Source organism: Coffea arabica, chromosome 6c, assembly GCF_036785885.1.
Source record: "Coffea arabica cultivar ET-39 chromosome 6c, Coffea Arabica ET-39 HiFi, whole genome shotgun sequence".
Classification (NCBI taxonomy): domain Eukaryota; kingdom Viridiplantae; phylum Streptophyta; class Magnoliopsida; order Gentianales; family Rubiaceae; genus Coffea; species Coffea arabica.
In genome coordinates, this window is record NC_092320.1 from 26,242,859 (window position 1) to 26,314,947 (window position 72,089).

The following is a 72,089-nucleotide window of genomic DNA, read 5'->3' on the forward strand; positions in this document are numbered from 1 at the left end:
AGTGGATTCTTTTAATTCCCAGCACTCTTATTGCGCAGTTTGGATCACTAATCTTGTAAATTTTCAGGCAAGAGGTTGAAAAATCTCAATTTGGTCTTATTTCTTAAAATTCATCATGAAATCTCCAATGAACAGAAGAAAGAATGAAATTTACATGATTATATATAAAACAATAATTGTCTAAAACTTTATTGCTGAAAAAGTTTAAAACAAAATTTCCCGTTTAATCATAATACAAATGAGAAAACTTCTAAAGAGCTCCACATGTATACTTTTCATCTCCTTTTCTTTTCGAAAAAAATGTATTAACAAATCAAATAAACAGAATTTTCCTTTGAAAAACAATTATAAAGTCTCTCAGAGACTTTAGCCTAGAGCTTTCAGATGGATTTTTCATGTTTTCATTGTAAGGCCTACCCAAGAATCAAATATTACTTGTAATTTTGACACTTTATTAGATCAGAATTGTCATCAGATATAGGAAAATATTCTTTACCTTATTGAAGCATTTTTATGAATACATGGGAGGGGGAAAAAACAAAAGAAAAAATACCCCGAGTTAGTAGGCAAGACTACAAAATCGGTATGCATGTCCTATGGGGGAACTCTTTTAGTGCCAAGGATAGGCCTAGCATGAAAATGCAATCCTCTAGGATAGGCACTATACAATACCTGATGAATCTGATCGACTGATTGAGTGAAAAATGATTTGAAAAATTTGGCCAATTGGAGTGAGAGGAGACATTTATCCTAAAAAAAATGAGGACGAAGTTCGAATGGATTGCTTGCTTTGATCAACACATAAAATGATGTGTAAAAGAAATTGTAATGTCTCGATTAATTTATTCAGTAAACCTTAAACTTAAACCCTAAAGGGGAAAAAGCGGGTCAAATGGATTGGATAAAATTGATGATTTATTCAAAAATGACCGAATTGCCCTAAAAATAGGTAAGCTGGTCAAATGAATTGAATGGAATTTGATTTATCCAAAATTGATTAGATCACCCTAAAAGGGGTAAATTGATTAAATGAAATTGATGATTTATTCAAAAATTGATCAAATTGTCTACCCATTGGTAGTTTCAAGAAAATCATTGCGATGCATTAGTCTATGAGCCTCCTAAAATCAAAATTTGGCCTCAATACATTTATCGTCTTAACAATGATGAATTATTTGTGAATTTCTTTAGGTCAATGTCCTTTAAGCAAGGGATTTTTACCAACTATATTGAAAATGACCAAAAGATGATTGTTAGATGCTCGTATTCTAGTGTGCAAAAAATTATTTTGCCCTCTTCGAAAAGATTGGATCCTACCTTACCTCGTGCACTACCCCTTTGGATGGTACAGTAAATATAAACGTGCAAGTCTCATTGGATTATATATCCGAAACACAGGGTGGTTTATTCTTAGCACGGGATCCCTTAAATGACATTCCCTCTAAGGTGGATGCATGATGCCAGTTTATCAAAGCGACTAAATATGCAGCACACCAATGAAACGTGTCCTATGGGAACCCCTTTTTGTATGTCGAGGTGAGCCTAAAATGAAATAGATTCATGGTGCAACTGCGGAACATTGAATTTAAACGTGTTATATCAAATAGGGTAGGCTCCTAGAGAGTACCATGCCAGAACTCTTATTTCCTGGGGCTTATTAATGCAATGGAGACAAAACCCAAAACAAGTTAGTTCAATCAGATAAATACACATAACACATTTGTAGCAATTCAAAGAGATAAAGCAATAAAAGGAATAGAGGGGTTGGATCCCTCCCCTCGTGAATAGTGTCCCTAATAGGGTAAGGCAGACTCTACCCTAGGTAAACTACCATGGATGCATGAGGTAATGGCTCACTAATGCATCTAGACTCGATAGGTTTTAGGTCCCTGAGCCTTCAGACTTGGAAACCAAGGGTCATCAATCCCAAGGTTCTTTGTCGGTGGCTCGAGCGATTCCCCAAACATTGCTACGCACACGTCGTATCACGGCTACATGTCTGGGTGAATCTATCAAAAATCCTCAACCTTCGACTAAAAGCTAAAGGCTATTAACCCAAAGCTTAAAGCGGAAGATTGAGTTACCCCTCGGATCATGCTACGCACACGTCGTGTCGTGATCACACGTCCAAGTGGGTCTCCTAATCCTAATAGGGTGGAGTGGCGTGACAAGCCACTAAAAGAAAAATAAATGAGGGATAAAAAATAAAACGTATGCACATATGCTAGTGCTTTGTTTGGAGGGGAGGGATCGAGAACCAACGCGAGACTCTAGGGTAATATCCCCCCATCCCAAAAATGCAATCGCGAAACAAGTAACAGTAAACAAATAAAAGAACCATCCATTCATCACATACATAGTGTGTAAAAAGCGATTATGCGTGTAGTCGATGCAAAAAGCCCTAAAAGGAAAAAGGAAAAGAAAAATGCAACCTAATACTCCAAATGTGATATATAAGAAGGTTAAAAGAAGAAAAGGTCGACTAAATCGGATGCTCGGACCCTCTAAGTCTCCAGTGGAGTCGCCAACTGTCGCACCTCATTTTTTAAATAAAATAAATAAAAGACGAGTTTAGAAAAATGGCTTTTGATTCAATTTTTGATGGGAAAATGAATTTTTGATTTAAAAAGAAAATGAAAAATATGGGTCTAAATGGGACTTGAAAATGCAACGATTTGACCCAAAATATAGTTTAAAAAGAGTTTTTTAAATGAAAAATGGAGTCGCCACTTGGTATAGAGTTAAGGTGTACCAAGTCACCTAAAAATGAATTTTAAAAGAAAAAAAATTAGAAAACCCTTTTTAAACGACTCCAAATCTACGAAAATCAGAGAAAAAGATTTGGAAGTCACATTTGAAGAAAGGGAAGGCAAGGATAAGAATCCAAGGCACCCTTTCAACCTAGCCAAGGCTAGTTGCGCGATTTAGTCAAAGATTTTCTTATTTTAACCTAAAGATTTATCACATTTGGATATACTATATGAATGCAAATGTGAGGACTCGTAAAATTTACTTATTTAATCTCCTATTTCTAGCTTATTTAATTATTTATTTGGTCTTTTACTCCGAATATTATTTTCTAAGCTCTTGAGACCTAATTACATGGAAATATAGTTTCATTATATTTTTAAAATGACTTGTTTCAAAAATTAATTTCCGAAAGCCCGATAAGTGAAATAGTGCACGTGCATTTGGAACGATAGCCGATTTGAGGATACACTGAGCTCGAAGAATTGGAGATACATGCCTTAGTCTTAAAATAGGAATTTTAATGTTTAAATACTCAAGTGATAGTTATTAGTACTATCGTTATAAGAATTTCTCGGAAGTTTCGCGTTATTGCGCTTAAATTGGAGATACGCGTTTTCACACGCGCAATTTAAATTGAGGAACTTTAGACCCTTATTTTGGGACAATTAAGAGTGAATAATATTTATATGAATATAAATGCATTAGAAGTTTAGTACACTAGTGAAACAAACGCGAGAGGAATCGAGCACAAAACGCGTGCGTGCGCGCACTTTTTGCGGTTGACTTTTGTGCACCCAATCCTTAGTCATTAAGCTTCCTTTGGAAGCCTCATTTCAGACCACAATTTCTCTCTCTTGCTCCCTCATCTGGCCGAACAACAAAGGAGAAAAACAACTCAAATTCCATCCAAATTTCTTCACCAAATCTTCTCCATTTCACTTCAAATTTCAACCACTCTTAGCTAATTACTTGGAGATTACATCAAGCTAAGAAAGAGGGCTGCTATCCACGGTTTTCTTGAGCATCTAGGGGGCCGAAATTCTGTCCTAGTTCATCAAGAGAGGTAATGGACGATCAACTCCTTGAATCTTAGCTTACGGAAGCTCTATTACACGTATAAACTCTTGCATGCATGTGGGTGGTCTTGTTTATGGTGGATTTGTGTTGTGTGGGCTCTATGAACTCCCACTTTTGATGGAAGGACTGATTTGATGTTGGATGATGAAATTAATGGTGGTTTAGTGCTTATATTAGTAGATTAATGTTGTATTGTTGGTAGAAAATCAAAGGAGGTGCTTGGAGCAAAAGTGACCGTTTTACCCCTGCCTTGTCCGACCGTTTTCGTGCCAGATTTTGAGATTCTAATGAATTGATTATGTTGTTTATCTATTATTGTAAGTGTGTACAAAATTTCATTGAAAAATAACATGATTTGGTTGGTCAAATGAGTTGATTTCCAAAGTTAGCAAAACTGGAAAATGAATCCCGTATTGCCCAGGCAGTCATTTTGTAGCGGCCATAACTCTTTGTTCCGATGTCGAAATCAAGTGCCGTTTGCGGCATTGGAAACTAGACATTCCTAGCTTTCCATCGGTACCAATTTCACATTCTGGTTCCACTTGAGTGAGCCACACCATTCGATTGAATATCACTGTCCTGTTTCGTTGCTCTCCAGGAGACAGGACAGAAATTGCTACTTGATGCTCAAAAACGAGCTATTTGTGAATGGAATTTGAAAATGGTTTCTTCTGAGAAAATTCAGCTTTAGAAGAGAGCTTTCCAACGCCATCAACCACGCCCAATTCCAAGTTGAATGGAGTGAGTTGTGGCCAAAGTTTGAAACTGCTACAGTGATAGAATTTTCCACTTGGACAGATTTGTAACTAACAATGATTTGGGACTTGTTGTTTTGGAAACTTTGATGTCCGACATCTACCAAACTTTAGATTAGATGTTCCTTGGACTTTGTTTCACAAATAAACCAGATTTGGGTTGGTTGCTTTGGACAAAATGTTTAAAAAGGAAAGAAGAGCTAGAAGACAGTTTTACCTTGGGAAATTTCCTGAACTTTGATGGTTTAGTTAACTACCTTCCCGTGTGAATTTTCAAATGAAATTTGATAGAAGAGTAATCCTCATATGGAGGTTTAATTGTACAAAATTTGGTAATATTCTAAGACCATTTTGATATGCAAATGATGTCACAAAATTCGCTCATCGAATCTGGAAAACTTTTCGTTTTCTCTTAGCCAAATGGTCAAATCTGATTTGGAGAGTTTTATTTCTAGAATTTGGATGTCAATGGTCTTTAAATTGATCAGTGGATGTTTATGAACTCTTGGTTTCAATAATGGAGAGATTTGGAACTGATTTCATGGTACAAAAAGTTTGTAAACGAAAGAAAAGTGAGAAGGTAGTTTAGCCTTGAAACTCTTCATAAACTTTGGTTGTTTTAATGACTACCTTACCGTGAGAGTTTTTGTACGAAACTTAGTAGAAATGTTGTTCACACATGGAAGATTTAGTGTACCAAGTTTGATGTATTTCTAATGCCAACTTGATGACCAAATGATATTTCGAATCTAGTTTTAAACCTGGAAAATAGCCCAACAGTCTTAACTTTTTCAGCAACTTGGAGGTACTATATCTTGGTGCTGGAAACTCCATTTCTCGTTCCGCTTGTTTTGTTATACTCTTGGATTGCAACACTAATTGATTTCCAAATTTCAAAGGTTAGTTCAAAACAAGTGAATTTTGCCGAATTTCTAAAGTTGGCCAAAAACCAACTTAAATCTGTCTTGGTAATTCAAGTTACCAACTTTGAGCCAAAATTTGAGTGCCTTTCACTTACATTCGTGGAAAAGTGTCTTCTAAGAACTTTTAGTACTTTGAAAGAGGATTCCAACAGTACCAAGTTTTCCAATTTTGGACTTGTGGAGAGTGAAATATGATTTTTCAAAAATTACTTGTTAAATCTGGAATTTTCTAACTTAAAGGAAACTAAGGGTTTCAAACCCTCCATTTTCCTTCAATATCATTTGATCATTTTATATTTGATTCCAGAGATAGAAATCATATTTGTCTTGTGTTTTAAAACCCACTTTTGAACCTCGAGTTACACGAACTGTTAGACTCGTCTCCGCGTTAATTTCTTAGATTGTACTAGTGTACAATTTTCCTCGATAATTAGAATGATTTTGAGTGGTAGTTGATTATTGTTTGCTCAGGCACTCAAGGGGACATTCAAGAGGATCTCGGAGCGGACACCTAAAACGCTTGTTTAAGAACTACTCGCTTGTTTTGACTAGGTGAGTGTTCCATATAGGAATACGTAATCGAATAAGTCTAGGACACGCTTATGTCATGATTATTAAGTGTTAAGTGCTATATGTTAAGTATTTGCCACACTCATGCATATTTGAATAATGTATACTTGAATTACTCGACATGAAACACCTGAAGTATGTATATTTGAACTATTCGATATGAAACACTTGAAGAGCATATTTACGTGACTACTTGAACTATTCGATATGAAATGCTTAAAGAGCATACTTATGTGATTACTTGAAATACTAGATATGAAATGTTTGGAGAGCATATTTACATGATGTGTTTAAATGATTAATTATGCTATGACAGCATAAGTCGGTTGGAGTGAATCTCCTCGACTCTTACGTGGTGAAAGTGAAAAACGGCCAATGGCGGCCTATTGAAATGACATATGTCTACCAATTAACCGTAATTACTACCGTTAACCGTTAACCGTTTACCGTTTACCGTTTACCGTTAACCGTGTTTACTTACCGTTTTCTAATCTATTTGGTTACTTGCTTACTTGGTTATCTGCTTACGTGATCACCAACTTACTTGGTTACTTGACCACCTGACTACTTGATTATCATGAATCACATGTTATATGAAGCTGTCCATCATTATTAGGCGAGTGTGTACTTTACCTCACTCGACCTACTCAAATGATGAATTTTACCTTTTGTCGAATTACTTGGTTACCTGTGCATGTTGTAAGCTCTAAGCTGAACTTGGGCCCTGCCCTTGGTTACTGACCTACTCGAGCTAGGACTGGGCTCGGTCGGGTAGGTTGGAACCCTGGGCCACCGTTTCGGTATACTCGAGTATTACCACTGGAGGGATAAGGCGATGGCCAGACCGTACCGTGGGGATCAGAAGTCATAAGGTGCAGATGACCGACAGAGTTCCACTGGAACACCGTATCCTACCGTATATGTTTACCTTGTATCATGATAATTGTTTCATGCTAAAATGTCAACATGAAATCCTGAACTATGCCTGTGATATGCTCCATACCTGTTACCTGACCAATGTACTTATATCATGATACCTGTCTCATGATAAATGTCTCATACCATGATAAATGTCTCAAATTACTCGTACAATGATTATCACCTCATGATAACACGCCATTGTGTAACATTGAACCATGCATATGATATGCCCAACTTACTTGATTTATTTGAACTGTTAGAGTGTATTGGAACCTCACTGGGCTGTGTAGCTCATCCCACGTTGTGGTTTTCTTTTACAGGGTTCGAGACCAAGGGTGCTCGTGAGTAGTACTAGATTGTTTTCTTTTGAAAACTTTAAGTTATATTATAACGGATGGCTATTGTACCCTTTTCCGTTGGGTTGTATTTAAGCTTGGAAGCTGCATAATTGTAAGTGTGAGATATTTGGAGTACTTTAAGTATGTATTGAGGTTACTTAAAGTATTTCAAACTTTTGAATGATGGATTGTAGTGAGTCCTGGCGAGAGCTGGGCAAGCGTCCCGCGGATACCCTTTGGTTCGCCTTAGGGAGAAGTGGGGGCGTTACAGCAAACCCTCGACCTAGGAGGGTGTCGGGGGGTCGAAATGTATCTTCAAAGCTTACTTGGTACCAATCACATTAATTGTGACGCCCAATAAAGACTCTTCGAAGAAGTCACGAATAATGCAAGTCATGAGACTCGAAAGAAAGAAAATAATAATAATATACAAATGTGTATGACCTAAAGGAATGCATCATGTCGGGTGCAGGGGACTTATACTCATGACTTTCAATGTTCCCTTTAATAGAGGGAATACGAGCGTGCTAAGGCTAGAAAAGCCAAAATGGTCCATATCCCATATCCAAGGGGTTTTTCCTAATCTAGTCAAGCAAATGTACTAATCCTAGGTCTGATACTTAGATAAAATGCAAGTCTAATGTCATGTTTCATATAGAGGGGTAAGGAATATACATATAAGGGAAAATATGGGGGAAGGGATATGCGTATAAGGAGGGATTGTCATGATAAAAGACCCTAAAAGGTGAAAAAATATGCATGAGAATGTAATGTAGTCATACAAACATGATCTAGCGTAAGAGGTCCCTAAGGGTCTAGCATTGGACTAACCCATGTCTATGAGTTCTCACTAGCGTTAGACTAGTAGAAAATCGGAATGAAGGGCCACAACTAGCGTTGGACTAGTGTGGATTCGGAAAAGGGGCCACAGCTAGCGTTGGACTAGTGTGGTGACGGCATGCATTTATTATAGTCTAATAAATCAGATAAAGCATAATAAAGCAAATAAACACATAAATCACATAAAGCACATAGCACATAAGCATGATATCTAGATGCAAGAACCTAAGAAAGCGATTAAACACATAGGCAGACAAACATGCAAGCAAACTAAAACAAACAAACAAATGAAGCCCTATCTATTACATTGGGAGGCCCTACTACAATCTAAAAGGGGAGATAGGGTAAATAATTAAAATAAATAAACCCCCTAACTATTACAACTCGGCAACTAAATGCCTTTCAAATGATTGGAATTGAACTAAAACAAATATTCAAAACTTAAATAAATAAAGCAAATAAATAAAAAAAATGAAAACATTCAAAGAGCATGCAATCGAACACGTAAAGTCACCTAGGGGCACGTAAAGTCACATAGTTGCACGTAAAATAAGAATAAAGGATAGAGTGTACCTCCCTTGAGTTGTGGCCCTAATGACACAAATTTAACTTATTTACCCTCCAAAACAAAAAAATGTCAAGGCATCATTTTAACTGAGAAAATTAAAGAAAATATGCAAACACAAACTCACTAGATCATAAAACCCTTAAAATGGTGAATTTAGTGTAAATTAAACGAAGCATGATGGTTAATTGAAGCAAGCAAGCAATGAAGTTGCAAAAATTAAAGCTGCCAAGAACCAAATTGATGAAATTATTCAATTGATTGGGTCCTAGTAGCATTAAGGAGGCTTGAGGGGTTAAAGTGCAATTCTTGAAAGCCATTTTGCATGCAAGTTCCATGCAAAAACCATGAAACAAGCTTCTACAAAAAAATCCTACGCTATGAAGCTTCAGCAACCGAGAATGAATCAGGTATCCTCAACCAAACATCAAAGCTTTTGATTAAGAAATAGCTACAACACTACCATAACCCAAACAAACAACAATCATAGAAGAAAACCATGCAAACTCTTAAAAACTTTATGCAGGCCTACGGATGAAACTGCTGCAACAAAACTTGCTGCATTTTCAGTCAGCCTAGACGTAATCATGCGAAGGAGAAGGGATAATGAAATTAGCAACTCAACTCAAAACTGGGAGGACTTGGGATAATGAGAAGGGAAAAACGCAGCTTCATGATCTAAGCAACGTGACACACAATTTCAACATCCCAACAAACCAAAACATAGAAGGAAAATCACACAAATGCTGGAGAAAATTCCAGCAAGCATTCGGCAACCGGATTTGTTCATTTTCCAGCAAGGTGTTTGATCATAGTTCAAGTATTGCAGACTCCAAACATACAAACTCATCACCAAAACCTTCCCTTTCTTTCCCTTCAAACCAGATTAAGCATGCAACTCAAGTGTAAAGGTTCAAAGAGCAGCCACGGAGAAGAAAACAACACACAAAAAAAATGCAGCAGCTTTTCCTTTGCTGTTAATTTCGCAACTTCAACTCGCGTACGTTAAAGGCTGAAAACATTGCATTAAACTCTCCATTTATCCACCAAACTCACACACATATTCACTCACCCATTAATCAATGTTCAAGCATGGTTATCTTCCCTTAACTATCCCAAACGAAAATGTTCCAGGTCCAAGAAAGCAAGAACAACAACCAAAATGCAGCAAAAAAACCTTATTACTTTGTTTGAAAACGTTAAGCTACAACATTCAAGAAAACAACCCAATCTTGAACCAAAACCTGAACTCATCATGAAGATATGGTATTAACACGCAAGGGACAGCTTGAAACAAACATGGCTCAAGTTATCACAAATAAACAGCAAATAACAACGAAGATATCAAACAGACTACCAACTTCAGTATTCAAAAAGAAAAGAAAAGCTGCTGCATCAAGTCGATTGTTTCAAGCTTATTGCAGCAACCTGTGGTTCCTCATACCAGTGACTAGAGAATGACTCAATGTATCTAAAAACGAGAATATGAAACAAGGGAAAGGGGAAACGTCCTATGAGCTTTTGGGGCACCTCAGTGTAAAAACGACCTGACCATTTGCCAAACTTCAACCCAAATTTCAGAAAAACAAAAATATGAATCAGAAAATGAGCATGAAAGGAAATCAATGACTTATGACCATGATTTCCATCAAGAAGGTTATAAACTCAGCTTTGGCAATGAAAATGCAAGTAAAAGGGCATCAAACGAACAATCAAAACTGGCCATAACTCCTCTCGCATACACAGGGCTTCACTAGACTTATTCCAAACAATTAAACTAAACTACAAGTCACCCAAACAACGATCATCGAGCATGCAAATCTGGAATGGAAAACTTTGACAGCCAAAAATATCTCAAGCAACCTACCCCATGTCGAAATGGACAAAATTGCAGCAAGCAAACGAAGACTTGACACTCATTGGACTCCACACAACCCTCATGAATCACTGCCCAAACACATGACCAAGAAAATCTAATGTAGAAAGGCAGCATCTTTGGGCAGTATATCATGAACCAACGCAAGAAACGACCCTTCAATTCTCGGCCATATTCACAAGCTCAAACCAATAGTAGCACATACTTATCAAATACCAAACAAACCCACAATTCTCACGGCATCATAATTTATCAAACAGAAATTATCTACAGGAAAAAGGCAAGAAGAAATCTTACCGTGAGCTTTCTGATTCCGTTGAGCAGTGGTTTCACTCGGAGAACAGCCACAGGTGATGGTGGTGGAGTCAGCTAGGTTTCTTGCTTGGTTTCTCCTTTCTCTTGCTCAGCTCCGGAACCTTTGCCTCTTGCTTTCTAGTTTTTCCAAAGCCCGTAACTTTCCTTAGTTCCTCTACCCGAAGTCTTTTATTTTCCTTCCTAACCTATCCAGTAGCTACTTTCTTCAGCCCTGAAACCCTCTCAAAGCTCCCTCTTTTTTTACTTTTCTTGTCTTAGTTTCCAGTAGCCTTTCTTGCTCATCTGTTTTCCCTGTCTGACACTCAGCCGTCACAAGGATCCCCTAGCTCTTTTCTTTTTCCTTTGCTTTTTCCTATTTCAGTCGTCAATAGGCTCTCTCTTAGCTGTCTACCGGATCCTTTTCTATGGCTATCATCCCTTCTGTTTTCTGATCAACTCTCCCTCTAATTTTCCTTCCTTTGCTGGTTTTTCTTTCTTCCGTCACACCCACACTCCCTCTTGCTTTAGCCGCCCACCTTTCTTTTATCAGCCGTCAAAAACTCTCCCCCTCTCTCTGCCGTAGCTCTCTCTCTTTATCCCCCAAACCCTGATCTTCACGGCCCTTGATAAATCTCATTTCCCCACTTTTCTATGACCATCCGATCACTCTTCATCCCAGATGAGAGCTAGGTAGGATGAAGTCAAGGTAATCCAGGGGTAAAGGAAAAACAATGGGAAAATGGCGGAAAATGAAATGGGCTAAGCTGCATTTTTACTTCTGTAATTTTTTCGTGCATTTTTTTGCTTAACTTATAACATGAAGAAAGGGCTAGGATCCTATGCTTGTCATGGTTCGTGAGCTTGTTCCTTTTTTTTTTTTTTAACACATATTGAAATAATTTTAACAAAATAAATAAAACGTTACAAAATTGAATTCAAAAGAAAATAAACATAATTTTGTGAACATTTCTTTTTTTTTCCTCTTTTTTTCCAATAAACCTTAATACTAGAAAGTCTTAAAAAATAAAAATTAAATGACTAAATGAGCAACAATAAATATAGAAAAATAAATAAAAACTAGAATAAAATAATAAATAATAATAATCTAAAATGCTATAAAAAATTCCTGAAACAAAAATCATGAGATTAGTAAATAAAAATAAATAATAATTATCACTAAAAATAAAAATAAGAATAAATTAAAAAAATTTGGTGTCTACAACGTCCAAGAAAATGATAGATGGTGGAGGCTCTCCATCGGCGCCTCCCTCTATCCAGCAACTAATCCCCGAGGCAATGGGGGATGATGAGCAAGTAGGGGCAATCTGCCTCTCAAATGCTTTTGCGGCATTTGCGGACCTAGAAGGGGAGCTGGACCAGACATCAAAGTTTCAGCTCGGTAGAAGTCAATCGGTGGGAAGGCTCTTCCCAGCGCAGCGCGAGAAGACTGGAGGCAGGAGGAAATCATTGGAGCACGGCGTTGGCCCGATGGAGTCAATTGGAAACCTACGAAGCTTTCATGGTGGGCTGAAAAACGAATCTGTCGTGCTGAGTTGCTGGAAATATTCTCCCACGGGGCGCGTTCATCGATGCCAAGGATGTTGAGCTTCTCAACAATCTGGGTAGGAAATCTTGGAAGCCCACAAACTACGCCAAGAAGCTGCAGTAGTTTCGTGCACAAATTCCTTTTTCTTCCACATCCAAATGATTAGGCCGATCAATATAATGGTATGGAACATACGGGGTATCTCCTGGGCTGCGTCTCAACGGTTCCTCCATAAATTATACTCTCAGCATTCTGTTCGCCTGTTGGTTTTGCTGAAGCCACTGACGGACGTTGGACAGCTCGACATTATCTCCCGACATCTGCATTTCTCCAGAGCCCAAGCTTTCTTGGAAGGCAAAATTTGAGTTCTTTGAAGCAAGACTTTAACACTCGAATTCGAGGAACGGGGGGACCAACTGGTCCATATGAAGGCGACATGGGTGGGGATCACTCTTAACTTCTCAGCAGTATATGCAAAGTGCACACGGGTGGGGAGGAGAGAACTGTGGAGGGCAATGGAGGAGATTGCCAGGGGGCTTGACGGGCCATGGATGGTCGCGGGGGATTTTAACGTCATTTCCAAGGCAGAGGAGAGGCTAGGGGGAGCCCCCCCAAACTTGCGTAACATGGAGGAGTTCAATGACATAGTGTTTAACTGTCGCCTATTGGAGGTCAGTTTTGATGGCTCGACCTTCACGTGGACAAACGGTTCTATGTGGCAGCGCTTGGATAGGGCCTTAGCGAATGAGGCCTCGGGGAAACTATTCCAGACCATTAAAGTCTCCCACTTAATGTGCGGACGGTCGGACCATGCCCCATTACTAATTAAGTGTGGGAGTTCAATGGGGCGTGGCTCGGCATTCAGATTCCTTAACATGTGGAGGAGGCACCCTAAGTTCTTAGAGGTGGTTAGGGAGGCTTGGAGGACCCCAGTGTCTGGAAGAGGAATGGTGGGCTTTTATGTCAAGTTGTCACAGGCCAAGGCGGCCCTTCGAAACTGGAATGCGCAAGTGTTTGGGAATCTATTTCAGAATGTGAGCGAGGCAGAAAAAGACTTACAGCAGAAGGAGCAGGAGTATGATTTGATGCGGGACCCAACTTCGAGAGCAACATTGGGAGAGGCTCGGGCCCGTCACGCCCGAGCTCTCACCTTAGAGAGGGAATATTGGAAGCAAAAATCAACGGTTAAATGGATTCAATTGGGTGATGCAAACACGAAAATTTTTCACTCAGTGGTTAAACAGCGAAGGTCCATGAATTTCATTGCTCGGGTGAAAGAGGAGAATGGGCAGTCGGTTGAGGACGAGGAGGGGATCAAGGCCTCCGCAGCCCAGTATTTTGCGCGGTTTTTTTCTATGGAACGAGAGGGTAGATCCCCACCAGTGATAGATGGTACACTACCGACGATGAGCCTGGAAGAGAATAAGCTATTTCTTAGGATGCCAACAGTGGAGAAGCTAAAGGAGATGGTGTTTGCACTGCCAGTGGACAGTGCCGCAGGCCCGGACGGGTTTGGAGCGGGGTTCTACCAGGGATGTTGGGATATCATTCATCCTGATTTACTGCTAGCCGTCCATGATTTCTTCAAGGGAGCTTAGCAGCCGCGGCCCCTCACGAGTGCCATGATAGTCCTGATCTTGAAGGTGGTGGGGGCGTCCCAATGGAAAGAATTCCGACCCATTAGCCTCTGTAATGTCAGCTCTAAGATTATCTCAAAAATCCTGGCCAACCGACTTAACCTACTGCTCCCCAAGCTAATATCACCTTGGCAGTCTGGGTTTGTTCCAGGTAGGGGAATCACTGATAACATCCTCCTAGCCCAGGAACTGGCACTGGATATAGATAGGAGAGTGAGGGCGCCAAATATCATGCTAAAGTTAGACATGGAGAAGGGATACGACAGGGTGGAGTAGGGTTTTCTCATCTTTATGATGCGGTAGTTCGGCTTCTCCGAATGGGCAATAGATTTGATTTTTCGGACTCTGTCCAATAACTGGTTCTCGATCCTTATCAATGGCTCGCCAGCAGGGTTCTTCAAATCCTCCATAGGGGTGCACCAAGGTGACCCGTTATCGCCGGTTCTATTCCTGTTAGTCGCAGAGTTCTTGGGGCATGCACTGCAGCGGTTGTTTGCCCAGGAGATGGATAGGTACTTTGTGTCGGCAGGATCCCGAGTTTCATACTTGGCCTTTGCAGATAACATCCTGATTTTTTCTAGATGTTCGCGCGAGAGTCTACAGGCCTTGGGGAATATCTTTTAGCGTTACCAATCGTACTTCGGTCAGAGGATTAATGCCGGGAAGAGTTCGTTCCTTATCTCAAAGTGGGCATCGGAGGAGCAATGTGCGCTTGTGGCCTCGACACTGGGTTTTCAGAGGCAGAGCTTCCCTCTCACCTATTTAGGGCCACCCGTGGCATGAGAACGGATATCTTGCGTACTGTTTGATTCGGTCATTGCAAAATTGAGAGACAGATTGCTCCACTGGAGCACACGACTTCTGTCAATAGGGGCTAAATTGGTACTGCTGCGGCATGTGCTTAGCTCGATTTTAATGTACGTACTACAAGTGTTGCAGCCGCCGAAGACGGTATTTGCTAAGTTGGGAAGGATCTGTAATACTTTCTTATGGGATAAATCGAGGGAGGCCTCGGGCATTTATTGGGTGGCATGGGAGAAACTTTGTTACTCGATGGAAGAGGGAGGAATAGGTTTGAGGTCTTTCGAGGATATGTACTCAACCTTTGCCTGTAAGCTTTGGTGGAGGCTGAGGCAGCGGGAGTCTGTCTGGGCACAATTCATGCATGCTAAGTACATACGGGGGCGGCATCCCATTAGAGTGCAGGTACCGAGGCCTCCTTGGTCCTGGAGACACTTGGAACAGGTGCGAGAGAGAGCGGAGCATCAGGTCCGATGGTGCATTGGGAGAGGGTTTATAGATTTCTGGCACGATCGGTGGCTCTTGGATTCCCCACTGGCAGATGTTGTTGCGATGGTCGACCCCCCCATATGTTGGTGGCAGAGTTCTTTGGCGGCGACGGATGGAAATTGGATAGATTGAAAGAGTGGGTCCCTAGTTGGGTAATCTCATTGATATGCGACATCCACATCTACCCGGAGCAAGAGGATCGTATGGTTTGGCTGGGGTCGACAACAGGCGAGTTTTCACTGAAAGGGGCCTGGACCTCGATATGCCGACGCCGGGAGCCGTCGGAAGTCTATTGCGTGGTGTGGAATGGTGTGGTGCCTCTGAAAATTTCATTCTTTGTTTGGCGGCTTGTTAGGGATATACTACCTCTGGAGATGACACTTAAGCGAGTTGGAATCCCGGTCGCCTCCCGTTGCCTCTGCTGTGGGCAGCAGGAAGAGTTGTGGAGGCACTTATTCATAACAGGCCCGGTTGCTGCCCAGGTATAAAGCTACTTTAGAAGGAGATTCGGTATTATTGACTCTACATTTTCATCTGTCTCATCTATACTACTGGCCTGGTCTTCCTCTAGCACGGGGGGGAAGATGAGTCACATTTGGACGGTGGTCCCGCTGAGTGTCCTATGGAGTCTGTGGAAAGCCAGAAATAGTGCTAGGTTTGAGGGCACGTGATTCGATGGACCCACGGTGATTACGATGGTGGACCAATTGATTGGGCAATTTGGTACAGCGGGGGTCCTCTCGGCCACGCATTTTCGGGGAGACACTGAGGACCCATGGGCGGAGCTAGTGCCTCGAACCATTCGCCGGCGGTGTGGTAGAGCGGTGTCTTGGAAGCGCCCTCTTCCTATGTTCTTCAAGTTGAACACGGATGCCAGTGTAACCCAAGGGAAGGCGACTGGGGGGGCATCCTCAGAGACTCCAGTGGGCGGGTTGTCTTCACATTTTATAAGGAGTTTGGGGACACGGAGGTCCTCACTACAGAGGGCTTGGCTTTATTAAAGGGGCTCTAGCTTTGCCAGGATCGGCAGGTCCAGGGGCTCCTGGCGGAAGTGGATTCTCAAGTTCAGGTCCAGTTGATTCAATCAGAGACGGTGTCGAAGTGGCCTTTATGCAACACATTGCTTCGGATACGCCATCTGTTGGCCTTGCTGGACTCTTCAGTGGCGTACATCTTTAGGAAAGCTAACTCCTCAGCCGACACGATGGCTAGTTTGCGCTGGGGGTCTGATTTCGTTTGCACATAGCATTAGCAACTGCCGAGTGTGGTCCGATCGTCTGTACTTCTTGATGCTAGGGAGGTCTTCTGTGTCCGCCATCTTTCAATAGTGCCTTAGGGATAGTTGTGAGGACTCGCAAATTCCTTACATATTTCTCAAAAATTCCCTTTTATTTGAAAATTATTTGAAAATTATTATTTCATGTTATCCATAGTTCAATCACCCTAGAAAAGTGCCAATGACCAGAGGAAATTAGGGTTTTCCTATTCGTTTTCAATTTAAGGTGAAATCGGATTTTTTTCGTGTAACCGCAGTATAATTATCCGGTACCGAGTAAGGATCAAATTTGGTGCTTAAGAGTGACTTTTAAGTGAGAAATAATATGTGATTAGAAGCAATGATACAAAATTAGTGAATTGGAAGAAAAAAAACCCTAGTACGTGCGATTTAAGAGAAAATGCGTCACACCGACGTGTACCGTGCACTACCGATTGAACCACCACTTGACCACCACTTTCTTGCCATACAAGTTTATTACTAATGGAGCAAAATATCTCCTCTCTCATGATGACATCTTGGCCGAAATTAAAGGGCTAAAATGCAAGAAAGGAAAGAGAAAATTTTGTGGTGGAAATCAAGCCAAGTGTTGGCTAAACTTGTGGACACAATTTGTTCTAATCTTCTTGTCTTCTTATAAGACCAATTAAGCATCATTCTTCCCCAATTTTCTGCTGCATAGCTGGGCTAGGAGAGAGAGGAAAGGGAGAGCAAGAGAAAACAAAATTTCTTCTTGATTTGCACCATCCAAGTGCAAGAAACAAATTCTAAACCGATTAAAGTGTGAATTGTGATCTTGGGAAGCTAGGGAAGCTAAAATTTTCAAGAGGAAATGAAGTGGTACTCTTGCAAGCTTTGTTTTGAGGTATGTGCTGTCTATACTTGCTATATGGATGATCTATGTTGTATCTAAGGTTAGATAAGTGGTTGTAGTGATGATGGGAGCAAGAAATCAAGAAAGGTTCCATTAACAATCAAAAATTCCAGATTTCTGGAAATTTCTTTCCCCTTTCTGTCCGGTTTTGTTTCTTCATGTTAGAGGCCGAATTGGCCTTAGATCAAAACATAAAAGTTGTAGAGAATAGTATTTTATAGTTTCCCACAAAATTTCAACTCAATCGGAGCAACGTAGCTTGTGAAAAGACGAAAATACCCTCACTGATCTAGGTTACTTTCCAGAATTCCGCGTGGACAGTTCAGTCTCTTTGGTTGTGTTTGATCACTATAATCCGTTCAGATTTAGCCAATTGTCAAAACATGAAAGTTTTAGTACCCTGTATTAGCTTTTCAACGCCACCAAGAACGTCTTAAACGGACCTCGGTAGACTGGGATATGGTCATTTGAATGCAGTGCGGTTAATTAACCGACTCATTGGATTTTGAATCTGTAAAGTGGGAATTTGACTAGATTGCATTGTAAATCTGACTGATTCATCTTCATGAGAATTGTATACATTTGTCATAGTTTTCATATGGCTTTGAAATTACTGGATTTGGAGTTATGTGTGCTGAGATCAGAGTGGATGAATCAAGACTACCACAGTAAACCTTGAACTAGAAAATCTGGGATCATTTTGATAAATTCGACCTAGATACAGGGTAAACTGGACTGAGTGGCCTTCTTCAACATTGTAGCCCTGTGTCTTAGCTTCGAAACGGCATAAGTTTCATCCCAATCCGATAAGTGTAACTCCGGTTGTGACCGTTATGCATGAACCCGTCAAAACTGTCTTTTGTCAAATTGCATTTCCGCACTTGTTATTACTTTAATTTTTGTTCTTATATTGTCTTGAGCCTATGAAATGGCTATTATGATGAGTTTGTGGTGCACATGACTTTGGGATTGGCTGAGAAAAATCATGAAGCCATAAATGGCTGAAAAATTAGGTAAACACAAAGGGCATGCTGCCAAAATTTTCGCCCGAAAGCTAAGTTCTATTTGAACTTGTATAATACTATGACCGTTTTTCCATCTTAAAAACATGATCCTTCTTCAATTGGAAACTCCAAATGTTTACTTACTCTTACCAAATAAAGAGGAGTGGTTTAGGATTTTCTTGAGTATTTTGTCCTCTCTTTTTCATGAATTTCATTAAGACAATTAGCCTATAATATCTACTTGAAAATGAGATAAGTTTCAACCATATAAACGATTCCGAAAACGGTATTTCTTAGTCTATCTAGTTGGATTTTGACTTGTCTTTAGTTCAAGTGTTTCCATTAGAAAATTTTATAACCCTTTTGAGTTTGGTTTTACGTATGGTCTAGGAAACCCTAGTTATTTTTGCCCACAGGTCCAAATGTCCTCGTTCCACTTTAAAGTCTTTTATACGTTCTACTCATCATTTGTCGAGCTTCTTTGATTGCACCTAATTGTTTGTGATAAATGAGTGGTAATATTCTTTTCATTTAATTTTAGGTTTTCTCAGTGACTAAAGATAATATCCGGAAGGATATTTTGCACGTTGTTGTGCGTAAATAGGTGAGTGTTCTATATACGTTTTGTTTCTATGACTATGTGGATTGTTGTGACTATGTGGTTATTTGTGAATATTTGATTAAATGTTAATTGTTTTCTATGATTTCTAAAATGAACTTTTGCTAGGCGAGTGTGTACTTTATCGCACTCGACCTAAATAAATATGAAATTTTCGGTGATTAAATGTTGAAATACTAGTTGCGCATGAATGTAAGCCTTTTTGGCTGAACGGGGCCCTTGCCCTTGTTACCGATCGACTCGAGCCAGAAGCGGACTCGGTCGGGCGATATGGTGACCTGGGTGAATTTGGTATACTCGAGTATTACCTTGTAGTCCGGCTAACGTCCGGATGGGTGGAGTCCGGCCAACGTTCGGATGGGTGGAGTCCGGCCAACGTCCGGAAAGGGATGAACGAACGAACGCAGGCACGAGGGTTTTACTTCTCAAAAAGGAAATTCTCAAATCATTGGAGGAATAAGGGGAAATGTCAAGGGAACGAACGAACGAACAAATAGCTCCTTGTGAGCCTGTATCCTATTAATGAATGTATTATCATTGCTTTATATTGGACATGTTTTCTGGATTAAATGTTATTACATGACTAATGTTCCTTGTTTAATTACTTGTTTATATATATAGAACCTCACTGGGTTTTTTAGCTCATACCACGTAAATTGTTTTCCTTAGCAGGGGAAGGCGAGCAAGGACGAGAGTTCTGTATAGTCTAGTTGATCTAGTTCTTTGTCCTTGCAATGGTTCTCGCCCTAGTGCTTGGCACGGGCTGGTTGTATGAGGAATGAGAACCCTCGTATATTCGATGTTTGTACTTGAATGGTAAACACTTTGAAGACTTCTAGTGTGTAGAAGTTTCTTATCTTTTACTTGAGCATCTATTGTCTATGGATGTATATACATGATACGAGTGAGTGAGTCCTGGCGAGAGCTGGGCAGGCGACCCGCCGAACTCTTTGGTACGCCCTAGGGTGAGGTGGGGCCGTCACAATAGTCCTCTGGATAGCTGTCCGCCTGCTGGCGCCCAATGTACACTCTATTGGTTTTCAATAAAAGAAGTAGTTGATTTTTAAAAAAAAATCATGTGGCCTTGCTTCTGTTTCATTTACATATCTTTGTCATTCACACTTTTTATTGCCATAATATTTTTATCTCTTTTCCCGTTGCATGAATTCTCTTTGTTAGAGTTGTTATCTGCTTTTTAATATGAAAATTTTGCTATCGCATCTATTATAAACTGTATGGCTTTTGCTATGAAGAGTCATCTTCTGATATGGGCCGAAAGCGCAAATATATTTCTAAAGATGAACGTCTTATACAAGCTAATCAGCACCGATGAAAAAGATATGCTAAGAACGTAGCAGAAAAACAGAAACTGTAGACACCAAATTTTTGGTGTAATTTCATTTACTGTTTATTTTTAATTTTTTATTTGTCGTGTTAGTTTTATTCGATTTTTAGTTTTTAGTTTATAGTTTTATTTTTATTTTTAAGTTTTTAGCATAGGATTTCTTGAAAAAAAAAGAAAAAGAAAAAAAGAAAAGAAAAAAAGGAAAATCATGAAAAAAAGGAAAAAGGAAAAGGAAAAAATAGCAATTTTGTTTTATTTGGTTTTATTTATCTATTTTAGTCATTTCTACTTAATTTATCTTTTATTTTTGTTTGGTTCATTTAGAAAAAAAGAAAAGAGCAAAAAACGATGAAAATGGGAAAAAAAAAAGAATTGGATTTTATACTTTGTTGTTTCTAGTTTATTTGTTTTATCCAAGGTTAATTAAATTATTTTGTTATTTATTTTTATTATTATCAATATTGTTTTAATTAATCTCAAAAAAAAAAAACGGAAATGCGGCATGCAAGCTGCGTATTGCCGCAGCTTGCAAACAGAGGACCAGGCAGCCCTTCAGCTGCAATTTGAGGAAAGATGTTTAGGGTTGTGGTGCCCATATAAATAGAAAAGGAAAGGCAGCCGGCAAAGGGGGGGAGAAAAAAATGGAAAAAAGGATAGCAGAAACAAAGAGAGGAGGCCGAGACAGGCTTCAGCAAAAAATAAAGCCGAGAAAAACAAAGAAGTTGGCGACGGACGGAGGGGCTGAAAAAACACGAACAAGCGGAAGCAACGGGCTTTAGAGCAGAGAAAAGAAAACAGGCAACGAGGAGAAGTTTTAGGGTGGTGAACGGAAAAGAAAAGAGAGGTCGGAGGAAGGTTGCAGGGGAGAGCTGGGAAAAAGCAAACATCAAAAAGGGAGTGCCGTGGAAGGAAGCTAGCGGTTACGGGCAGAAGGAAAAGAATGGGAAAAGGAAAAACTTCCGAAAGGGAAATTGGAAGCTTCAGGCCGAGGAAAATTGGAAGCTTCAGGCAGAGCAAAAAGGGAGCAACTGAGGAGGAATCTCGGGCAGAAAATGGGGCGGAGGAATTGCTGATTGCCGCTGCCAGGAAAGCGCCACTACCACACCGCCAATCCATCATTGCCGCCTTCGGAATTTCACCGAGAGAAAATATCGTAAGCTGTCCTCTGCCTTTCAATTTCTGTTTCTTTCCAAACACAAACGTTGGAAGCTCTCAAAAGCATGTCTTTTCTGAATTTGCTCATCGCAATGTTTGCCGGTTGTACATGATTGTGAAACATACATGCTATCTGTGATTGTTTGGACTGAATTTCCCTATGTTTTGAACAATTTTAGGGCCAATCATAACTTCAATTGAGCAAAAATCTGATGAAATTCTTGATGCCCCTAATCTGTTCGACGAAATGCCTGAGCTGAAAATTCTTATTGGAAGATGCCTTGTTTACATTTTCGTGTGGAGAAACTAGTTGAATTGGCCGGTTCTTTTCTTTACGATTAAGACATTTTGATGCATTGCTGTCTTCTACTTCTTTGCTTCCCATGTTTCCGGATTGAATGAACTCAATTTGAAATGGTAGGATAACAAGTTTGTGTGAGTTTCATTTTTTTTTGGGATTAGCCAGAGTTGAATTTTCTGGTGTTCATTTGCCCGCAAAGCAAAAATGAAAACAGCAGCGGATGGCTAATCTGTTTGGAGAAGATGACCATTTGATTAAATTCATGATTCCAGTCCCTCAATTTCCTTTTCCATTATGATTTAACCCCAGAATTTTAGAACTTCATAATTTGCCCCCTGAAACTGTTGTATTTCCTTCAATTAGATCCCTGTTTTGTTGCATATGAACCCCTCAAGTTCTCCCCTCATTCTGATATGACCCAAAAATTAGAAAAGTTGAACTTACTTCATCCTTTTGAATTTTAATCATCATCTCATTTTCTTAAGTAGCCTTTTGGGTTAGATTAATTCTTGTTTGTGGGTCATAATTGTGGCTTAATAATTTTGTTGATTTGTTTATCTTGTTGGGTTTAATGAAATAAATGTTTAGGGCAAGAGGATATTTTGTGTTTGGGTTTGAGAAAGTTGTTTTAGTTTATTTTGTTTGTTTTTTGGTTTGGGCTAGAGATTCATGACCCATCTGTTTGGTTGGCTAATTTTGGGTCAAAATAGTTAAGCTAGCCCATCTGTTTTTGCTTGGGTTTTCGGTTGGACTAGGAAAAGTTTGACCCAAACGAACAAATAAAATGACCCATTCCCTTTTTGTTCTGAATTTCCATTGGGCTGGGAAGCTTTGGCCCAAACAAATAATAAAATGGCCCCATGGCCTGGTCCATTAAGAAACCAGAGAACGCATTTGCAGATCAGTCCCTGTACTTTTCTTTAATTTCACTGTGGCCCTGGATATTTTCAACTACTTTCAATTCGGTCCTTACTTTAATTGCAAATAAGTCCTTGAACTTTATTTTTCTTTAATTTTGGCCCCAAAACTTTGCCAATCTTTGCAATCAAGTCCTTTCTTCTCTTGACTTCTTAAATGTGGGTTGTTGACATGATTTAATTGATTCAAATTCATGTTTATTTTTATCCTTTGTGATTATTTGTCAAATAAATTGGTGCCTTGACCCTTTTTATTGTTTTGAAGCTAATACCTCATTTACTCGATTTCCATTGCAAGGGAGGTAACTTCTATATTCTTGAGTTATTTTTCCTACGTGCTCCTACGTGTTATGTGAATATACATGTCTACTTTGCTTTCCTAGTCTTTCTTTAATTTCTTTTATTTATGTCATTTACTTCTGCTTTTTATTTAAGTTATTCTTTATGGGATATGTGTACACCTCTTGGCTTGTAATAGTTAGGGATCTAATTATTTTATTCCTTTTCCCCCTTTTAGATTGTAGTAGGGTCTCCCTAATGTAATAGATAGGGCTTGGAGGAGCATTCAATGAAGACCTATCGAAGTCATGTGCCTAGCTAGCAAATGTAATAGTTAGGGCTTTGATTGTCTTATGTGTCTTGCATGCTTAGTTACTACGTGTTAATTTGCTTTGTTAGGGCCTTGCATCTAGTCGAGCATGCTAAATGTTATGTGCTATGTGTTTATAAGTGTTTGGCATGTCTACTCGCTTTCCATAGCCTGAATGAATGTGATGGATGAATGTACGTTTCCACTAGTCCAACGTTAGTCGGAATTCATAGAATGGGCTAGTCCAACGCTAGACCCTTAGGGATTTCCCCTCGTTAGTACATGTTTGCATGTTCATTACATGTCATGCATTCTTTTTAGTTTTATCATTTTGCATGCCCCTCGAACCCCCTTTTCCCTCCATTTTAGGATTTTTGCATTTCATGCTAGTTATAGGGTTCATTTGCTTGAGAGTCCCCTTAAATATGGGATATAGACGAGTGTGGCTTTTTCTAAGCCTTAGCACGCTTGTATTCCCTCTATAAAAGGGCAAATTGAGTCACGATTTAGGTCTCCCCGTACCCAATATGCATGAATTCCCTAGGCTCATGCATTTTTAAATCCACTCTACCATTTTATACACTCATCACACTTTCATTTTTCATCCCATTTTGCACACGTGCACCTTTATGTTTCTTCACTTGCACACGAACACTTTTATCATCACTTGCACACATGCACTTCATATTATCATTTCACATACCGTACCTTACCCACTCATGTGCACATTTTCATTTACATATTTATTGTTTTTTATTACTTTTTCAAACTCATGTCCTCACATTGCATACATGCATTCCATTCATTTGCATCCCACTCGCATTATTCGTGACTTCTTCAAAGGATCGTTATTGGGTTTCACAATTAATGTGATTGGCATCACTCAACATTTGAAGAGAAATTTTCCCCAATACCCCTAGGTCTAGGGTTTGCATTCATGTAGTGCATCCAAATGTAATAAATTCTTTGGTTAAAACAAGAAAATCTTTGATTAAATCATGCAACTAGCCTTGGCTAGGTCAAAGGGGTGCCTTGGATTTTATCCTTGCCTTCCCCTTTGTCAAATATGACTCCCGAACCTTTTTCTTTGGTTTACGTAGACTAGGAGTCGTTTAAAAAGGGTTTTCCCACTACTTTTTCCTATTTTTCTTTAAAAATACATTTTTTTAGGTGACTTGGTACACCTTAACTCATTACCAAGTGGCGACTCCGTATTTTGTTTCAAAAAAACCCTTTTTAAACTATAATTTTGGGTCGAATCGTCGCATTCTCAAACCCCCATTTAGACCCATTTTTCTTTTAAATCACAATTCATTTTCCAATCACAAAAAATACATTTTTTAAACCATTTATTTATTTATCAAAAAAATGGGGCGCGACAGAAACAAATACAAGAGGCTACTAAATACACATGCTATGCCTATTTCTCCAGTAGATCATATGCTTGTTGATGTTCCTATTGATAATCATATATCACTTTTAGCTCTATTGAAAGCCAAGTGTATGTGCTTTCAAATGCCAGTTGTTGACCTTTGTGATCAATCAATCATGCATTCAAACTCGACAAATGATACTATTGATCAGAGTATTCTTCAGACTCCTGAACTCATTATTCTATATTGGCTATTAAATCCCTATGAAAACTCACAAATTACCAGTATTTCTTTTTGCTCTATCACAGTTCTTGCAGCAACTGACTGTGTGCTTTCTGATAATATCCTTCCTTCGACCACTTTTGAAACAAATATCCTACACCATTCTTCAGCGCTAGATTTAGGTAGGCTTACTAATTATTTTATCTGCTATACTGTTCTCTCTGATTAGTATATGCTAACAGCCATTAGTTTCATTCTCTTATGAATGCTTCCTTCTGTATTGTGGTCTCTTCTGTGATCTTGTTATCCTCTACTATCAACTCTTCTATCTCAAGGCTATCCATCAACCAGCAATCCGCAGCGTCCAATTGGTAGCTAGATATTTTAAATTTATGCATGCAAATGTGTGTATGTGCGCGTCTTGGATTCTTTACATTTTTTCTGTTCTTTCTATTAGTTAGAAGCACCTGTATTTCATATCATATAGGTCTGCATCACCCAAGAAGAAACATACCATTATTAGAACAGATACCACTTCAGCCAAGTGTTTTGCCAGAGGTTCCAGACTGTATGTTTTGTCGTGCTCAGCGATTTTATATGGAGCCACTAAGATTCTATTGTTCAGCGGGCAAAATTCACTTAGCAGAAACTCAAATGCCAGATAAATTAGTTCATGTTTATAAGGCAAATACTCCTGAAGCTAGAAAGTTTCGATTTTGCATCTGAAGTTACGACAATATGCTTGCCTTTACATCCTTGGGCGTTCATTATGACAAAGATTTAAGTAGAAAGAATAAAGGTATATACATATTCAGGGTACAAGGCTAGATTTATCACTTCATCAACCCATTAGTTCCTTCTAAAGATGAAAAAGCAGCGAACTTGCAATTATATTTTTATGATACATAGCATGAGATAGCAGATCGGATGGCAATTTCTAGCAAGTTCAGAGAATCCATTGTCTAGTAGCTTAAAGACATTCTTCATGATAATCCTTACTCCACTTTCATAAGAAGTTTGGTAGACCTTCATGATCTGGAAGATTATAAAATTTTCTTGAATTTAGATCCAGGTTTGGATAAAAGAGTTTACAACCTTCCTGCAGTGTCTCAAATAGCAGCAATACGGAATGAAAATGATCATAGCACTGGTGATGGCACTAGAAATATCTAGATCTTCATAAAGGTAGGAAGCAAGCGTATACTAAAACAGTGCTATGGATGTTATGATACGCTCCGGTATCCACTTATATTTACAAGAGGTGAAACTAGATGGCATAAAGGTATACTACAGATACCAAAATCGAATATTCTTAACCAATCATGTGCAACATGCTAGAAAGAAAACATTGTCTCAGTCCAGAATTGCTCACACATACATGAAGTTATATCTACAGAACAAAAAGGTATTAATAAAAATTGTAGAATTAATCATAGTACCAAAACACTCACTCACATTTATTTATATTTTGCTGCCTTCTACTCAATTCCAACTTGATATTTTTACTTCTTACAACTAATTACAATTCCAAAACATTGATGCACATTTACTTATATCTTACTTCTGTGCCTTTAGTTTCTAATTCATATTCTCACCCATTTTTGACAGTGACCAAAAAAAAAGAAGACCAAGAGACCAACAGTATCTTGCCGTAAATATTATACATACAAGTTTCAAATAAGAGATGGCGATGAGTCAAATCTATTACACATAGGATGACTGCTACAGCAGTACTCAGTAGAAACATATGTTAAGCTAGAGACATCATGCTTGGAATTTCACAGAAACAGGCAGCAACACTTGAGAACTGAAATTTATCAAGGATTGATGGATAGTATGACAAATAGTGAGACTTTGGGATCAAACATTGGAAAGCGAATTATTTTTCCCGTATATAAAAGGTCCCAGAGACTGTGTCGAAGATATATGGATGCCATGTCATTTGTTCAACGGTATGGAAAATCTGACATCTTTCTTATAATGACACGCAATCCGTCCTAGCCAGAGATAAAAAAATATTTAGCAGATGAAGATGAAATCCAAAATAGACCAGATTTAGTTTCTCGAGTATTTCGAGCAAAAATTGAATAATTAAAAGATGATTTATTCAAGAGAAATCTCTTTGGTGAAGTTGCAGCTTATACGTATGTGATCGAGTTTAAAAAATGAGGATTGCCACATGCTCATTTCCTAATTATCCTCAAACAAAGATCAAAGATGTTTTCATTTGAAACATATGATAGAATTGTCTGTGCAGAGCTACCAGATCCAAAAGAGTCATCCTATTTATATTCATTGCTAATAAAACATATGCTTGATAGACCATGCGATGCACTAAATCCAAATAGCCCGTATATGCGTCAGAATAGCAAGTGTAAAAATAACTATCCAAAAGATTTTTTTGCATACACTAAACATGTAAAAAACTCCTATCCTATTTACAGAAGGCACAATGATGGAAGAAATGTTGTTATCAGAAATCATGAACTTAATAATCTGTTGGTTATCCCATATAATGCATATCTGCTTGCAAACTTTGACTGCCGCATCAATGTCAAGATATGCTCTGCTATTGAAGTAATGAAATATATTTACAAGTACATCTACAAAGGGCACAACAAGATTATGTATCAGATCACTGCTTAACAAGCAGAAAATATCATTGATGAGATTCATAATTTTCAATTTGCTAGATGGATATGTGCTCTTGAAGCTATGTGGAGGATATTTGCATTTGATTTAACTAACATTCATCCATCAGTAATGACAATGCACTTACATTTGGAAAATTATCAGTCTATATCATTTACTGAAAATCAGGCATTACAGGATGTTCTTGCCAATGAGAGAAATTCAAGGACAATGTTAATAGAATTTTTCTCTATGAATCGAACAAATAAAAGAGCACAGGATCTCAATTGTCTGTACAAAGAATTTCCCTGATACTTTACTTGGGATGAAGGTGCCAGAATATGGATTGAAAGAAAACGTGGAGAGGTCATTAGCCATGTTAACACAGCACACCCCATTGAAGGAGAAAGATACTACCTAAGAATGTTACTTATGCATGTAAGAAAACCAACCTCTTTTGATGACTTAAAATCTGCTGATGCTCACCTAGAATCCTCATACAAAGAAGCAGCAAAACTTCGTGGATTACTCCAAGCAGACAATGGTTTTGATGAATGTTTATCTAATGTACTTGTGTACAACATGCCAATTTCCCTGAGACAACTTTTTGCTGTCTTACTGGTACACTATCCACCAACAAATCCAAGAACCATTTGGTTGAAATTTGAGAATTATCTATCAGAAGACATCAAAAAGAATTTGGCATTATCACAGCAACAAGTGCAAATTCAAGTTCTCAGACTCATTGACCAACATATCCAAATCATGGAAAAAGATATAAGTGACTACAAGCTCACAGACATTCCTTATCATCTGTTGTGCTCAGATAACTCTGCCAAAGAAATTGAAGCTGAGTACCAAATACCTATTTCTGACAAAGATTTGGTTTCGATTTCAATGTTGAATAGAGTACACAAATTTGCATTTGACAAAATAATGGAAAAGGTCAATGCAAATGTTCCTGTTGCCTTCTTCATTGATGGTCCTAGTGGAACTGGAAATCATTTTTTATAAAGCATTGCTTGCAATTGTCAGATCAAGAGATCATATTGTACTAGCAACAACAACCTTTGGTGCTACAGCATCACTATTACCTAGAGGATGTATGACACACTCTCGTTTCAAGATTCCACTTCACCAAGAGAACAGACAAACCTGTAACATCTCAAAACAAAGCAACTTCAATAAGCTTCTAAAGCTTGCAAAGTTAATTATATGGGATGAAGCAGCAATAGTTAAGAAATATGCAATTGAATCATTCGGTACAATGCTTCATGATATTCCGCATTCTGATATTATATTTGGTGGTAATTTTTGACAAACTCTCCTTGTTGTTCGAAGAGGTTAGAAAAAAGATTATATATTTGCATCACTCATCAATTCTTACAACAGGCCTCATCTACAAAAAATACAACTAACTAAAAATATGTGAGCTCGATTGGACCCTCAATTTTCTGATCTTCTGCTTAGAATTGGGAATGGCATGCAACCAACATTTGGAGATAGCAAAATTCAATTGCCATTGCCAATCCTAATACCTTTTGTGGATGATGATGTTTCTATTGATGAATTAATAAGTGTCATCTATCTATCGCTCAATGATTTCATTCACAACACTTCAAGTGTTATCAATAGGGCCATTCTTACTACAACAAATGACTTTGTCCATGATATAAAAGCCTTTGGATTGAGAGGTTTCCTGGTCAAGAAACAAGATACATGAGTTTCGATCAAACAATTGACCCCTCAAGACAAGCTGATCACAGAGATTTTCTCAACACTATCCAGCCATCAGGATTGCCGCCCCATGAGTTAATCTTGAAACCTTATTGTCCTATAATTCTTTTGAGAAATTTGAATCCTACTGAAGGTTTGTGTAATGGAATACATTTAATTTGTTTGAATTTTGCTCGCAATCTCTTTCATGCACAAATTGCTTTAGGAAATCACAGTGGAAAACAAGCTTCATTTCTCGCATTCCACTTCCTAGCTGAAATGATGAATCATATCTAATACCACTCAAGTGAACTCAATTTCTTGTTTCACTCTATTTTGTAATGACTATTAACAAATCACAGGGTCAGACACTTGATTTTGTTGGAATATATTTAAAAGAGCTAGTCTTTTCACATGGCCAGTTGTATGTTGCAATGTCAAGGGCAAGAACTGCAGAAAAAATAAAGATACTTCTAAGACCAGTTACCCTTGAATCCATGCACTACAAGAAAATTGATTTTTAGTGACAAGCCATTTTCGTCACACAAACAAAAAAAGTTGCCATTGATAAGTTTTATTGACAACTTTCTAGTCGTCACTAAAGGCCCGTCGGTAAAAGTATACAGTGACAACCTTAAAAGTCGCCAGTGAATGGTACTATTTTGCGACAACTCGTGTCATTAGTAATTGTTGTAATTTTAGTGATGACATAATATCTTGTCAATGATGTACAAAAGCAGTATCGTTACTAAAACTAATCCATAGTGTCAACTGGTATAAACTAATTACTGACAACTTCTGTTCTCACTAAACAGTTTTCAATTCCATAACAATAGGTGATTGTCAATGGAGAAATCTAATTCAGTGACAACACTTTGCCACCATGAAATTTGATGATTTTCCTTCTAAATTATATCTTAAAAATGAAAAAAAAAACAATGCTTTACCATTAACAAATGAAGGCATCCATTACATTATGAAATGCTAAAATACCATTTTAAGCATTCGAATATCATAATCAAGTTCAATAACACCATACAAATAGTTTCAATAACACCATACAAATAGTTTGATAAGTAGTATTTGGCCTAAATTTCACATAGAAGTCAAGACAGTTTTACAAAACAAATCCAAGTCCCCAAAAAAATGTGTTGTCGAACTTCATAATCTTATGTCGAACTCCAAGTCAATTTTATTATGCAGTCATCTTCATGATCTTGCTGAACTTCCAGAACTTCTATGTCTTCTTGATGTATAGATCTTGTTTTGCTGCTACATGAATCCATTAGAGGCAAACAAAACCTACATTGAAAGTATAAAATAATGAAATACAATAATGCCATGCCAACTTATCTTAGTAATGGATACGTAACAATTGCAGGTATATTTGTCGCGCCCCATTTTTTTATAAAAATAAAAGAAATGGTTTTAAAAGGTGAATGTTTGTTTTGGAAAATGAATTTTGATTTACAAGGGAAAATGAAGAAAAATATGGGTCTAAATGGGACATGAAAATGTGACGATTTGATCCAAAATATAGTTTAAAAAGGGTTTTTTGAAATAAAAATTGGAGTCGCCACTTGGTATAGAGTTAAGGTGTACCAAGTCACCTAAAATGAATTTTTTAAAGGAAAAAGTAGAAAGAAACCCCTTTTAAACGACTCCTAGTCTACGTAAACCAACGAAAAAGGTTCGGGAGTTACATTTGACGAAGAGGAAGGCAAGGATAAAAATCCAAGGTACCCCTTTGACCTAGCCAAGGCTAGTTGCATGATTTAGTCAAAGATTTTCTTGTTTTAACCAAAGAATTATCACATTTGGATGTACTATATGAATGCAAATCCTAGACCTAGGGGGCATTGGGGGGCAAAATTTCTCTTCAAAACTTGAATGGTTCCAATCACATTAATTGTGACGCCCAATAATGACTCTCTGGAGAGGTCACAAATAATGCAAAAATATGAGACTCTAAGAAAAGAAAAAGGAACAAAATAATTATAGAAATATACATGTCTTAAAGGAATGCATCATGTTGGGTACGGGGGACTAATGTTCGTGACTCAATTCTCCCTTTTAATAGAGGGAATATGAGCGTACTAAGGCTAGAAAAGCCAAACTCGTCCATATCCCATATCCAAGGGGCTTATTCCCTAATCTAATCAAGCAAATGGTTTAACCTAATTCTAATGCTTATATGAAATGCAAGTCTAATGTCATGTTTCATACAAAAGGGGCAAGTAATATACATATAAGGGAAAATATAGGGGAAGGGGTATACATATATAAGGAAAGTGTCATGTGACATGGTGAAAAAGGCCCTAGAAAGTAAAGATATGCATGAGATGAAGTGATCACACAATCATGATCTATCGTGCGAAGGGCTCCTAAGGGCTAGCGTTGGACTAGCCCACATCTACGCTCTCTCACAAGCATTGGACTTGCAAGAGCTCGAGGGGACAACCATGACTAGCATTGGATTAGCCACGGTTACGTGCATTTGCATCCATCATACACACATATATAAGTAATGTGCATAATTAAAGCAAGTAGACATGTGAGCACGTAATTCACATAACACATAAGCATGCATATCTAGATGCCAAAACCTAAGAAAGCGGTAACACATAGCACATAGACATGCAAAACACACAAAGAAAAATCAAAAGAAACCCTAACTATTACATTAGGAGGGGGGAAGCCTATTACAATCTAAAAGGGGAAATAAGAAGGAATAAAACAATTAAATCCCTAACTATTACAATTTTGGCATTCGAGTGCCTCCCAAATGATAAAATTGAACTAAAATTAAAGCAAAAACCAAGCAACCAAAGAAATAAATAAGGTGAAAATGAAATAAACACTTAAAGTCATGCAATTGCACACATAAGACACATATACGCACGTAGGGTCAAATAAAGTCAAAAATAAAGGATAGAGTGTACCTCCCTTGCAATGGTAATCAAATGAAGGAAGAATAGCTTTAAAACAATAAAAGGGTCAAGGCACCAATTAAATAGTAAAGTATAAACAAAATCACCAAATCCCTCCCAATTGCAACTTAAATGAAATCACATAATGCATAATTTTCCAAGAAAGTAAATTACTGATCAAATTTCTAAAATAGAAAAACTGCCAAGGACCAAATTGCAAATATTAACCAATCATTCGGGTCCAATCAGAAGTTTAGGGAACTTCAAAGGTCCAAAAATAATAAAAAGGTCAAGTAATGGTTCAGATTGCAATTATTCTAGGACCTAATTGCAAGACATCAACACATAATTGGGCCTTTCTAGCATTGATGGAAACTGAAGGGAGTAAAGTGCAATTTCTAGAAGCCATTTTTCATGCAAAACTCCATGCAAATTGCTTACGAAGATGATTTCTGCAACACTTGCTGCATTTTTATTTTCGGCATTTCAAACCCAAAGACCACAATTTCGATCCAAATTCTTTCAACCAGACAACGAAACTTTGACTAAACAACAAGTCTCATGACTTCAATATCCAACACCAGCCAAAACACAGAGAGGAAATCACGCAAATGCTGGAGAAATTTGTGCAGAAATGGTTTAGCAATCATGATTCGTTTCCTTTCAGCAAGCATTCGATCACAGCTTAAGCATTCTTTTTAGACCCAAACACACAAACCCAACACCAAATCATTCCATTCCTTGCCCTCCACACCAGATTAAGCATGCAACTTAAGTGTAAAGACTCGATGAGCAGCCACGGAAAACATAACAGAACAGAAAATATAACTTCTTTTGTTTTCGCTGCAAAATTTTTGCAGCTACAAGCTTGTGTATATTAAATGTCGAAACATTGCATTAGACTCACCATTTATCCACCAAACGCACACACATTTTCCAAACATCAATTTTAACAGTGAGGAAACAAAAAAAGCAGCAAAGAAAGCATCGACATTCACTTGAGATGTCGAATCAAAAACATTCGAGGAAACATTTCGACTTTCGGACTATGAAGCAAACCAAAGTGCCAGATATTTGCACCGGGAGTTTCGAGACAACATCTTGCAATCAGGAAAGCTGATGTGTAAATATCAGCCAAGTATGAAAGAAATCACAAGCTTCGAACAAGCTAAAATTTGAACAAGCAAAGGAACAAATCTGCTCAGGCTACTGCAACAACCGAGAGCTTCAAACTTTGCTGAAGCAGATTTTTATGTGCAAATCCAAACACAATTTGAACTCAAGTAACAAAATCACCAAAGGAAAAAAAACTCACGGGACACATCCCTTACAACTTCTAACAAGATCATGCAGTCCATTAAAAACCATATTGCATTTCTGAGTTCATCATCAGCAGGTATCGCATGGTTTAACAAGAAAACTAACCATATCACAAACCCAATCAAACATCACATAACCCTAAATCCAGATCTACAAATGATCCTAATCAAAACAAGACCATGCAACCCCAGGTTTCGAACAAGAGGATCAGTAAATTAAGCTAGCATGGAGGAACCAGAAATGAATGGAAACAGAAAGCGTAGACAGCAACAGCAAACAAGAAATTCAAAACTACGATTCAACAAAGAACGAAAAGGAAAGGGACTAAGACACCAATCTAAGAGAGTACCTGCCCAAGCCTTTTTGGATCAAAATCCGGACAGGAAACGCCGTGAACGAGCTGCTGCAATTACCCCGTTGCGGCATCGAACTCGTACAAATGAATCCAGGCAGCGGTTTTTCGAGGCGAATTCAAAGACTTTATCAATGTTTTCTGCGAATGATTTCCGAACAAGATCCTCTCCCCTTACTTCCTAGCTGGTGCAGAACTTGAAATTTTCTTGAAATAATCAAAGACCGAAGAGATATGCAAGCTCAAAGAGGGCTGATAATCAGCCCTTGTTGTGAGAAAATCCTGCAATTTTCTCTTCCCCGAAACCCTCGCGCAGCTCTCACTTTTCCTCCTTTTATTCCAGCTTTCCTTTCTCTCAATCCCTCTACAATCTCTCTACCTTTTCTTGCTCTTCAGATTCCCCAGGTTCTTCCCTTCCTTTCTCTTTTTGCTCGCCCTTTTCCTTGCCCGCAACTCTTCCTCCTTTTTTCTTTTCTTACCCGAAGCTTTCTTCCCCAGCCGAAACTGAAACCCCTCTCTTCTCAAGCTTCTCTCCCTACGTTTTTCTTTCCTTGCTCCTCTAGTTTGTCACTCTCAGCTTTCTTTCTCGCGATTTTTCCGTTTTCTGCTCTCCCTGTCACTCTCGGCTTTTTTTTCTGCCTTTTCTCTTCGTTCCTGCCTTTTCTCAAAAAAATTCTCAGGTTCCCTCCCTCTCCGCTCTCTCCATTGCTTTCTCGACCCATTTCTTCCGCCGTCCGTAAACCCTCGCTCTCTCTCTCTACCCAGCCGCCAACCCCTCTAGCTCTCTGGTCCCTTTCTTTTATCAGCCGTCCTCTCCCCTCCTCTTTCAAAACCTTGGCTGCCTTTCCTTTTATATCAGAACCCAACTCTCTAAACCCTCGCATGAAGGGTGTTGATGAGAGCCAAATAGGAATGGAGTTAAAATCATCCGATGGTAAAGAAAAAATGATGGACAAAAACAATGGGAAAAGAAATGGAATTGCGCTCTTTCTCTTTTTCTTCTTTTTTTCCACTTGAAATAAGCCTGATTTGATTTTTGTTGTTTTTTTCCTTTTCCTTTTCATTTCCAAATGAACCAGTTAATTAAAAAACAAAATAATGAAAAATAACAAATTAAGTAAAATTGAATAAAATAGACAAATACTAAAAAAACAAAAATAATTTTTTTTTGTTTGATTGATGATCTTCTTTGTTTTTCAGTGGATTAATTAACAAAAACAATTTTATTAACAAAAAATGAGAATGAGATAAATTAAACAAAGAAATAATAGTAAAATAAATAAATAAATAAACAAAAATCACACAGAATAAATAAAAAGAAAGGCTAAAATTTTGGTGTCTACAATATTCTCAGATATGTCAGTTCAACTAGCAGCCATGAGGAAACATATAAAACCAAAAAAATAAACACACGTGCACACACCCCACATTAAATACTAAAAATCGAGTCAGAGAAAGTGTCTATGTGTGTGTGTGAGAGAGAGAGAGAGAGAGAGAGAGAGAGAGAGAGAGTTAAGGGGTTGATTGTGTTACTTATGACCTGTACTAATATTACCCCAAACCATTCAACAAACGGAGTCATGGTCTGGTTTCATTTTAGCCCACAACCTAACTAAAAACCATATCAACTGCCTAACTCAGCCTTTTTAACTGTTCTAGTTTTTAGAATAATAACTGAAAAACTAAACTGATAATAACTAATTAGAAGTGACAAAAGACGTGTAAAAATATAAATAGAAGTCTTACGAGTCAAGCAACTGAAACCACGGGTACTCAGACTCATGAGGATCCAAACGCGGACTATTTCGTTGGCATAGTCCAATACAAGAGTGCAGAATATCAAGTATGTCATTGACCTATAATGTTGAAGCATTATATAAGAACATAAATATGCTCCTGTCACCAAGAAGCAAAGAAGTTAGGGAGAGGACAAACCTCCTCCTCCTCCTTTAAAATTGAATTGAAATGCTTAGGATGAGAATCAGATAGACCAATAGAAGCTTCAAGCACAATAAATTTTTTATTCAGGCCAGAAAGAATGAGCATAAGAGCACTTCCAACATCATTAACCCTTTCCAGCAAGAAGGAAGCTACATCTACAATTCCATATTCCTAACAGAGGCATAAACAGTTCTCTACTCTATAGCTTGACAAAATGACATGGTAACAACTCTAACTAAACCATCGATACATAAGATTAACTAAGCCATAAACTTTTAAAGGGAGAAAAATAAATTATAAGTTGTTAACATGATAAACCAGAGCTTGCTTGTTCAACTGCACAACAATAAACATAGAAGTCCATTGAGCATATGCGACAGCAGCTTGCCACGCACGTGATACTTGATGTTAAGGAAATAGTGAATATGACATGATTAATAATACATCCCTCCTTTTAAGAACTTCATCCACAGTTCAAGATATACTCACCTCAAGATACTGTTCTGTCACTTCATCTGTCAGCTGTTTTGGCTTACTGTGGAGCAATTTTGGGAAATCATTCAATTCTTCACGGAATGTCTTCATTCTATCTGACTGATGCTTTCCCATCCTTCCACTCAGAAAATGTAAACTACCATCTTTTCTTAAGCAAGAAAATTTGAGATTTCTAGTTGTGTGAACTTCAACAAGTGTCTTCAAATAAAGAAAATGGCTCTCTAGGTGAGAGTGTAACTGAGAAATTACCATAAGAGTTTGCGCAAAATTACCTGTCTAATTTGACCAGATTACCAATCCTTGAAAAGACTGCTGCTTGGAAGGCTTCTGAACCAGTCTCACTCAGTCGCCGCAACATATCATGGATAAAAGAAAAGGCATGAATGGATTCATCTACAGCTTTTATATAACTATCCAATACAGCAACGTACTGACATCTGTTTGAATGAATTAAGCCGCAGACCTGAACAAGGTCATAAAAACATTACAATCGACTCATTCGATATCCATGGATTTGTCTAACAATGGATATTATTTTCATCAGCATGTGAAATACCTAGTGAAACTGACATCTTTCACACAAATGCTGTGACGCCCCTACTTCTCCCTAAGACGAACCAAAGGATATCCGCAGGACGCCTGCCCAGCTCTCGCCAGAACTCAAGCAATTCTGTTCAAGCTTATTACCAGTCTACACAACACAAGTAAATAACTTAAATATAGTAAATGTGGAAGCGTTCAAGCTTAACAATAGTCATCCATTATCCAACCCGCACGTCGGGTGTTAAAAATACATCATAAATCCCAAATATACATCACGCCCCAAATGTTACATTTCAATTCCAAAAGTACAACCCAAAACCAAGGGCATAGCCAAAATATAATAGAAATCCTAAACAAAAGCACATCAGGAGGGTTTCTCCAATACATCTCCGAGTTCAATCCTGTTAAGGAAAATAAATCTACAGGGTGAGCAAAACGCTTGTGAGGCCAAGAACACACATGCAAGCATGTAGTCCAGATAACAGTCCCAAATAACAGTTTAAGAGATAATTACAAGTAATTAATAAAGCCAGTGAAAGTAAACAGAAACAATTCAAGGATATAGTAGCTCTCAGGAGCTAAGTTCCACTTGCTGTGTCGATGACATTCGTATACCTCCCCGCGATGACACTCCGTCAACCGGGTCGGTATTTCCAATCCGTAGAACTACACTAACTTCCCATCCGTCCACTGTATACCGCTCCGGGCCCGCACGACATTTATAAGGCGATACTCCACGAGTATGCCAAGCAAGATCTCTCAATAGATCAACCTTATCATGTGAATCTCATGGCTCACCGAGGTTCCCGACCAAGTCCATGCCGGCTCGAGTTCCAAGGTCGGTCTATGAGTTTGGGCGTCCCCCATGTACATGTAGATGTCGAGGAGATTCACTCCAACGACGTATGCACTCATAGCATACCAAGTTATGTATACAAGTATTTGACAGGTCCAAGCATGTAATCCAGGATATGTAAGTCTAGCAAGTCAGGCCAAGCATGAATCAATTATTTCAAATGAGTACGAGTGCGATAAAATACACACTCGACTCCATTTTTATCAAAATCAGGTAGATTAAGCAAGACAAGTATGTATCAAGTTCACAGGAGTTCAAGTAAACATGCACTTGACACTCACCAAGTAAAACGAGAAGAAAAAGGCACTCGAAATTCAAGCGTCCACCATGGGATCCTCTTGAAATTCCTCTTGGGTGGCTGAGCAATTAACAATAGACTATTATTAACAATCCACAAACAATGAGGAGAGTTGCACACTAACACGGTCTAGAGAGTACCTCGAAAATCGAGTTTAAGTTTCTTTGAAAATCGAGATCGGGTTTCCCCTCTTTTTTTTTAATATATATCGAAACTCGAACGAGTTATAAGACTCGAGTAAAAATTGGATTTACTATCCTTAAAATCATTGGATGGGAACGAGTACGTACAAATAATTCTCGAAATGAATGACCGAAGTCGGAAGTGGGCTGGCCACGTCACAATCCGACCGGAGATTCTTGGCCGGATTGGAGGCAGTAGCCATCCTCAATTTTTTTTCAAATCCTAACAGCAATCCAGCCGCCTATCCGGCCAGAAACTGGCCGGATTCTAGCGAAATGCTTCCCGCGCGGATTTCATTTCAAATGTGCAGAATTTTCGATTTTTGGTACAATCTTTGAAAAATCATAACTCACTCTTCGATTGTCAAAAATTAGTAAATTTGGTACCGTTGGAAACGTCTTTTAATGTACTAAAAATTCTTAGAAAGAATCATTCCACAAATCTAAGTGGAAGGTATTCAAATTTGAGCTTGAAGATGATAACTTGCATTATCAAGGTAGGTTCAAGTTGATTTTTGGCCAACTTTGGAAATTCGGCAAAATTCACTCGATTGAAATTAGCCTTTGAAATTTGCAACTCTATTAGTGTTGTAATCTAAGTTTACAAAAAAACAAGCAAAACAAGAAACGGAGTTGTGAGTAGCAAGATACGGCAGCTCAAAGTTTGGGAAAATTCGAAACTGTTGAACAAATTTCTAGATTTGAGTTTCCGACTTTGGGACTTTAGTTAGGTATCGAAATGGACTTGGATTGGTACAAACTTTGGCAGTATAATACTCCTATATAAAGAGTATCTCTCTATCAAATTTCATGGAAAAATACCTTCGGAAAGGTAGTCAACCAAACAACCAAAGTTTCGAAAATCCTAAGGCAGAACTGCCTTGAGCTTTTTTGTTTTCCATTCCAAACATTTGGTCAAGGAAAAATTTCTCAAACATGGATAATTTGTATAGGAAAAGCCTGAGGAACATTCATGATACATTTGGTAAGTGTTTTAACTCCAAGAAACTCAATTGGCAAGTCCACACCAAGTCTAACATCTACTTTGCTCAAAATTTAGGGTTTTCAAGAACAGGGCAGGTTTTGTATTTTAATCACAAATCACTCAATTCAACTCGGAATTTGGCATGGTCAGTGGAGTTGGAAAATACATTCATAAAAATAAAATTTCACAGAAGAAATCATTTTGAAATTCGGCTCCCAACTAGCTCAAATTCGAGCCTCAAGTTGCACCCTCTGTACTTCGTTCCAGGAAAACAGAGAAACAGGACAGTCATCTTAAAATGGTTGGTATGGAATACTCTGGTGGAATTAGGGGTTGTATTTTATACCATTGGAAAGCTGGGAATGTCTAGTTCAAATGCCACCAACAGCACTCAATTTTGACATCGGAGTACAGAGTTATGGACGAAACAAGAGAGCTGTCTGAGCATTATGGGAACAGTTTTCCAGATTTACTAGTTTCACGAAATTAATCCTTTTGACCAACCAAACCTCAATATTTTTCGATGAAACTTTATACACCATCTATAAAACATATAAACATCATATACCAGCCATTAAATCTCCAAAATTCCACAGAAATAGGTACGTTCAAAGCAGGGGCAGAATCGAAACTTTTTACCCCATGCACTCCTTGAAGTTTATACTAATAATACACCATTAATCTACCATTTTGAGCACTAAACCAACATTAAATCCATCATCAAGCATCACATCAGCCATCAAGACAAAGGTGGGAGTTCATAGAGCCCATCTTCCAAATTTTGCAACAATAACAACCACCCACATGAACACAAGAGTTTAAAGATGTACTAGAACTTCCATAAATCAAAACTAGAAGGCTTGATCATTACTTACTCTAGTTGATGTCCAAGGCAGTGATTTTCAGCCCTTTTTTCTCCAGTAAAATCGTGAATGTTAGCTCCTTTTTGCAGCTTAATAAGGTCTCCAAGTGTAAAGCTAAGTGTGGGTGAAATTTGGTGGAAGTTGGATGAACATTGGTGAAGTTTTGTGAAGCAAATTTGAAGAACAATGGTGTTCTTTTCCCTTGAGTTGGCCGGCCAAAGAGAGGTGAGGAGAGAGAGTATTTTGATCAAATTTAGCTTCCTAAGGAAGATTCATTTGTGTGGCCCATATTTGTGTAAAAGTCAACTCTCAAATAGTGCGCGTACGCGCGTGTTTCGTGCTCAATTCCTCTTGCATTTGTTTCACTAGTGCACTAAACCTCTAATGCACTTATATTCATATGAATATTATTCATTCTTAATTGTTCCAAAATAATGGTCTAAAGTCCCTCGATTAATCGCGCGCGTGAAAACGCATATTTCCAATTTAGGCGCGATAAAGTGAAACCTTCGAGAAATTCTTGTAACAATCGTACTACTAACTATCACTTGAGTACTTAAACCTAAAATTACCTATTTTAGGACCATTGTACATGTCTCCAAATTTCCAAGCTTATTGTACTCCCAATTGGCTAAAGTTTTCAGACACGTTTTCACTATTTACATTAATCGAGCTTTTAAAAATTAATTTTTGAAATGAGTCACTTTAAAAATATAATGAAGTCATAATTCCACGTATTTAAGTCTAATAAGATTAGAAAATAATAATCGAAGTAAATATTCAAATAAATAATTAAATGAGCAAAAATAGGAGTCGAAAAATAACAATTTTTTTTACGAGTCCTCACAAATGCAACAGGTATGGAGCATCCCAATCTGTGTCAGGTACAACCTCTAAAAGTGTAAGCAATTGCTTCTCTCTTCTTTTGTGGATCTCAATATTCTGCCTAGAGACACTAGGTGAAAAGCTAATTTATGATGTCAAATACTCCAAATTTTGACTTAAAATATCTCTAGAAACCTTTGCTCTTTCACAGGCAACATAATAAATAATAAACTCAATTATGTGACCTGCATCTTTCTTTGAAGGCCAAGTCTCCAATGAACTACAATCGTCACTGCTAGTAGAACCACCCTTTTGGAAGTAGCTTGCTTCAAGGATAAGAGACAGAACATCTACTAATTTCTTCAACTCATCAACTAACGTTAGCCAATCTTGGCATAACAACATAGCAATAGGATTGGCAGCAACCAACCTCTTCCCCTGCAATTTTTTTGTGGGATCAAGACATACAACAAAAGGATTTTGAAACCTATAATTTTCTGAATAAGAATAAAGCAATAAATATTTTGAGGTAAATGAGTATGCTATTATGCCTCATCTAAAGCTTGTCTAATTGCCTCATCTAATTTGGTCATTATTATTCAATTCTCCCCCTACCAAGTCCAGCCGTAGCTGATTTTGTACAAAAAATCATTGGGAAGCAGCAAGTTCTTCCCAAGTGGGCCAAGAAGTAGAGGATACAATTAATCTAGGGGATTCACGATAACTAGGCAAAAAATTTTCTCTAATTTTTTCCCTAAGTTAAAATTTAGGGCAATAAAATTTCAGGGGATGAAAAGTTTAATCATGTAAATAACCATAAAATTATGACCTCAATGCAGGTTCAAGAATGCAGGTAGAAATTTTCAGAAAATAAAAAAAAAACAAGCGTAGGCCCCAAATATTTGCAAACTATCTTAGAGACAAAGAAGAGAGGGAAAGAACTAACCTTTGCTGCAGAGACTTGGAGAATTACTTGGTCTTCAATCCCAAAGAGCCACAGTACTTCATTGGTCTTCAATTGTTGAAGAGATCGAAAGTGTGGTAGAGGTGGAGGTGGAGCCGTGGAGGTAGAGGTGAGTGTGGGTTGACAAGCTGAGTAAAAGTGAGGTGATTTGTAAGAGTCTGAGAGAGAGTTCAACACTTAGAAAAGTTATTGTTTTGCATCTACGTAGTACAAGAGACTTGGACAAATTTGTGCCTCTTTTTTTGCCTTGAATTTTAAAATTGCGCCACTTTGTTTTTGTCTTGAATTTTAACTAGATTCAGACATCATAATTCCCCCCTTTTTACACAAGAAAAATTGGTACAATTTTGTCTTTTATAATTGTATTTGAAATATAGATTTCATTTTTATTCATTATTTTTGTGTCGTAATTTTAAAAATTTTAGTATGATTAAAAATTTTAGTATGAGTGGCAAAATTTTTTAAATTCATATAAATGGAAAAGCATTTTAATAAAATTTAACTAGTTCTTATAGGTGCTAAAACTTTATATCAATTATAACTACTATTTATAAAACTTCACTATTAATCCATTATCTTCAAATAAGAAAAAAAATGCACAATTCAACTAATACATAAAGTGTATTAGTTAATTAACTATGGAGTTTAGGATTTATCCACTTCGATAACCGGTTCAGTTTGAAAACTCATATTTATATTCATATCAAATTAACTAATAATCGTTCTAAGTTAAGTAGTCACAAGTTTATTTACACTAATGAATTTTTTATTTTTTAATTATTTATTCATCTCAATCCGTATCTTTTGATGACGACAAAACAAATGGATAACACTAATATTCTCCAAAATAGATATTTTCAGATTTGGGGCAAAACTGGCTAACAAATGTTGAAGCATGCACAAAAAATCTGCATCGGCCGTCCGACAACCTTCGAGCAACTTCGGACGCATAAGGAATTTACTCTTGGATGTCCGAAGAAAATGAACCTAGCTCTCTAACACTCACTGACTTCGTTCGGATGAACAATACCTGAGTACTGAACGTTCGACAAACGGTGCGACACTTCGGACGCAAAGTATTAAAGCACCGGACGTCCTAAGCATTTCAAGAAAAACTTCTTGAACTCACTACCTGCGATCGGACACGAAAAACCTGCCTACCAGACGTCCGCCACCACTAATGGCTAGTTGACTTTTCAGTTGCCTTCTATCCGTTGACAGCATTTATTGGAGTACTTTTTGGTCTCTTATAAATAGAAAAAGTCAACCACTTCAGAATTACTTTTGCACATTGAGACTACATCAGATCTTGAGTGATTCAAGTGTGAAAATACTCCAAAAAGAAGATTTGTACTCTTAGTTGTATAATTTTCAATAAGCTTTTCAAGTGTGTGTCAATTTCTTCAATAATGTAGTTTTGTGAGGGTTATCCGAGTGATTATAAAACTTCTTTGCTTGATCAAGTGAGACTTGAGGCAAGGAGGAAGTGGTCCTTCATTTGTACACAAGAGATTGGTTGTAAGTTCATCAACTTGAAGAACCTTGCTATATAAAGTGATATTTAAACTCAAGTCGAGTTTGAAACTTGGTTTGCTATTCCATCTCTTTACTTACTGTCTTGCAATATGAACTGCTTATTTTTTCCATTGACAATCACTTCTGCTTTATCATAAATTGTTCCTTTGTGAGGTCCTTTAGAAAAAGAGGGCAAGTTCGAGAAAAGTTGACTCACATCTTGGCTAATTTTTAAACCACCTAATTCACCCCCTCTTAAGTTGTTTTCGATCCTTATAATTGGTATCAGAGCTTGATCTCCTAGAGATTAAGTTCAATCGATTTTGAAGTAAAAATAACAACCAATAATGACATATTCTTTGAGGGACAATCAGTCATTAGACCTCTAATGTTCAATGGATCAAATTATGTGAGTTGGAAGGAAAGGATGATTATTTTTCTACAGTCTATTGATATTGAGTTGTGGTTTATTGTCAATGAAGGTCTCTATGATGCTTCCATTACTAATGAAAATACAAACAGGCCAAGACCAAAAACAAGAAGTGAGCTGACTGCTGAAAATAGAGCTCATCTCACTCTAAATGCCAAGGCGATAAATGTTCTATATAGTGCTTTAGATTCAAATGAATCTATTAGAGTCAATGGCTACAAATCTGCAAAAGATATTTGGGATAAATTTAGAGAAATCCATGAAGGAAGTGAGAATGTGAGAGAATAGAAGAAGTCCATTCTGATCACTAAGTATGAATTTTTTCACATGGAACCTCATGAAAATATTGACAAGATATATTACAGATTCAATGACCTTATTAAGGATTTAGAAGTGCTTGAAAAGGATTACTCTCTAGGTGAGAAAAATAAAAAAAATTCTGAATGTCTTATCGAAGGATTAGGAGAGTAAAGTGACTGTCATCGAGGTAGCCAAAGATCTAAATATATTATCTATCGAATCTCTTATTAATTCACTGACTTTTTATGAGCTAAAACTCAAGTCCAAGGTACAGAAAGAAGAAGACACAAAGATAAGAAAGAGTATTGCTCTAAGGCCTCACAAGATGAAGATGATGCAGCCTCCCTAGATGGAGATGAAATGGAAGGTGATGACAATGATATTGCACTCATCACACGAACCTTCGAAAGAATACTCAACAAGAGAAGATTCAGAAAAGATGGACCTAGAAATTCCTTTCCAAATCAGTTCAACAACTTAAGAAACAAAGGAAAGTCAGAGTTTAACAAAAAGCGAACTGATAAGTACTTTGAATGTGGCCAACCTGGACACTATGCAAATGAGTGTCCAATAAAAAAAAAGAAGGAAAGCAAGGTTGAATGAAAACCAAAGTTCAATAATTTTCAGATCACCTGGAATGACTGCAATTCATAAGGCGAAGTCAAAAAAGAAGAGAAATCTGCCCAAGTAACTTTCATGGCCATTGGTGATGCAGAGATAACCACATATAACTCCCAAACTGATAGTGATAGTGAATCCGATGATGATGTTAATTCGTTTTTGAAAAAAATGCGCAACAGTTTGAAAGAATCTTATGCTAGGAACAAGGAACTAAAATAGAAAATTAACTTTCTGATACAAGACAATGTAAGTCTTTTTCGACAAAATAAATGTTTAAGAAATGAAAATGAGAGCCTGAAAAGCATTGAAAATGATTTGCATGCTGAACTTGATAGAAAAACAAACCTCTGCAACATGCTCAGAAATGAACAAAGCAACTTGAAAAGAAGAATGGATGATTTTAGTCATATGCTTCAACATAAGAAACAAAACTGGTTTCAAAGGAATGACGCAAAACCTCATTTTGGCACTCATCAGATAAGATTGAATCAAAATGCAAATGAGTTTGCTATCCATAGGAAAAGGCAAGTCAGATTTATTAAACCCGTTCATGTGAATAACTCTTTAACTAAATGTAGATTCTGTTGTCAATTTGGCCACATAAAAAGCAATTGTTATGTAAGAAAAAATACGAGAAATGGCATGAGATACATGTGGATGGTCAGACATAATGCTAACTCTCAACGATCCAAAAAATAAAGGGTACCAAAAATTATCTTGTGGATCTCTGTGTAGGTGAACCTGGTGAACACTGTTGAGGAATCAAAGTGGTTCATAGATAGTGGATGTTCAAAACATATGACTGGTGATACATCACAGTTCATCAAGCTCAAGCCAAAAGCAAGCGGAAAAGTGACTTTTGGAGATGACAACAAAGCCAAAACTGTTGGTATTGGTGATGTTGGTAAGAATGATCAAACCTTTGCTCACAATGTTCTTTTAGTTGAAAATTTGAGCTACCACTTGCTAAGTGTTAGTCAATTGTGTGATAGGAATCTGTTTATATTATTTAAAAAGCATGAATGCCTTATTCTTGACTCAAAATTTAACACTGTTTTTAAAAAAAAAAGAGTAAATGACATCTATGTAGTTATTCTTGAAAAAGTTGATTCCTCCAACTTTAGTTGTCTCAAAGTAGCAAATGAGCACCTCTGGCTGTGGCATAGAAGGCTCTGTCATTTCAATATGGGTTTGCTAAAAGAAATTTTCTAAAAGGAACTTGTTAGAGGGCTTCTAAAAATCAAATTCGAAAAAGACCGAATCTGTGATGCTTGCCAATTTGGAAAACAAGTCAAGATATCTTTTAAACCCAAAAAATGTGTTTCTATTTCAAAACCTCAAGAACTTTTACATCTTGATCTATTTGGTCCTACTCAAACCACAAGCCTAGGTGGCAAAAGATTTTATCTTGTTGTGGTTGATGATTATTCTAGATACACTTGGGTGATGTTCCTTGCACACAAAGATGATGCTTTCAAAAACTTTATTTCACTATTTGCAAAAGTTCAGAATCTGATTGGTTTGAAAATCATCAAAATAAGGAGTGACAATGGATCAGAATTTCATTTCTGCGATTTTTCAGAATTTTGTGATAACAATAGTATTACACATGAATTTTCTATTGCAAGAGTCCCCCAATAAAATGGAGTTATTGAAAGAAAAAATAGAACTCTCCAAGAGACTGCTAGAACCATGTTTAGTGAATGTAATTTACCAAAGTATTTTTGGGGTGAAACTGTAAATACAGCCTGCTATACCATGAACAGAGTTCTTTTAAAACCAATTTTGAACAAAAACTTCCTATTAGCTGATGTTTGATAAAAAGCCTGTTGTTGGATATTTTAAAGTCTTTGGTTGTAGATACTTCATTCTAAATATCAAGGAACACCTTCAAAAGTTTGATAAAAAATCTGATGAGGGAATCTTCTTGGGATATTGTGAGAATAAGAGAGGTTTTAGAATCTATAATCGTAGGACTCTAGTTATAGAGAAAGATATACACATTACTTTTGATGAATCTAATGGTGACATCTCCATGAGGTGTGGTGAAAATGATGATGCAGGTGTTCAAGAAGAACTAAAGAGGCTAACAATCAGTGACCAAGACACTGCTTCACCAGAAACTGATTCAAAGGAAGATGAAACTCAAAATAGTCCAACCAGAGAAAACAACGACAGAGACTCTACCACTCCTGATGATCTTCCAAGAGTCTGAAAATTTGTCCAAAACTATCCTAAGGAATTCATCATTGGTGATCCATCCGAAAAGGTCAGAACACGTTCCTCCTCCAAACAACTAATAAATAATTTTGCATTGGTCTCACATTTTGAGCCCAAAAATATTGTTGATGCATTAAAAGATGAGAACTGGATTTTAACTATGGAAGAGGAGTTAAATCAATTTGAAAGAAACAATGTTTGGACATTAGTTGTTAGACCACAATATCATCCTATCATTGGCACCAAGTGAATTTTTAGAAACAAAATGAATGACAAAGGTGAGATAGTAAGAAATAAGGCCAGACTAGTAGTTAAGGGATACACTCAAGAAGAAAGAATAGATTTTGATGAATCATTTGCACCCGTAGTTAGGTTAGAATCAATTAGAATGTTTTTTGCCTTCGCATGCTTCAAGAACTTTAAATTATTTCAAATGGATGTTAAAAGTGCTTTCTTAAATGGATTTATTGATCAAGAAGTTTATATTGATCAACCTCCTGATTTTGAAAATGAATTTGATCCAAATCATGTTTTTAAACTTTCAAAAGTCTTGTATGGATTGAAACAAGCTCCAAGAGCATGGTATGAATGTTTGAATGGTTTTTTGATTGAAAATGATTTTAAAATAGGCATTGTGGATACTACCCTTTTCACTAAACAAAATTTATGAGATCTTTTAATGGTGCAAATATATGTGGACGATATCATATTTGGTGCTACTAATGAGAGCTTGTGCAAGGATTTTTCCAATATCATGCAAAAAGAGTTTGAAATGAGCATAATGGGAGAATTAAATTTCTTCCTTGGACTCCAAGTGGTTCAAACCCGAGATGGAACATTCATCAATCAAACCAAATATACCATGGAACTGCTAAAAAGATTTGGAATGGAGGATTCAAAACAAGTTGGTACACCTATGTGCACATCTACCAAGCTTGACAAGGATGAAAAATATACAAAAGTTGATGAAAAGAAATTTAGAGGTATGATTGGTAGTTTGCTTTACTTAACTACTAGTAGACCTGATATTATGTTTGCTGTATGCCTATGTGCTCGCTTTCAATCTTGTCCAAAGGAATCATATTTGAATGCGGTAAAAAAAAATCTTAGATATCTTAAAGGAATCTTGAATTTTGGCCTTTGGTATCCTAAGTGTCATGAACTTCTTCTATGTGGATTCTCTGATGCTGACTTTGGTGGCTGTAGGGTAGATAGAAAAAGTACAACAGGTATATATAACTTTCTCGAAAATTACTTAGTATCTTGGTTTAGCAAAAAATAGAATGCTATTTCACTGTCTACAACTGAGACTGGATATGTTGCTGCTGGTGCTTGTTGTGCTAAACTATTGTGGATGAAAAACATATTGAATGATTTTGGTTTGGCGTATGATTGTGTGCCTATATACTGTGATAACACTAGTGCCATCAATTTAACAAAAAATCCCATTCTGCATTCTAGGACTAAGCACATAGACATAAAGCATCATTTCATTCGTGATCTTGTCCACAAGGGTACAATTTGTGTTCAATATGTTCATTCGGAAGATCAAATTGCTGATATCCTCACAAAAGCCCTCCTACTGGATCAATTTGTGTATCTTAGAACAAAATTGGACGTTTCGAAAAAAAGTTTCTAAGTTTTTTTTTCTGGTCTTTCTCTATCAGACGTCCAATAAGTTAGAACGGACGTCCGACAGTGTTCTTCATTCCTTTTCCAAAAAAATTTTGGTTCAGACGACTGTGTCGGACGCTTCACTTCGTTCGGCCGTCCGACACTCAAAACTTGAGTCTTATAAAGTAATTCTCAGCGTCATTCAGTTCATTCTTACCATTCATCTCGGACGCAACTCTTCACATTCTCTCTCAGTTCAAAATTCAAATTCGTCTCTCTTTGGAACAAGTTCCAACAAATTACTCTGACTGACACCTTCTCACACCTATTGTGTGTTTATTGTATTTCATATCTTCCCCCAACCGCCAACTACACTATAAATCCCAATTTCTACCCAAAATCCTAAATCACTAAAACTCACTCTCTGTGGACAATTTGTGCATCATTGTTGTTCATACTGAACTCTTTCACCATTTGATACTTATCCGCACTATATCACACAACACAAACACCACTACATTTCAATCATGGTGAGGATCAGAGGGGGATCCGTGAATGCCAGACGCTCTTTCAAACTACGTGATGAAGAGGATGAAGATGTTCAAGTTATTGAACCCTCCATCAAATCACCCAAGAAGAAAACTGGAAATCGTGGTGGAAAAACGAAACAGTTTGCAAGAAAAAAATAGAATGTACAGACCAGAGAGCCATCTACTGAACCATCTATTGAGACGATGTAGGAACAGCAACCTGAGAAGCATCTAGTGAGTGACAACGAAGAGGAACCAGCATAGCCCACCAATGCAGATGTAACTATTACCAAATCACCCAAGAAGGGTAAAAGGATTGTAAAAAGGAAGAGCATTGCTCAGCCCAAGAAAAGCAAACTGTTGATCCTTTTGGGGATCGGCAGAATGCAGAAAAAACTGCTGAGGATTAGCAAAATGAGGAACCATCTACCAGGAAATCACCAAGGACAAGGTCTGGTGTCCAAAGTGCTACACAATCTGCTCAGCACAGTGGAAAAAGAAAGCGTCCTGAGCAACCTGAGACTCAAACTACTACTGAACCCACTCCTTTACCCAAGTTCATCGACGATGAAGCCAGAGACAGGTTCGAATGGATTTCGCAAAAGGGATTCATCACCCAGAGGACCATTATCCCCTATGAATTCCGTAAACTTGATTTTGAACCCGTTCTCAACCTGTTTGAATTCCAAAAATGGACCCATCTGTCAACCATTCCAAACACATACTATCGTGACATCCTCCATCAGTTTGTTTATCTCAACTCATATCTTTTGATGATTACAAAATAAATGGATGTTTCTAATACCTTTAGTAGAGATCCTTTTCAGAAATGAAACAAACAGGTCTGTGAATTTAAAGCAGAAAAAGAAGATACAAAAGAATGAAGACTGCTGAGGATGATGTCGGACGCACAAAAGGAGAGTATCGGACGTCCGACATTCTTTGAGTATCTTCGGACGAGTGAAGAACTCAGACTCGGACGTCCGAAGAAGACAAGCCAGGAGTTATTTGACTACTGATCATGATCGGAAGCTCAACACCTGTGTATTGGACGTCCAACAAGTATTGCTGCTCTTCGGACGAGTCACTCCAGACTCATCGGCCGTCCGAAGGAATTGAAGAATAAAGTCCAAGTGTGCATCTTACCCTCGGACGCATAAAAACCAAACATCGGACGTCCGACAGCACCAACGGCTAGTTGACTCTTCAGTTGCTTTCTACCCATTGACAGCATTAATTGAAAAACTTTCTGGTCTCCTATAAGAAGAACAAAGTCAACCACCTCAAGACAACTTTGTATATCAAGCCTACATCAGATCGTGAGTGATTCAAGTGTTAGAATACTCAAAAAGGAATATTTGTACTCTTTGCTTGTGCAATCTTCGTGAAGCTTTTCAAGTGTGACATAACTTCTTCAATAGTGTAGCATAGTGAGGGTTTGCGAGTGTTTGTAAAGCTTTCTTGCTTGACCAAGTGTGGTTTGGGGCAAGAAGGAAGTGATCCCTTCCTTGTACACAAGAGATTGGTTGCAAGTTTGTTCAACTTGAAGTAACTTGTTATATAAAAGTGGTGTTCAAACCTCAGTTGTGTTTGAAGTCTGGTTTGTATCTTTACTTTCATTTACTGCTTTTCTACATAAACTGTTCTTCTCTTCATCTCACGAATACTTGTGCTCTTGTGTTACCTTGTTCATTGGGTGGTCTTTGAGAAAAGAAAGGTAAACTGTGAAAAAGTGGCCTATATCTTAGCAGGTTTTTGAAAGCCTAATTCACCCCCCTCTTAGGTTGTCTTCGATCCTTACAATTGGTATCAGAGCTTGGTCTCCTAGAGATTAAGCTCAAGCGGCTCGGAGTAAAATGACAACCAATCATGCCATGTTTGTTGAGGGACAATCGGTCACTAGGCCTCCCATGTTTACTGGTTCAAATTATGTTAGTTGGAAAGAAAGAATGATTATCTTCTTGCAATCCATTGATATTGAGCTATAGTTTATTGTGAATGAAGGACCGCATGATGCTAATTTTCTTGATGCAGAAACAGGTGTGTTGCGGACAAAAACAAGAGCTGAGATGAATGCTCAAGATTGAACCAATCTCACACTGAATGCCAAAACCATGAATGTTCTCTATAGTGCCTTAGAATCAAATGAGTCAATCAGAGTAAAAGGATGTAAATTTGCCAAAGAAATGTGGGATAAGTTAAGAGAAATACACGAGGGTAGTGACAACGTGAGAGAACAGAAAAAGTCCATTCTGGTCACTAAGTATGAATCTTTTAAGATGGAGCCTCATGAAAACATCGACAAAATGTACTGTAGATTCAATGATCTGATCAAGGATTTAGAGGTGCTTGAGAAGGAGTACTCTCTAGGTGAAAAGAACAGAAAAATTTTGAATGCCTATCAAAGGATTGGGAAAGCAAAGTGACGGCCATAGAGGAAGCCAAGGATCTAAATTCCTTATCCATTAACTCTTTGATTAACTCTCTAATTTCTTATGAACTGAAACTTAAATTTAAGATGCAGGATGAAGAAGACGCAAAAGGAAGAAAGAGTATTGCTCTGAAAGCTTCACAGGATGAAGATGAACCAGCCTCACAGGATGAAAATGATTTGGAAGGAGATGACAGTGATATTGCACTCATCACAAGAGGTTTCAAAAGATTTCTCAACAAGAGAAGATGTAGGAAAGGCGGATCCAGCAACCCCTTCCCAAATCAGTCCAATGACTTCAGAAACAGAGGGAAACTGGAGTTCAACAAGAAACTAACTGATAAATGTTTTGAATGTGGCCAACCAGGACACTATGCAAATGAGTGTCCAATGAAGAAAAAGAAGGAAAAAAGGTTGAACGAAAACCAAAGTTCAACAATTTCCAGATTACCTGGAATGATTGCAACTCAGAAGACGAAATTGATGAAGAAGGGGAATCTGCTCAAGTGGCTTTCATGGCCATTGGAGATGAAGAGGTAACACAATGCAACTCTCAAATCGATAGTGATAGTGAATCTGATGATGATGTTAATTCTTTTCTAGAAAAAATGCATAATAGCTTGAAAGAATCCTATGTTAAAAACAAGGAACTGAAGCAAAAAATTAGCTTTCTTATACAAGACAATGCAAATCTTTTTCGACAAAACAAATGTCTTAAGCATGAAAATGATAACCTGAAAAGGATTGAAACTGATGTGCTTGCTGAACTTTATAGAAAGAAAAATTACTGTGACATACTCAGAAGTGAGCAATGCAGCTTAAGAAAAAGGATGGATGATTTATGTCAATTGCTACATCATTTGAAACAGAATCATCTTCAAAAGAATGACACTGTACCCTATGTTAATACTCATCAAATAAGACTGAACCAAAATACAAATAAGTTTGCTGTCCATAGAAGAAGGCATGTCAGATTCATTAAACCTGTTCATTTGATTGATCCAATGTCAGTATGCAACTTTTGTTGTCAATCTGGTCACATGAATAGCAACTGTCATGTTAAGAAAAACATGAGGAATGGCATGAGATGCATGTGGGTAATAAAGCATAAGACTAACTCTCAAGGACCCAACATGTAAAGGGTACCAAGTATTATCTTGTGGGTTTGTGTGTAGGTGAACCAGGATAACATTTCTAAAGAATCAAATGGTTCATTGATAGTGGATGTTCAAGACATATGACTGGTGATGCATCACAATTCATTAAACTCAAGCAAAAAGTAAGTGGAAAGGTAACGTTTGGAGATGATAACAAAGCCAAGATTGTTGGTATTGGCGATGTTGGTAAGAATGATCAAACTTTTATCCACAATGTTCTTCTTGTTGACAATCTGAGCTACAATCTGTTAAGTGTTAGCCAATTGTGTGATAGGAATCTGCAAAAAGCTTGAATGTCTCATATTTGATTGAAAGTTCAACATTGTTTTCAAAGGAAAAAGAGTTAATGATGTCTATGTAATTTTTCTTGAAAAAATTGATTTCTCATATCTCAAATGTCTCAAAGTAGCAAATGAGGACCCATGGTTGTGGCATAGAAGACTGTGTCACTTCAATATGGATTTGCTGAAAGAAATTTCAAAAAAGAAACTTGTTAGAGGTCTTCCAAAAATTAGATTTGAAAAAGACAGAATTTGTGATGCTTGCAAATTTGGAAAACAAGTCAAGGTTTCTTTTAAACCCAAGAAATGTGTTTCTACTTCAACACCACTTGAACTTCTGCACCTTGATCTATTTGGTCCTACACAGACTGCAAGCCTTGGTGGTAAGAGATATTGTTTTGTGATTGTTGATGATTATTCTAGATATACTTGGGTGATATTCCTTGCTCATAAAGATGATGCTTTTAAGAATTTTACCTCATTATTTGCTAAAATACAAAATCTGCTTGGCTTGAAAATTGTCAGGATTAGAAGTGATAATGGGACAGAATTCAAGTTCTGTGATTTTCCAGAATTTTGTGATCATAATGGTATTACTCATGAATTCTCTATTGCTAGAGTTTCTCAACAAAATGGAGTTGTAGAAAGAAAAAATAGAACTCTCCAAGAGGCTGCTAGAACCATGCTTAGTGAATGCAACTTACCAAAATATTTCTGAGCTGAAGCCATAAACACAGCCTGTTATACCATGAATAGAGTTCTTCTAAGACCAATTTTGAACAAAACCTCCTATGAGCTCATGTATGACAAAAATCCTGTTGTTGGTTACTTCAAAGTATTTGGTTGTAAATGTTTCATTTTGAATATCAAGGAACATCTTGGAAAGTTTGACAAGAAATTTGATGAGGGAATTTTCTTGGGTTATTGTGAAAATAAAAGAGGTTTCAGAGTTTATAATCGTAGAACATTGATTATTGAGGAGGTTATACACATTACTTTTGATGAATCTAATGGTGACATCTCTATGAGTTGTGGTGAAGATGATGACACAGGTGTTCAAGAAGAACTGAAGAAGCTTGCAATCAATGATCATGACTCTGTCTCACCAGAAACTGATTCTAAGGATACTGATGCTCAGGTCAGTCCAGCTGAAGAAATGAATAATAGAGATACCGCTACTCCTAATGATCTTCCAAGATCCTGGAAATTTGCTCATAATCATCCCAGGGAGCTTATAATTGGTGATCCTTCTGAAAAGGTCAGGACTCGTTCCTCTAGACATCTTGTATATAATCTTGCTTTTGTATCACATATTGAACCTAAAAATATTGTTGATGCATTGAATGATGAGCACTGGATTTTAGCTATGGAAGAAGAGTTAATCCAATTTGAAAGAAACAAAGTTTGGACCCTGGTTGCCGGACCACAAGGCCATCCTATCATTGGCACAAAATGGGTTTTTAGAAACAAAATGAATGATAAATGGGAGGTTGTTAGAAATAAGGGTAGACTGGTGGCTAAGGGATACACTCAAGAAGAGGGAATAGACTTTGATGAGTCTTTTGCACCTGTGGCCAGGTTGGAATCCATAAGAATGTTTTTAGCATTTGCATGTTTCAAGAATTTTAAATTATTTCAAATGGATGTTAAGAGTGCTTTCTTAAATGGATTTATAGATCAAGAAGTCTATGTTGACCAACCTCCTGATTTTGAAAATGAATCTTATCTAGATCACGTGTTTAAACTTTCAAAAGCTTTATATGGTTTAAAGCAAGCTCCTAGAGCATGGTATGAACGTCTGAGTGGATCTTTGATTGAAAATGGTTTTAAAAGAGGCATTGTAGACACTACACTTTTTACAAAACAAAGCTCACGAGATCTTTTGATTGTGCAAATATATGTGGATGATATCATATTTGGTGCTACTAATGAAAAATTGTGCAAGGATTTTTCCATCATCATGCAAAAAGAATTTGAAATGAGCATGATGGGAGAACTGAACTTCTTCCTTGGACTCCAAGTGGTTCAAACCCAAGATGGAACATTTATAAATCAAACAAAATACACCAAGGAGTTGCTGAAAAGATTCAGAATGGAGGATTCAAAGCCTGTTGGAACACCTATGTACACATCTACCAAACTTGACAAAGATGAAGAAGGTACAAAAGTTGAGGAAAAGAAGTACAGAGGTATGATTGGGAGTTTACTTTATTTAACTGGTAGTAGGCCTGACATCATGTTTGCTGTGTGCTTATGTGCTCGATTTCAATCCTGTCCAAAGGAATCACACTTCAATGCGGTAAAAAGAATCTTAAGATATCTTAAAGGAACTTTAAATTTTGGTTTGTGGTATCCAAAATGTAATGAACTTCCTTTGTGTGGATTCTCTGATGCTGACTTTGGTGGTTGTAAAATAGATAGAAAAAGCACTACTGGCATATGCAACTTTCTTGGAAATTACTTGGTCTCTTGGTTTAGTAAAAAACAAAATGCTATCTCATTGTCCACTACTGAAACTGAATATGTTGCTGCTGGTGCTTGCTGTGCTCAATTGTTATGGATGAAAAACACATTGAATGACTTTGGTTTAATATATGAATGTGTACCCATGTACTGTGACAACACTAGTGCAATCAATCTAACAAGAAATCCCATTCAACACTCTAGGACTAAACACATTGATATAAAGCATCATTTCATTCGTGATCTTGTCTCCAATGGGGTAATCCGTGTTGAGTTTGTTTGTTCTAAAGAACAGATAGCTGATATCCTCACAAAAGCTCTTCTACTAGATCAATTTGTGTCCTTGAGAACAAAATTGGGAGTGTCAGAAAAGATATTCTGAGTCTTATTTCTAGTCAATCTTTATCGGACGTCCGACAGTGTTCTTCGTCCAATATCAGAAAAAACCCTGGTTCGGACGGATATGTCGGACGCTTCACTTCGATCGGACATCCGACACTCAAAAATTGAGTCTTATAAGGCAGTTACCCATTCTTCTCAGTTCATTTTTTCATAAGTCTCGGACACAACCTTTCAGTTTCCTCTAATATTTGAAATTCAAATTCCTCTCTCCTCAAACCAAGTTCGGAGAAATTGAACCAACCAACTCAACTACACTTCTATTGCGTATTAATTAATCATAAAAATCACTCCCAACCCCTAACTACCACAGAACTTCCAATTTACATACGAAACCCTAACTTCCCACAACTCCCTCCTTGCGGCTTCTTAGTGCACATTAGTTGGTTCTTACTGCACTCTCTCTTTGTACACCACATTCCTTATCCAAAAGCATATCCACATTGCACTATAGTTAGAATCAGAGGAGAATCTACTAGTGCCGGACGATCCTTTAGGCTTAGGGATGAAGACATTGAAATTTTGGAACCATCTTCTGTGGCACCCAAAAAGAAGACTGTAACCCGTGGTGGTAAGGTGAAGCAAACTGCCCAAAGAAAACTGGACATCCAAATTGCTGAATCATCTGATGAACAGTTGGAAGGGCAGAACTCTGAAGAGAACATCGTTGGTGGAAATGAGGAACCAGAACAGGCTATCCAGGGTGATAAAGCTGTCACAAGATCCTCTGCTAAAAGAAAGAGGTCTGCAAAGAGGAAGAGCACTCCTCAATCCAAGAAAAAACAGTCTGCTGATCCCTCTGATGATCAGCAGAATGAAGGAAACATTATTGGGAGTCAGAAAACTCCTGAACCCTCTACCAGGAAGTCTCCAAGGACAAGAACTGAGGCTCAAAATGTAGAAGCATCTGCCACACAAACTTCTAACAAGAAACGTTCTGGAAAGGATCCTGTGTCTTAGCCAGTAGAAGAATCCACTCCTCTTCCAAAATTCATTGATGATGAAGCCAGAGACAGATTTGAGTTAGTCTCTCAAAAAGGGTTCATCACTCAAAGGCTCATCCTTCCCTATGAATTTCGTAAGTTTGATCTTGAACCTGTTATCAAACTATTTGAATTCCAGAAATGGACTTATATTCTGACCATTCCTAATGTCTTTTACCCTGACATGCTGTATCAATTCTTTGCTAATCTTAGAAAGGGTAAATCACACACTGAACTCATCTCTAGGGTCAATTCTGTAGACATCATGTTAGCTCCTGACATTGTGAATTCCATTCTGAAAACTAGTATTGAACCTAGTTTCAAAGGAAAAATTGCAAATTTCTTTTCATATGAGGAATTTCCTTCTACCTACCATCATTTTTACAATGCTAAACTCATGACCTATTTTCAAACCACATTCAATACTCCTGCTGAGGCAAGATTGGATGATCTTAGTCAGAACCTGATCATCTTCACCATCATTTCAAATCTGTTGGTGCCAACTGATGGCCACAGAACAGATGCAAACAAAATGGAACTCTATCTGTTCTACTGTTTTGTTGAAAAAATTCGCATTGATTTTGGATTTGTAATGTGCAAGTTTTTGCTCAAAATTAGCACTGACAGTCGTAGGAAGCTCTCTTATGGCAGATTTCTGACCCCTATCTTTGCCCATTTTGAAATTTCTTTTTCTGGAAAATCTCCCAAAGACAGTGCTTCATCAGTCTTCTCAAAAGCTTACTTTGAACGAAAGAACTTAAAATTTTTTTGAAGCCCATTGGTGCTATAAGGAGACTGTTGCTGAGTCTAGAAGAAAAATTTTCATGAAACCCCTGTCACTCCTAGGACTCCTCGTGATTAGTCAGACCTTGTCTCTCCTTTCACCATTCATCCTAGGAAGTCTACTAGCAGGTCCTTTGCATCCAATTCTGAAGTCATTTCCTTGCTTGAAGACCTCAAACAGCATGTAGTGCTTATTGAAGAAGGTCTCATGATGACCATGACCTCTGACCAAAAATCCTCCTTCATTGAAAAAAGAAACTTTCTTGTCCCTCCAATATCTGAGAGCAATGTAAATGAGCCCACAGGACCAATTGCTGGTACTGAGACTACACCAGCTTCCAATTCTCAGCCCAAGGATAAAGGCAAGGCTCCAGCAACTGTGGAATCAGATGAAGATAGTGATGAAAAAACTGAGGAAGAAGAGGATCCTGCACAGTATCGTCTGGCCAGGAGAAGGCCTGGATCATCTAAAATCACCATCTAGGCACTACTAGGTCATTGCACCTTTATCTAGAACTATAGTTCATCTTTTGCATTGCACTTTTGTATTAAGTGCTGAACATCTGGTCTGTACAACTGGATATTTTTTTACTGTTTATGAATATTATAACTAAGTGTTTTGTTATGAATGTTTTGAATGGGTGTTATGATTGGTTATGTGTTTGTGCAATCTACTGATTGAATGAATATTTCTGATTGATATCTGCTAAATGATTGATTCCAAATTGAGCTGTACATTGTAAATGTGTATACTGATATTTTTTCTGATGGGATGCATTGCTGGTACCAAAACTGATACTAAATCGTGTGATGACAAAAAGGGGGAGAATTGGAATTGGATTTGGTTTAATACTGATGGTGTAGAGTAACTAGTTAAGGGGAGTCAGTCTCAGGGTGAGTTGAGTTGGATCAGCACTTATGTGGATTGCGTTTCTTCCTGTATACTACTCATGCACTTCGTTAGGGGGAGCTACTCATGCACTTCGTTAGGGGGAGCTGTTATATTTTTCTTTTTCTACTCTATCCAATTGTTTTGTCATCATCAAAAAGGGGGAGATTGTTTATCTCAACTCATATCTTTTGATGATTACAAAACAAATGGATGTTTCTAATAACTTTAGTAGAGATCCTTTTCAGAAATGAACCAAACAGGTCTGTGGATTTAAAGCAGAAAAAGAAGATAAAAAAGAATGAAGACTGCTGAGGATGATGTCGGACGCACAAAAGGAGAGTATCGGACGTTCGACATTCTTTGAGTATCTTCGGACGAGTGAAGAACTCAGACTCGGACGTCCGAAGAAGACAAGCCAGGAGTTATTTGACTACTGATCATGATCGGATGCTCAACACCTGTGTATCGGACGTCCGACAAGTATTGCTGCTCTTCGGACGAGTCACTCCAGACTCATCGGCCGTCCGAAGGAATTGAAGAATAAAGTCCAAGTGTGCATCCTACCCTCGGACGCATAAAAACCAAACATTGGACGTCCGACAGCACCAACGGCTAGTTGACTCTTCAGTTGCCTTCTACCCGTTGACAGCATTAATTGAAGAACTTTCTGGTCTCCTATAAGAAGAACAAAGTCAACCACCTCAAGACAACTTTGCACATCAAGCCTACATCAGATCTTGAGTGATTCAAGTGTTAGAATACTCAAAAAGAAATATTTGTACTCTTTGCTTGTGCAATATTCGTGAAGTTTTTCAAGTGTGACATAGCTTCTTCAATAGTGTAGCATAGTAAGGGTTTGCGAGTGTTTGTAAAACTTCCTTGCTTGACCAAGTGTGGTTTGGGGCAAGAAGGAAGTGATCCCTTCCTTGTACACAAGAGATTGGTTGCAAGTTTGTTCAACTTGAAGTAACTTGTTATATAAAAGTGGTGTTCAAACCTCAGTTGTGTTTGAAGCCTGGTTTGTATCTTTACTTTCATTTACTGCTTTTCTACATAAACTATTCTTCTCTTCATCTCACGAATACTTGTGCTCTTGTGTTACCTTGTTCATTGGGCGGTCTTTGAGAAAAGAAAGGTAGGCTGTGAAAAAGTGGCCTATATCTTAGCAGGTTTTTGAAAGCCTAATTCACCCCTCTCTTAGGTTGTCTTCGATCCTTACAAGTTTTTTGCTAATTTTAGGGAAGGCAGATCACATATTCATCTCATTTCTCATGTCAACTCTGTTAACATTGAACTGAATCCTGACATTGTTAACTCTATTTTGGAAACCAAAATTGAAAATGGTTTTAAAGGCAAAATTGCAAACTTCTTTTCATACGAGAAATTTTTCTCTGCATACCGTCACTTTCATGTTGCAAAATTAATGACCTACTTTCAATCTCATTTTAATACTCCTGCTGAGGCTAGATTGGAGGATCTGAGCCCTCAGAATCTGATTATTTTCACCATAATTTCAAACTTGTTGGTGCCCACTGATAGCCACCGAACTGATGCAAATAAAATGGAACTTTACTTGTTCTACTGCTTTCTGGAAAAAATTCGAATTGATTTTGGTTTTGTCATGTGTAAGTTTCTGCTCAAGATAAGTTCTAACAGCCGTAGGAACCTATTCTATGGAAAATTTCTGACTCCTATTTCAATCATTTTGAAATTTTTTTTGGCAAATTCCCAAAAGAGAGTGCATCAACTGTGTTTTGAAAGGCTTACTTTGAGAGGAAAAATCTAAAATTTTTTGAGGGTCACTGGTGCTATAAAGAAACTGTCTCTGAGTATAGGAGAAAAAATCTTCATGAAACCCCTGTCACTCTTAGGACTCCTCGTGATCAGTCAATGTATGTGACACCTTTCACCATTCATCCCAGAAAATCAGCCTCTAAATTTCCTTCATCCAACCCTGAGGTCATCACTCTGCTTGAGGATCTCAAATAACATATCTTGCTTCTTGAAAATGGTTTGATGATGACCATGACTTCTGATCAACAAGCTACCTTTGTTGCCAAAAAGAATCTGCTTGTACCTCTCATTCCTCCTGAAAATAAAAATGCACACCGAAAGGAGTCTAGAATTATGCCAACCACTGAGGCCACCCTAGAGTACCGTGCCTCAGTTCTCAACCACAAGACAAGAGAAAAGCTCCGGCAATTGAAAAAGAAACTGAAAAAAAAGGATGACAATGATGAGAATGAGGACACTGAGAAAGAAGACCCTGCTCAGTTTCGTCTGGCTAGAAGAAGGTCTGGATCCTCCAAGATCACATTTTAGGCACCCCTAGGCACATGCACCTCATGGTAGTTCATGCTTAGTTCTTGGCATCCTTTGCGTTTCAAAATTTATGTGTTTTGTATTAAAACTTCTATTTTCTCTTTCACTGCTGGTCTGTAAGAATATTTGGATATTTTTGTGTGGTTTGAATTTGTTACTTGTTATTCCTATGTTTTTTGATGATTGTCTGACACTGTTTATCTGACACTGTTTTGATGAATGTCTGTTGGTCAGTAATGAATTTGGTATTCCTATGATTTGTTGACTCATGATTTGTTGCATGAATGCTGAGCATGGTTGATTTAATATGGCCATGGTTGATTTAATGATAACAAAAAGGGGGAGAAATGGATTCAATATGAACTCTCTATGTGAGGGGGAGTCAACCTCTTCTGAGCTTAAGGCAGATGCAAAGAAAGAGATGCATTATGTAAGGGGGAGCATGTGTAAGGGGGAGCTATAATTAAAATTTCTTTTGCTCCATCCATTGTTTTGTCATCATAAAAAAGGGGAAGATTGTTCATCTCAGTCCGTATCTTTTGATGATGACAAAACAAATGGATAAGACTAATATTCTCCAAAATAGATATTTTCAGATTTGGAACAAAACTGGCTGACAAATGTTGAAGCATGCACAAAAAGTCTGCATCGGCCGTCCGACAACCTTCGAGCAACTTCGAACGCATAAGGAACTCACTCTCAGATGTCCGAAGAAAATGAACTAACTCTCTAAAACTCACTGACTTTGTTCGGACGAACAATACTTGAGTACCAGACATCTGACAAACAGTGCGACACTTCGGACGCAAAGTATTGAAGCACCGGACGTCCTAAGCATTTCAAGAAAAACTTCTTGAACTCACTACCTGCGATCGGACGCGGAAAACCTGCCTACTGGACGTCTGACACTACCAATGGCTAGTTAACTCTTCAACTGCTTTCTATCCGTTGACAGCATTTATTGGAGTATTTTTTGGTCTCTTATAAATAGAAAAAGTCAACCACTTCAGAATTACTTTTGCACATTGAGACTACATCAGATCTTGAGTGATTCAAGTGTGAGAATACTCCAAAAAGAAGATTTGTACTCTTAGTTGTGTAATTTTCAATAAGCTTTTCAAGTGTGTGTCAATTTCTTCAATAGTGTAGCTTTGTGAGGGTTATCCGAGTGATTATAAAACTTTCTTACTTGATCAAGTGAGACTTGAGGCAAGGAGAAAGTAATCATTCCTTTGTACACAAGAGATTGATTGTAAGTTGATCAACTTGAAGAAAATTACTTGAAGAAACTTGCTATATAAGTGATATTCAAATTCAAGTCGAGTTTGAAACTTGGTTTGCTATTCCATCTCTTTATTTACTGTCTTGCAATATAAACTACTTACTTCTTCTACTCACAATCACTTCTGCTTTATCGTAAATTGTTCCTTTGTTAGATCCTTTAGAAAAAGAGGGCAAGTTCGAGAAAAAGTGACTCACATCTTGGCTAGTTTTTAAACTACCTAATTCACCCCCCTCTTAGGTTGTTTTCGATCCTTATATTATTTTTTATTCTAATGAAGTTATTACATATACAAGAAAATTAAACTAATAAGGAGGCTCATAAGTATACAACAATTAAAAATCATTAGAGAACATATAATGATTACAAAAAATTAGGAGTAATAGTTGCAAAAATCAATAAATATTTTAAATCAAACAGTAATAAGGCTAAGTTGTTACTAACGCTATATAATGTTATCAGTGACAACTGTCGCGCCCCATTTTTTAATAAGAAAAAATAAAAGACGAGTTTAGAAAAACGGCTTTTAATTCAATTTTTGATTGGAAAATGAATTTTTGATTTAAAAAGAAAATGAAAAACATGAGTCTAAATGGGACTTGAAAATGCGACGATTTGACCCAAAATATAGTTTAAAAAGGGTTTTTTGAACGAAAAATGGAATCGTCACTTGGTATAGAGTTAAGGTGTACCAAGTCATATAAAAATGAATTTTAAAGAAAAAATTAGAAAACCCTTTTTAAACGACTCCAAGTCTACGCAAATCAGAGAAAAAAAAATTCAGGAGTCACGTTTAAAGAAAGGGAAGGCAAGGATAAGAATCCAAGGCACCCTTCCAACCTAGCCAAGGCTAGTTCCGCGATTTAGTCAAAAATTTTCTTATTTTAACCTAAAGATTTATCACATTTGGATGTACTATATGAAAGCAAAAACCTAAACCTAAAAGGGTATCGGGGGGTCGAAATTTCTCTTCAAAACTTACTTGGTACCAATCACATTAATTGTGACACCTAATAAAGACTCTTCGAAGAAGTTACAAATGTGTATAATGTCTAGTTCTAATACTTAAATGGGAATGCAAGTCTAATGTCATGTTTTCATACAAACGGGTAAAGAATATACATATAAGAGTAAATACGGGATAAATGCTATACATATAAGGAAAGTGTCATACAACATGGTAAAGCCCTAAAAAGTGAAAAAAAAACATGCATGAGATGAAGTGATTTTATCACACAATTATGATCTAACACGTAAACGGTCCCTAAGGGTCTAGCATTGGACTAACCCTTTACTAACGCTCTCTCACAAGCATTGGACTTGTGAGGGTTCGAGGGGAAGACCATGACTAGCATTGGACTAGCCACGGTAACATGCATTCATCCACATAATCAGATATAATATTAAAGCAAATAAACATGCAAAACACATAGTTTCACATAGCACGTAGCACACAAGCATGTTTATCTAGATGCAGAAGCCTAGGAAAGCGATAAACACATAGGCACGCACAAGCACATAGCACAGAAGCCCTACCTATTACATTTGGGGAGGCCCTACTACGATCTAAGAGGGGAAAGGAATAAATAAATAAAATAATAACCTAACTGTGCCTTTCAAATAATTAAAATTGGCATTCAAGTGCTTTTCAAATAATCAAAATTGAACTAAAATTAAAGTAAAATTAAATAAATAAATGAATGAAAATAAAATAAAACATTCAAAATCATGCAATTACACACATAAAACACATAAAAACACATAAAATCAAATAAAAATAAAAAAATAAAAGATAGAGTATACCTCCCTTCGACTTGGAGCCCCAAGGAAATAGAATTACTCTCTTATTCACCCTTCAAAAACAGAGAAAGGGTCAAGGCATCACTTTAATTAACAAACAATCATAAAAGATAAAAATGAATTGTGAAATTGAATCAATTAAATCATATAAACAACCTACATTCAAGACGTCAAAAGAATAAAAGACTTGATTGCAAACATTAACAATGTTTTGGGGTCAAAATTAAAGAAAAATAAAGTTTAGGGGCCCATTTGCAATTAAATTAAGGACTCAATCGAAAAAGTATTTGGGGTTGAATTATGAAGTTCTAAAACTTTGGGGGTTAAATCACAAAGAAAGGGACAATGGAAGGACTGAAATTATAAATTTAAGCAAATATTCATCTTCTTCAAACTGATTGAACATTCACCGCCATTTCATCCTTCTTTGCATACGGCAAACACCAGAAAAATTCATTCTCAACCATGGCAAAAAGAAACGGAACTCGCACAAGGTTCCTCCCATACCAATGGGACTCGAATTCATTCAAGGGAAAGAATGAGGAACAGAAAAATAGAAAAGGTGCACAGCATCAGCATGTCAAAGACCCTCAAGACGTTGCTTTCTACCATTAAAGAAAAAAAGCCAGCTATTATATTTGGACAAGCACTAAATTAGCCGAATGTTCATTTTCCTCACACACAAAACGTAGGCAGATCATTTTCAAGTAGAACTCTCAATTGGGCATTTTATCAAACACTAAATGGGTATAAAAAAAATTCAGCAAATCTTTGTTCGATTGATGTTATAATCCGCCCCAAAATCATCAGCAAACCCAATCAAATTCCAGTCCAATCAACATATAAGCATATGTATTAAGAAATTTAAGCTAATTAACAGGAAAATTGCAATAAATAAAACCATGGAAAATCCATTTCAAAACTGGACAAGAACTGAAATTTAAAAAGGGAAAAACCAATAGCTTACCGTGCTCCTGCTTGGTGAAATTTCGTAGGGGATGATGGTGGATTCGGTGAGCGTACGGCGAGCTTCAATTCCTCCGCCAAGTCCCTCTTCTTTCTCTTAGCCTCTAGCTCCCTGATTGTATCAGCGTGGTTCCACTCAACTTCAGATGATAGCCGGCCCAGCAAGCAGTACTTATGACCAGCCTGGAGCCTCAAAACCTTGAGAGCATCAGGGATAACCATCCTCTTGGTTTTATCGTAAGGCGGAGGTACTCCCTCGTACACCTTCAACCTCGCCAGGGCAGCTGCTCCTCTCTTGGTTTTATGCGGAATCATCCCTCGGATGGTGCGTCAGAGGATTTTACAAGGGGCGCAGAAATGGATAGGGCCATGGGAAGATTTGGTGTTCATGCGCTTGCGGAGGAATCGGAGGCACTTCATTTTATGACGAACGAGACCGTCGGAGAGGCAAATCTCCTCTCATCGGACCACCACCACTTTCTGCCCATTAAGCAGCTCCTCAGCTATAACGGATGCCAATCGCCCCAGCATGTGGTGGCGCGCGTCCACCACCACTCGCTTCACACAGATTCCTGATCCCGACACCATTTTTGCTCCTTCCTTCCACACTACAGAAGACTCTCTCCCCGCTCTTTGCCTTGCTTTCTCAGCCGCTAACCTTTGCCTTCCCCTTTTTTTTTTCAGCCGACCTCCTCCCCTGTTTTCTTTTTCTGCTGTCTCCTCTATCCTCTCCGTTGTTGCCCTCAGCCCCTTTGCTCTTTTTCCTGTTTTTTCTTTTTTTCCCCAAATCCCTATCCTACAAGTGTCTCCAACCTCTCACCCCTAGGTGCTTTGTTGTCTAGTATCCAAAGGGACACTTGTCCCCATGCATGCCCCCTCCACTTGTCATTTTTTACTTTTTCTTCTTTTTCCTTTTTCCTTTTTCTTTTTCTTTTCCTGAAATTTAGTAGATAAGAAATACTTTTAACCTTAAATAAAATAAAATAAAATAAGAGACCCAAAACAAAATAAAATAAAATAAATAAATAAACTTAAAAACCTAAAATTGAACACATAAAGCTAAATTTAAATCAATTAAATAAACAAAGTTTAATCCCAAAAATTTGGTGTCTACAACAACAATAGCAAAGTTGTCAAAGAAAGTGCTATTAATACTGATGACTTTTAGAAAGTTGTCACTATTGCAGTTCCCGCTCTCTCTATGAATCCTGGCGGGAATCAAATTGTGACAACAATGCAAGGTCATCACTGATGTATTGGCTTCCTTGACTCAATTGTGACGACTTGCCGTATTGTGGTTAAAGGATCCCATTTTGTGACGATTTTTTTCATCACTGAGAAATGTTGTCACTAATGACCAAATTTCTTGTAATGATGCCAAAGAATAGCACTCGAAACATTGTTTCTCAAGAAATACTTGCAGCTGCAACAGTTACTTGAGTATTGATATTTTTCACTCTGCTTATCATACCTTTTGCAATTAATTTATATGTGCTTGCATCCAAATTATTTCCAGTACATTCTTCTCTATCCATTGTATTTAACATGCTCATATCTTATAATTTTCAGTCATCACTGCTATTAATTGCCTTCATTGATTTATATATTTCATATCATGTAGCTATGGTCGACAGATGTATTCATGTTAATAGTTTGACTCATGAAACAAAGGATTGGATGATCAAGGTGATTGTCACTGAAAAATCACCAATCTACCTAGGAAAGGATCAAAGCTTTTGGTTCATCAGGCTGATGTTTTCAGATGAACATATTAGAAACATATTTCCATTTACCTTATAGCACCAAAACACATTGCTATTACTTTTAATATTTCCCGTATCATTAATTGTCATTCTAAACAACTCATTTATCAAAAATTATGATTTTACCATCAAACCACTTACACTCCCACTACAATAGATGACTGCTCCGTGAACATCTCCTTTACTCATTCAATTACCTACTTTGATTTATCTTCATTGACTTTCCCCTTTTTTCAGTTAGCTATTTTCATTTATCCTCATTGACTTCCCGCTTTCTCTCTTGTTTTTACAGCATGAATCAATTCAAGCAATTGCATTTAATAGAGATGGCAATTACATCCATGACAAATTATAGCTTTATGAGACCTATTACATTGCTAATGCCGCTGTTGTGCCAATTACTGATGCAAGAAACCAAGCCAGCTCCATTCCACTCCAGTTAACACTGACCAAGGGTATCTTCATCAAAAAAGTCAACAAAACAGACTCACTTCAGCTAATGGAACACTTTCCTACCACTCTATTCTATAGTCTTTGACAAATACAAGAACAGTGATGTAGATAGATTCAGTATAAAAAAGTCATAAACAATAAATGCTATACACTAACCTGCTATACATATTCTAATCATGCAGATATCTTATGTGTAGCAATCCATGCATTCCCATAAGAAGTAGTTAGTACTGCAAGAGGACCACGTAGAATCTGAAGATTCATAGTTGTGAATCCTGAGTAAGTATCTCATCATCTTAACTCTGAAAACTCCAACATAAATTTCCCTACACAAGATTTCACATATCAAGAAGCCACTTAAGATTTACATTCAACTCTGTCACTCATATATTGAATTTTGCTGATGTAGACCAATGATATTCATAATGTGGGAACCTTACGTTTACTATGAAGGTGTTGAACTCATAAACACAATCCACACCTATCCAGCAATTTTGATTCTACGACCCAGAATCACCACGTATCATGGTAAAAATATCAATAAAATCAAACTAACACTATTTCCATTTAGCTTAAATAAATATAGTTCAAATTACTTTCTCTGCACAATTAATCAGGAATTGATATTAGCAGTAGGCCAAATAGCACAATTGTTCTGGATCCACCATTACATCAGATTGCTGCCCTCAAAACATGGTATGTTTTCACATACACATACTATTCTCTTTTATTGAAAATTCTCTTCCAAACTATCCAGATTAACACTGACATTTGCTTTTACTATCACAGGGTTGAAGAAACATTTCTTACATTCACAGAGTCATCAATGAGAGAGTGCATGAAAAAAATAAACAAAAAATAGTTGCACCAGTTAGCACTAAATTCTTAAAATTCTTCATCACAGGGTTGATTTTTAAATTCTTAAAATTATTCATCACACCTTTCATACGCTCTTTCTCATATACTAATAACCATTTGTGCTACAGAGCTAAATTTCAGGTACAAGTTTATGATGACACGGGTTTCATCGATGCAACAGTAGATGATATACATGTTGAGACCCTCCTTGATTGCACTGCTACCAAAATCTATGAAAAAATCTCCAGGTACATTACTTTTGATATAATTATACAAACAGATATAATTTCAATCAATGCTAGCTATCAAAATCAATAACACAGGTGATCCCATTAATGTTGCAGGGAGAATCATTGCCTTTCAGCACAATTAATGAAAAAACTGCAAAATCAAAACTTCTTTTGTGAAATGAGATCATATCTTCCTTCTCAAAAACATCCTTTCCCATTATTTTTCCTCACAGCCTTCATCCTAGAAAAACCACCACAACAACCAGTAACTAGCCAAATTGTTGAAGCACAACCATCAGAGTTACCTGCAACTCCACCATCTTTATTGAAAAACAGCACCACAGAAAGCACTCCTTCAACTGGACAACTTTCCCTGACTCCTACTCCAACATCAGCTTTATCTGTTATGCCAGTGGATCAAAATAGCCACAAAGGTCTCTCATCTTCAGTCAAACGAAGTCTTGAAGAAGAACTGACAAAAACAACAAAGCGCCCAAAGCTTGACTAAGCTTCGTAGTCAAAAAAAAAATGACAAAAGTTCTAGAGATCATCAGTCAAAAAACAGCGACCACACATGTATTACTTTTTCTTCAAACAACAAACTACTTTTGTTATTTTGGTGATAAACTAGCACTTATGAGATTTCAACTCTATATCCAGGTTTTTAATCACCAAAAAATTTAGTATTATCTGTAAATTATCTTAGCATGTTTACAAATATTAGCTACTTCTACTAAAATGACTCCTCTTACTTTCTAATAGGGGCACCCCGTGTCAAACGCGAGGTCTTACCACCTAGTATTGTACTTAATTTAGGATGAAAGTTGCAATTAACTTTTGGATTGCAAATCTATTTGGGGAATCATGGTGATTTGACACAGTTATTGAGATTGTTTAGAATCAATGAAAAATGAACAATTCGCTAAAAACAAAATTACTAGAACTTACAACTTACTAAAAAAATTTTGGTGTTCCCATTCTCATATTCCTTATTTTTCCTAATATATAAGTTTAATGATACATAAGCATAATTCTTACAAAATAAGAAAATATCTTGATATTAGATACATTTGCCTCCATTGTTTCATCACTCCTAAATTTAGGCACTTGTAGTTTGTTGAAATTTGAGAGTTTTGATTGTATATTACTAATCAATAATCAATAACTTCACGGAATCATCATAATTGCATAGTTTTTAATTTAAATAGCCGACTTCGAGGGGAGAAAAAAATCAACAAGTAAAAAAAAAGACTATAAATTTCACCACAGATCCTCCTTGGCAAAGAAACAAAAACAAAGATTGAAAACCTTTAATTACAATTAAAAACCTAAAAAACCAAATGAAGAGAATATATCGAATGGTCGTATACAAACTGCATAAATAAGCTCATTGGTGCTTATGGGAGAGCCCAAAATGCCTCATCAAAACATTAAAGACGTCCAAACCCTTTTTGACTAACCAATTTTTCATGCGCACAACTTGACATAACCCATTTGCACATTTTCATGTGGATAGCCTATTGCTTTTGCCTAGCCAATGTCAACTAAATTATGGACCTAGACATGAAAAATGATTTTAAACTAGCTAAATAAGGCCCACGGTCACTAGTGAGTAATGATTAATTTCCAGTTTTATCTACCATGATGAATGCTGGAAATATCTATCTACCTTGTATATAAGAAGAAAGTCAAGTTACTCTAACAGCCTATCCTTTGACACGTGTATTGCCTATATAATTGATATGTGGAACTTTGCTCATTTTAGCTAAATTTTTCCTTCCCTTTTTCTATTCAATTAGGTCAAAAGGGTTTAAATACATTTTGTTTTTTTTCGAAAAACCTACTCCATCTTTTCTTCTTCTTCTTCTTCTTCTTCTTCTAGTGGCAACTATAGTCATTCCTCACTTTTTATTTTTGTTTTTTATTTTTTAAAACTAATCTAACTAAAGTTGTTGCCATCTTCATTTTTCCCCAAGTGATTAGTTACTTAGCAAGGAGAGGTTTTTATTGTTTCTTCGAGTTCACTTTACATTTTCTTTTCTTCCTTTTCTTCTTCATCTCTCATGTTTGCTCTAATCTTCGATCTTATTGTTATAGTCAATTGACATTCGTTTGCTGAATTTACAGGATGGCGTTGTTATTTGGTATTTTTTTTCATGGATAAAAGGTGAAATATTAAAATATGTAAAAAGATCTTATGATTAATTTTATGTCAGTGACCCTCTTCTATGAAGAATAAAGTAAAAATTGAATTTTTTTCTTTCTCCTCCCAGCATTTGATTTCTTATGTGACGACCCCACCTCCTCCTAAGGTGTACCCCAGGGTTTAGCGGGTCGCCTGCTCAGTTCTCGTCAGGACTCACTCACTCACGTCAAGAAAATAAGTTACAACTTCAAAAGTAAACGAAACAACAATTCTCAAGCTTAGAAAGTACATTCATACTCATTTCTATCTCAAATGTTCATACATATCTGAATCTGAATATAATAAGAGATTCAAATTCTACCTACACTTCAAACCCTAATAGAGCACTAGCGCTAGTAGAATTACAAAAGTTAAAAGTCTAGACAAAAGTAGCCTTTCCAACTTCACGCCTATGCTCATACCCTCCTGTAAGGAAAACAAAAGCTAATAGAGTGAGCCAAACCTCAATAAGGTTCCAAAACTTCATGCAGACCCAAGTAGCAAGTTGGCCATACGTAAAACTTGAAATCTCAAAATAAACGAGTGTAAAAGTTCATAAAAGAAACAATAACACTACAAGTAACAATCATTTCAAAGTATAAGGATACAAATGGCTCTCAAGAGTCAAATTCCTGTTGCATTACTTGATCTGAACCCGTTGACACTCCGTCAACGTTTAAAGAAGCAAAACCATGACCGTTGACCTCCACTTTACACCAATTTCCATCCACCAATCAACCCCGTTACCGGGCCCGAACTCCAAAGTATAAGTGATGGCAATACTCGAGTATATCGAATCCAGTGGACCATATCCAAAGAATTATACAATAAACAATAAACAGCACCTATGGTTCGCCAGTCTCCTCGACCAAACCCTTACTGGCTCGATTTGACTGACTAACCAACAGGGCGAGGATAAAAGCAGTGAGACAGGATGATAGGTACCTCCCACTCGGATTGAGTGTGGTACATGCTACCGCTCAGCACTTACAAGTCAAGTACAAAATCTCAGGTAGTATTCAAGTTGTACACATATATATCAAGTCAATAATAACTAGTAAACAGTAATAAATCACATTAAGGCATGTGCGATGAAGTACACCCTTGCCCGTTCAAACAAGTCAAGTATTTCTTTCAAATATCAAGTTCAATCATGCACTTGGAAACACTCACCAATAATTTATTTCTTTTCAAAATCACGTCCAAGGTCAACTCCTTGGTTGGAATCCAAATCTGCGATAAAATATCATTGGACAGTTTGAAAGCAATTAGGGTTCAAAATATAAGAGTTTCACTTAAAGAAAAGCAAATAAATGAAACTCGTTGAAATAGTATTCATTTCACTTATCAAACTCTAAAAAATTCATACTCGCTCGTTTGGTTTCAATAAAAAAGCGATTAACACTTTTAAGTTCAAGTGTTAAACTCGTTAGACTCGCGAGTTCGAGTATATATATATATATTTATTTATTTTAAGTATATATATATTTTTATTTTAAGTATGTATATTTTTTTATTTTTTTATTTTAATAGTAAAATTACATATATATCCTTAATAATTTATTTTTTATTAAGAAAAAAATATTATTTTATTTATTTTTTTAAAAATAAAAATAATTATTTTTTATTTTTTTCGAGCTCGAGCTCGCTCG

General features: G+C 37.3%; 2 protein-coding genes and 1 pseudogene across 2 annotated transcripts; 2 read left to right on the forward strand and 1 right to left on the reverse strand.

Moving 5' to 3' along the window:
- The first annotated feature begins 12,881 nt into the window (after positions 1 to 12,881).
- LOC140008713 (uncharacterized) lies at positions 12,882 to 14,054 on the forward strand. The gene has a single exon (XM_072053566.1). It carries the CDS (start codon positions 12,882 to 12,884, stop codon positions 14,052 to 14,054), a length of 1,173 nt encoding a protein of 390 aa, XP_071909667.1.
- Positions 14,055 to 21,441: 7,387 nt separating this feature from the next.
- LOC113693561 (uncharacterized) lies at positions 21,442 to 28,703 on the forward strand. Its single transcript, XM_027212092.1, has 5 exons — positions 21,442 to 21,654; positions 26,787 to 27,010; positions 27,503 to 27,655; positions 27,752 to 27,978; positions 28,021 to 28,703. Exons 1-5 carry the CDS (start codon positions 21,442 to 21,444, stop codon positions 28,701 to 28,703), a joined length of 1,500 nt encoding a protein of 499 aa, XP_027067893.1.
- Positions 28,704 to 64,945: 36,242 nt separating this feature from the next.
- On the reverse strand, positions 64,946 to 65,560 carry LOC113693558 (large ribosomal subunit protein uL13y-like; annotated as a pseudogene).
- Positions 65,561 to 72,089: the final 6,529 nt, after the last annotated feature.

Excerpts from the sequence above, each read along its gene's own strand:
- LOC140008713 (XM_072053566.1), top strand. The coding sequence starts at position 12,882 with ATGAAGGCGACATGGGTGGGGATCACTCTTAACTTCTCAGCAGTATAT.
- LOC113693561 (XM_027212092.1), top strand. The coding sequence starts at position 21,442 with ATGGGAAAAGGAAAAACTTCCGAAAGGGAAATTGGAAGCTTCAGGCCG. Across the intron at positions 21,655-26,786 it reads TTTCACCGAGAGAAAATATC|CAGTACTCAGTAGAAACATA; the intron begins GTAAGCTGTCCT and ends TGACTGCTACAG. Across the intron at positions 27,979-28,020 it reads AAGAGCACAGGATCTCAATT|GTGCCAGAATATGGATTGAA; the intron begins GTCTGTACAAAG and ends CTTGGGATGAAG.